Below are 71,824 nucleotides of genomic sequence, written 5' to 3'. Positions count from 1 at the left end.
TAGAGAGGGGATTCAGGGCAAAGTGGATAGCCAAGCTAGAACTGGGAAACTCCAGGACCAGACAGAGATCCTGCCTCAATGCATAAATTAGGGAACAACCAAAGAAGATACCCATGTCACTTTTGGCTCCCACATACTGTATGCACCTAAAATTTAAATACAAAGTACCTTATATACATGTATGAAAATGTCACATGGAGGCCCTACTTATCACAACAGTAAATTTTTAAAAAAGATCTATTTATTTTATGTATATGAGTACACTGTTTTCAGACACACCAGAATCAGATCCCATTACAGATGGTTGTGAGCCACCATGTGGTTGCTAGGAATTGAACTCAGGACCTCTGGAAGAGCAGTCAGTGCTCTTAACCTCTGAGCCATCTCTCCAGCCCCATAAATGTTTTAACTAACCCACATATTCCAGTCTCTAGAAACCAGCTACCATTCAAAAACGAAAAGAAGTTCCATGTAATAGAATCGTAAGTTCTTAATGTTCCTACAAGTTTTCTATTAAACTGTCCTAAAATTTCAATAATGGATATTTAACAGCATGCACGAGAACAGCCCCCATAGCTCATGTTTAAATACTTGGTCCCCAGTTGGTAGAACTATTTGTAAAGGATTAGGAGGTTAGCTTTATTGGAGATGTTAACTGAGGGAGAAGGCTTTGAAACTTACTTCTGTGTGTGTGTAAGATTCGCTCTTAGCTGTTCCTACTACTGTGACTTTGTTCCACCACCATGGACTCTAACTCTCTGAAACCTAAATTAAATGAATTTCTTTTAGAAATTTCTTTGTCATAGTGTTTTACCACAGCAAGAAAAAAAAGGTAATAAAAACAGACATATTGCTTACAGTAGGAAAACTGGTTTAAAAAGTAAAATGAAACTGTCAGCATAATGGCATAAGCCCAGCATCCTAGCACTCAGGATGCTCAACCAGGAACATCACCAAGAGTTTAGGTCAACCTGAGGTATCAGAATGTGACCCTGTTTCAAAACATGAATAATACTGAAGTTAAATAACCTTTCAATAGCATCTTTTATTCAGAGGTGGGAAGTAGCTCAAGAGGCAGAATGCTTCACTGCATGGCAGGGCTCTGGGTTCAATCTCCAGCACTAACAATAGCAACAAATCAGCTGGTGCATGTCTGTAATCTCAGCATTGGAGAGGCCAAGACAGGACCAGGAATTCAGGAACAGCCAGTGGTACACAGAAGTTCAAGGACAGCCTGAATTTTAAAAACTAGACAACTAGTTCACCCCCAAGTACCATAAAAGTCTTTTAACCTATTTTCCTTATACTGTAAAAGATCAAACCCTAACATATCTAATTTTATCAACATGTTTAGTCACAGCACTTAAAGCTCAGCATGTGACACACACTTCTAATCCCAGCACTTGTGAGACAGAGGCAGATGGAATGGAGCTCTCTGAGTTTAAAGCCAGCCTTGTTTACATAGTGAGTTCTAGGACAGCCAGGGCTACAAAGAGACACTGCTTCAAAATACAAACAGAAAACAAATCATTTAAAATACTAGAAAGAAAAAAAAATCAGAACTCAGGATAGGATCTCAAGTACCAGGCTAGCATTTCAATGTTAAAATTAAAGGAGCGATCTTAAATGTTCTATTTTCAAGCACAGTTGTTTTTATATATATTTCAAAATGATGACAATGCTAATAACAACAAAGTCCTTGAAGACTATAAACAAACTGAAGTGTAAATACTTAAGTATTTACACCAAAGCATCTTAAAAAGTAAATGATTTTGAAACTAGTAAATAAGTCACAAGATCTTACATACTAAATTATGTTTTAAAAGAGTTTTGAGGGGCTAGAGAGAAATGGCTCTGTAGTTAAGAGTACCAGCTGCTCTCCCAGAGGACTAGGGTTCAATTCCCAGCACCAACAAGGCAGTCACAACAATCTCTAATTCTAGTTCCAGGAGATCCAACCCAACACCCTCTTTGGACCTCTTTGTCAAAATATATACAATACACACAAACACATCCAGGCAAAACACACACAAATTAACAAAGCTAATTATTATCTGAGCAAGGCAAGATTTATTAATAAGTATTTAAAGGGGTAAAACTCTAATAAGAAACAAGATACTCATAGTCTCCTTGTGGAAAAAAAAAAAACAAAACAAAAAAACCCAGGATTTTAATACAATCTTTAAGATTTTATTTTATGTGTGTATAGATATGCATGCCCCTTGGAGCCAGAGCTAAAGTATTTTGTGAGCTGCCCAACACAGGTGCTAAGAACTCAACTCAGGTCCTCTGAAAAAGTTCAGCAAGTTCTCTCAACTGCTGAGCCATCTCTGCAATCCCTTAACAGAGGTACATAACCCGAAGTGCCTTGAAATTACAGTTCTCTCACCTCAGTCTCCCACGTGCTAAAATTACAGGTACACAGCATCACATCTACTAAAGACAGTACAGTGGAAACCCTGTGGAAGGTTATACCTTATATGAAATGATCCAAATTCCCAATAATGGCATAAACGCTCTTAAAATTGCTATATGACATTAAGACAATTGGAACTAGGCACTGTGACCAAGTGCCTGTGGTGCCATTTACTCAGTGGGTGCTTGAACCAAGGTGTTCTCAGACAGCATGGTCACAATGCTAAAGCCAGACAACTGCAAAAAGCTGTGTGTGGGTAATAAAACTGTATTGCCAATGCATAAGTTCCTGATTTGGGTAACACTGTGGCTATATAAGAACTGGTTTGACAAGTGTAGCAAGCCAGGTTGCTTCAGGAATCTTGTCTCTCTGCCCGAGTAGAGGGATCCTAAAAACCACAAGGTCGCAGTGTTCAATTCTACTCTATGAAATCTCGAAGTACAAACAGACCCAACTCTCCTGTCCCTTACCCTCAATGGATGCCACAAACAGCAGCTCGGGCCCAACCATGACACGGACGGATGGACAGACACACACACGTTTACTTTTATATGTATAGGTAGTTTGCCTGCACAATTATAATTTGCCATCTAGGTTAGTGTCAAAATGGCTGAAATCTCTTTGCCTTAGCCTCAGCCTCTTAAAGGCTGAGATTAGAAGATTGGCCCAATACTCTTGCCTCTAATTTAATACCCTTTCTTCTTTAAAGATATCCTTTCAATGGGCTGGAGAGATAGCTCAGCAGTTAAGAGCACTGATTTCTCTTCTAGAGGGCCTGAGTTCCAATTCCCAGTAACCACATGGTGGCTCACAAGGGACCCAATGCCCTCTTCTGGTGTGTCTGAAAACAGCTACAGTGTAGTCACAGAAACAATTCTTTAAAAGTAAAATCCATTCCAGCCTCTGGGAAACAAAGGCAGGCAGAGCTCTTGTGAATTTGAGGCCAGACTGGTCTACAGATGGAGTTCTGTACAAGCATGGAGACCTGAGCTCAGATCTCAAGACTCATGTAAAAGCCCAGCAAAGATTGTGGTGCATATCCATAATCCTAGAGGGAAAGAAAAGTTAGGACAGACAAGCAGATCCCAGAGAGCTCTCACTGACCATGTCAGTTAAACTCCAGGTCCAGTGAGAAATTAATTCTCAAAAATAAGCTGAAGAAGATCAACAGAGGAAGACACCTGACAACTGTACATGCAAGCAAGCTAACCCATGCGAACCCATACAAAATATTCTCTCTCATTTTCTATGTATTCTTTGTGTGGTGTTTTATCTGCCTGCTTATCTGTGTGTTATGCGAATATCAGGAGCCTTCAGAGGCCAGAATAAAGCATTGGATCACCTGGAAATAGAGTTACAGATAGTTATGAGCTGCCATGTGGGTGCTGAAACTTGAACTTGGATCCTCTGAAAGAGCAGCCATTCTCTTCACCACAGAGCCATCTTTCCAGACTCTCTTCTCACCTTTTAGTTTTCATATTATTTTAAATACACATTCAAGTGTAGTCCAAAGAACATTGGATGACCCCCAGAAATTAGAATTATAAGCAGCCTGACTTTTTTTTTACTAGTAACCAAATTCCAGTCCTCTGTAAGAGAAGCAAGTGCTAAGACATCTCTCCAGCCCCAGTTTTCATTTTTATAGACAATGTTGGTGACACAAACTGAGAGTTTCAACCTCCTAGACAGTGTGCTACCTTTCCCAATTCTGTATTTGTTTATTCTTTCTTCCTCTGCCCTTTTCTTTTTGTGGTACTAGAGATTGAGCCCAAAGCTTTGCACATGCTAGGCAAGCTCTACCACTAATCTACACTCACCAGGCCTCTCTCTACTTTTAAGTGCTCATAAAACACAACTGAGTCATATTCACATTCATTGAATATACTTTTATTAACCCTAAAATGGTGATTTCCACCCCCCCCCCCCCAATAAATCTGAATAGTAATCAAGTTGTACTCAAGTGCTGAGAATGAATAAGCCTAGCAGTGCTGACTGGATGACTCTAACAGAATGGCAGGCTACTACTAAGCTTCCCTTCCACAGGTCAAAGAATACAGCTTCATCAGTTTCCAGCTTTAAAGGAAGGCTGAAATAGCTTATGAAAAATATCTTTTGTCCTCCCATCCTCTCTTCAGTCATGTAACTGGCTAAAGTTCTGGGAACACCAGGATGAAATAAACATATTCATTAATAACTTTTTTTTTTTTTTTTTTTTTTTTTTTTTTTTTTTTTTTTTTTTTTTTTTTTTTTTTTTTTTTGGTTTTTCGAGACAGGGTTTCTCTGTGTAGCCTTGGCTGTCCTGGAACTCACTCTGTAGACCAGGCTGGCCTCAAACTCAGAAATCCACCTGTCTCTGCCTCCCAAGTGCTGGGATTAAAGGCATGCGCCACCACCGCCCGGCCATTAATAACTTTTATTTATAGCATGCTGGCTCAACCTAAAATCTCAGCATTCTGAGGCTAAGGCAGGAAAAAATGCTATGAGTTCAAGGCCAGCCTGTACTAAACAACATAGTACAAAAACATACATATAAACCCCCTCACTTTCCTATTATCTCATTTTCCAAGACTAGTATTTGGTAGTCTAACGCCTGTAAACATTTAATTGAAACAAGCTTGAAAGCCCAAAATCTGTTCAAGTCCCTGAGTAAATTTCTGGAGCTGGGGCAGTGGTGGCGCACGCCTTTAATCCCAGCATTTGGGAGGCGGAGGCAAGTGAATTTCTGATTTCGAGGCCAGCCTGGTTTACAGAGTTGAGGTCCAGGACAGCCAGGGCTACACAGAGAAACCTTGTCTCAAAGGGGGGAGGGGGGGAGACAATTTCTGAGGTGTTTGATAAAGTAGAACTTTTTAAGCGGAATTAAAAGTAAAATTTTAAAGTACTACTTTTAAACTGAATGAAATTGTCTGCCAAGCCTGACTATTCTCAGAATCATTACTTGACCCTCTACTAACAAAGAGCTACATGTAAATTGCAACAATTTCACAAAAAATTTTATCAGGCAAGGCACAATGGCACAAGCCTATAATCCCAGTAGTTGGAAGTGGAGGCAGGATCATGTATGTTCAAAATCATCCTCAAACTATAAAGTGAACTAAAGGCTAGGTTGAACTAGAGTAAAGCCTTTCTTGAGCAAATGAACACCCCTACAACTTTAAAGCCATAAATCTAAGTCACAGGATATCTAAGGGCACTCAATTTTCAAGTTTAAAACTTACAAATGAAAGAGAGGGACAAGACACTGGAAAGATGGCTCCTAATACCTATAGGGGTGGCTTAAAACTGTTTATAACTCCATCCAGATCTGACACTTCCTTTTGGCTTCTTCAGGCTCTCATACACATGTGACATATAATCTCTCACACAGACACATTTTTAAAAAATTAATTAAGAGACATTTCAGAGCCAGAGGCAATGGCACCACCCACACAGCCTCACTTGTTCTGGAGACTGAAGAAGGATAATCATTTGAGAGCAGCCTAGACAATGAGAGGAGAGAGGGAGAGGAAAGACAACTCTTTCCATGCTTTGTCTCAAACTCCTGACCTCAAGCCTTCCTTCTATCTGCATCTCAGACATTGAAGAACAGGAACTACAGATATATATCACTGTACATGGGTTTCATTTAAAAATCTGTAAGAAATGCCTAGAATGCTTCTTTCTCTAGTAAAACTTAAGTAACTCTGGAGGTTGTGGACCTAGCTATAGAAATAGTGTTAAACCCTTTCAAACAACTCAAATGTTATCCTGGGTTGTAATCCCAGCATAGACTACAACAAAACCCTATCTCAAAGATACCAAGATCCAGAAGAGCCAGGTATGGTGAAAGGCACACCTTTTCCCAGGGCTCAGGAGGCAGAGGCAGAGAGTTCTGGCCAGTGAGTTCCAGGACTACATAATCCAAGAGTGGGGGTGGGGCAGGGAGGGAAAGGTGGGGAGAGAATAGGAATGAGAATGAATATTGCTCAGCAGTTTGACACACGGGAGCCATAGGGACTAACAAACACCCTCTTCTATCCTCCACAGACACTGCACATACTTGGTGCACAAACAGACACACAGACAAAACAGTCATACACATAAAATAAAAATAAAGGTTAAGCACACACACAAGAGGACCCGTAAGACAAGCTCAGCAAGTGAAAGTCCTTGCTTCAGAAATCTCTAAGAACTGCTGGGCAGTGGTGGCGCACACCTTTAATCTCAGCACTTGGGAAGCAGAGGCAGGTGGACCTCTGAGTCCAAGTCCAGCCAGGTCTACACAGAGAAAAACAAAAACAAAACAAAGCCTGACAACCAAATCCAATCTCCAAAGCCTACATAAAAGTGGAGGAAGAGCCAACCTCAAAAGCTTGTTCTCTGACCTGCATGTGTGTAGTATATTCCTCCAAACACACACATCAATGCTTTTTTCAAATTAAAAAAAAAAAATTAAATCAGTATCTGTAGGAGATGAGGAGGATTTCTACTGTGATGCTCTCTCCACATCTGTCCAGCGTCCACCTCCTTACCCCTTTGCTGGGTGGACCTTAAGTAATTTGATTAAATGACCCAAGAACTGAACTTATGTTCTAACTAAGGCGCTGCCAATGAGATGACATAACCTTATAGTTTGTGTGTAAACCAGGAGTAGACTACAGCCTTTACTCAGTCTTGTGACATCTCAGCAGTTTGCATTCTTTTTTACTCTTCCTATCATTAAATCACAGCCCTTGAAACTTTCATCAAACAAACTCTTAATTCCAGGAGATCTGGCCCCTTTTCTGACCTCTTCAAGGTTCCTGCATGTATGCAGTACAGACACATTCAGGCTCAGATATACAGAAAACTAAGTACTTTTTAAATTATTTACTTATTTAATTATTTATTTTACTTTTGTGTCCTGTGGAACTGGAGTTAAGATGAATGTGAGTTATCATGTGGTCAATAGAAATTGAACCTGGCTCATCTGTTCTTAAATCTTTTGAACCATCTTTCCAGTTTCATAAATATTTTCTTTAAAGTTCATGTAGGGTGCAGTGGCCCACACCTTTAACCCAGCACTCAGGAGACAGAGGCAGATGATCCCTGTGAGTTTGAAGGCAGCCTGATCTACACAGAGAATTCTAGCAAAACAGTGAGAAACAAACCAGTGTCTCCAAAATAGATAAATCTATAAATAAATTCACATGAAGTCAAATCTTATATGAAAAAGTGATAGGACTGAATTTGTATATTTAGCAAGCACTTTCTGATGTTTGTTAAGGCCCACAAGAGGACTGGGGATAACTATGCTGGCTGGTAGTATTCGGTTTGTATGCACATAGTGCTGGGTTCAAGCTGCAACACCACATAAAATCAGGTATGGTAGCACAAGCCTGTAATCCCTGCATGCAGAAAGTATAAGAGCCATAGTAAATTCAAGGTCATCCTTGCCTATCTGACAAGTTCTGGGCTCTATGAGATCCTATCTCAAAAATTATTACAACTGGAAGTCCATGAAAGTTCCAGGAATTTCTCCCATTGTCTAAAAAAAATCCAGAGATACTCAAGTACCTCACAGAAAATGGCACAGTATAAATGTCGATGATAATAAAGAAAATGCTAGTGTTTGCACACAACCAACACAAATTTTCTTGTGTGATGCTAAAGATAGAATGGTACTTTGAAAATGCTCTGCCAACATTTCACCACTAAGCAACATACCCTGCTATACTTTATATTATCCCTAAATGACATAGTATCAAATGTAAATGTCTTATAAGAAATTACTATACTATAGTGTTTAAGGAACAATGACAAGTGAAGGAGACTTACCTCAGGGCCTGGTGTATGTACTAAATACTCTACTACTGAGTTAGACTACCAGACCTTATGTATTTCTAATCCAGTCAGCTGAACTGACAGATACAGAAACCACAGCTAGAGAGAGCAGACTAAGTGCAAATAAGTTGAAAAGAGCAGTTTCCTCTATGTCCAACAATTCAAACTTGGATTAGCCTTTAAAAAATTTATTTATTTATTCTTATTTATGTGAGTATGCTGTCCCAGTCTTCAGACACAAGAGGCCATCAGATCCCATTACAGATGGTTGTGAGCCACCATGGAGGTGCTGGGAATTGAACTCAGAAGCACAGTCAGTGCTCTTAACCACTGAGCCATCTCTCTAGCTCCTCAGGGGTAAAATTTTAAAGGTAGTTCCCTCCTCCATATGTTTGTGTTTTACGCACATGTACAGCTAGCTGAGTGTTATAGGTGTGCTTGTCTCTGCTGGAGGTGGACATCAAGTATCTTCCTCTATCACACTCCACTTTATAATAAAAGATTTATTTTATTTTTAGTTATGTATGTCTATGCAAGTGAATGCAGGTGCCCTTGGAGACCAGAGGCACTAACCTTGAGCTGAAGCTATTGGAGTTTGTCAGCCACCCAGCATAAACTCAGGTCCCCTGCCAAGTGCGGTACAGTATATGCTCTTAACTGCTGAGCCATCTCTACATTTTTTTGTTCCACCTTTTAAAAAAACAACAGAAACATGGGGTCTACAGATTGAACTCAGGTTGCCAGGCCGACACAGCACTTCACCCACTGAGCCATCTTGTTGGCCCAGTGTCAGCAATTTAACATACACTGTTGTGAAGCACTTCAAGTGACCTCATGTTCTAATTATCCCTAACATCAGGTCTGCTGTGGCTTGTTTACTCAGCAGGGTGCAAAGTATTACCCAGACAGATGCTTGCACTATCTTTGTTGGAGCTATAGCTGTGTCCAGAAGGGGGCAGCAACAACTTTACTGTCAACCTCTGGCAAAGGAACCATCTAACCTGCCACACTCAATACTTTTCTTCTTGGCTCATTTGCAGACTTAAGGGTCAATAGTGAATACAGAAAAGCAGATAGGCATCACCTCTGCTTGCCTTAACTCATTAGTTTTTTTTTTTTTTTCCTTCTGAGTGACAATCAGGTCAACAATGGCTCAGCAAGTAAAGGTGCTTGCCACCAAGCCTACTGACTTGAGTTTGATCCCAGAGAAACACAATGGTATCAGGGAACTATAGCAGACTGTCCTGATCTACACATACACACTGTGGTTCATGCAACCAACATGTGTACACAAACACAAAATAATAAAGGACAACAAAATAAAAGAACAATAGGAAAGCCTTTTCTTTATCACCCAGTCCCTTGAACGCAGGAGAAGTCACTGCAATGCTTCAAAAGCTGCAGCAGCCCCTACACCATTCCAGCAGGCGGCTAGAACTCCTTGCCCGTCCCCCCACTAAACAACCCAACAAAAGTAGCAAAGATGCTGAACCTGCAGAATTTTGTTTTCTTTTTAAATTTTTATTTATTTAATGTATGAGTGCTCTGCTACTCATACATTACATATATATCCACTTGTCTGAAGAGAGCATGGGATCCTGCTATAGATGGTTGTGAACCACCATGTGGTTGCTGGGAATTGAACTCAGGACCTCTGGAAGAGCAGCCAGTGCTTTTTTTGTTGTTGTTGTTTTGTTTTGTTTTGTTTTTTGTTTTTCATGACAGGGTTTCTCTGTGTAGCCCTGGCTGTCCTGGAACTCACTCTGTAGACCAGGCTGGCCTCGAACTCAGAAATCCACCTGCCTCTGCCTCCAAGTGCTGGGATTAAAAGCATGCACCACCACTGCCCAGCCAGCCAGTGCTCTTAACCACTGAGCCATCTTTCCAGCCACAGAATTTTTACTCACATTCCATTCCTTTTTTCCCTTTAGATCAAGAGTGCCATGTGGCCCAGGATAGCCTCAGAGGTTAACTCTGAATTTCTGATCCTCCTGCCTCCACCCTTCCAATACTGGAATTAGAGGTATGGGCCACTCCGTTATGCAGTGCTAGGAGCTGAACCCAGAATTTTGTGCAATCTGAGCAAGCATTTTACCAACAGAGCTACACTCTCAGACAGTGGAAAAAGACAACCAACTCCCACAAGCTGTTTTCTGACTTCCACATGTGTTGAATATACAAATACACCCACAAATAGAACTGGATGTCCATTCGGTGGGTCTAAAGAGGGAACTTCAAAGTGTTAAGGAATAAATGGAAACCAACAGTAAGTACAGTATTTTTCTTTTTTCTTTCTTTTCTTTTTTTTTTTTTTTTTAAGACAAAGTTTCACTATGTAGCCCTGGCCATCCTGAAAGTCACTGAGAGCAGGCTGGCCTCAAACGCACTCCATCCACCCGCCTCCTGAATGTTCTGTGTAAAGGCATTTGCCACAATGCTGGGCAAGTATGGTAATTTCCACCCTAATCATTTAATAAGAACATATAAAACCTGTATGCAATATCTCTCACCTTCAATCCTAACACTTGAGAGGACTCATTAGAAAGACTGATGTTGAGTTTGAGGCCAACCTGAGCTACACAGTTAGGCTGTCTCAAAGAGTAAAGTCAATCAACATGTTTTAACATATTACAAAGCTTCTGAACCAAGTCAGTGAGATGGCTCAATAGGTAAAGGCAAACCCAGAGACATACCTACACAGTAGAGAACCAACCCTTAAAAGTTGCCTCTAACCTCCACTTTCATACATTGGGGTGTGCTTGCTCTCTCTCACACAATTAAAAATGCTTTAGATACAAAGTTAAAAAAAAAAAAAAAGTTACAAACCAAGACATGACTGGCCTGTAATCCCAGCATTCAGGTGTAGAAAAGAGGCTCAGAAGTTCAAGGCCAGCTGGGCTTGAGACAAGGGGTTGCAGGGGTGAGGTGGGATGAGAAACCCAAAAGATGCAAATAGTCACTAACAATTACTGGAAATATAAAGCCAGACAGATGCAATGTTCGAAGGTTTCAGAATACTGAATTATATCAGGTGACAGATGATTCTATAATAATGATTGGCAAGAATAGTGGTCTATACTTCAGTGTGGTCTACCAAGATACAAGTCTGATTATAGGTCTTTACAACAGCTGTGAGGGCTGGAGAGATGGCTCGGTGGTTAAGAGCACTGACTGCTCTTCCAAAAGTCCTGAGATCAATTCCCAGCAACCACATGGTGGCTCACAACAGCTATGATCTCATCCTCAGTAAGTTTAAGTGCTTTTTAAGTTACTGCATTCCTGCCCTACTTGCCATCAAGTCTTCAGTCATTTGGTAAATAATACATAGGCACAAACATGTAGAGAGAGCCTTGATGAGCTGAGTCCCATTCTCATGAAACTTTCTTGGAAGCCTAATAAAATAAACTATTAGGAGATTGCAGTCAGTTATGCATGGACAGAAGAGGAACAACCAATAGGCAATTCTGACTGAAATGAAATAGCTAGCAGTGAGTCTTCCTGAAAACCCTATAGTCTCTTCCCACAGAACATCGAAAGGCAACGGGACACAAATATAATCAAAGCTTTAATTTTTACCTGGTGTTTTGTTCACCAGTCTGAGAACAATCAGGATACTCACTCATCTATGTCTTTACAAATGGTTTTGGAGATGAACCATTACCTTTTTATTTAAAGAAGGATGATGCTGGGGATAGAACCCAAGGTTTGGGGCATGCTCCCCAAACATTCTATCAGAGTTACATCACTACCCATAGACTATTTAACAATTTTCATTATTACATTCATTCTAGGAAAAGTATAAGGCTAGTCAGTTATAAGATCTTACACCCAACTATATTATAAAATTCATTATCAGAACTGAGGCTGACTCAGTAGAGCTCTACCTTAGTGTGAATAAAGCCTTTAGTTCAATCCCAAGCAATGTAAACAGGACATGAAGGCAATGGTGGTAGTTATAATGCCAGCACTTGGAAAGTGGAGACAGGAGTATCAGAAATTCTAGCTCAATGGGTAAAGGTTCTGGCCACATAAGGCAGGATACCTAGTTTGAGTCCATGAACACATACAAAATAAAGGTAAAGAGAGAACTGTGTATCTGTGCTCCCCTACCCCCATGTAGGCACAGACACACCACACACACAATTAAAACAAGCTTTAAAAAAACAATTGTGGTAGTTCACACTGGCAGGAGTATCACAAGTTCAAGGCCAGCCTGGGCTATGTATTTATGGGACTAGAGAGATAGCCCAGCAGCAGTTAGGAGCGTTTGGTTTTACAGAGGATCAAGTCCCTGCACTCACATGGCAGCTCACAACTGACCATAACACTGTGGTACACAGACATGTATAGGAGCAAAATACTTAAACATAAATCTAAAAAAATTAAAAATAAACTAAAATATTAAAAAAATATATTAATTTCAGCACTGAGTATGTTGCTGCATGTCTTTAATCCCAGCACAGGCAAACAGATCTCTGTGAGTTCAAGGCCAACCTAGTTTACAAAGTAAATTCCAGACCATGGAGGACTACACAGTGAGACCCTGTCTCAAAAGTCAGATTTTAAAAAAGTTAAGTTTCACAGATTCAAGGTCATTCTCAGTTAATGAGTTTTGAGGTCTAATCTATGAGACCCTCTCTCCCTGAACCACTCCAGTGAATTTAATCCAATTTAGTCCCTTGAATAAAAGTCAAAATAGATCCGGGGGCTTAGCTCAGTGTCAGAATGTTTCCCTAACATGCTCAGGTCTTCATTCCATCCAGAGAACTGGTTTGTTTTGTTTTGTTTTTTCTTTTTTAAGAAAAAAAAAAAAAAAGCCAACCCCTGGGTTCAATCACCAGCAGGATAAAAATTGAGTCAGCATAAGTCAACAGTAAACTCCAGTTTCATGGGGTCTGAAACCCTCTTTTGGTTTGTGTATGAACCAGGCCTGAATGTAATACACATACATACATGCAAGCAAAACACCTGTACACATAAAAGCTAATAAAATATGAGTAAGTAGCAAACAAGCTGGAAAGATGGATCAGTTGTTGAGATCACTAGCTGCTGTTCTTGAGAAACTAGATTCAATTTCAACACCTACAGGGCAGAGCTTACAACTACCTGTAACTCCAATTTCCAGGACACCTAATATCCTCTTCTGGTCCTGCAAGTACGCATGTGTTGCATATGCATAAATGCAGGCCCACACACATGAAGTAAAAATCTTAAAAACCAAACCACTGGAAGGTGGTGGGGCACATCTTTAATCCTAGCACTTAGAAGCCAGAGACAGGCAGATCTCTCTGAGTTTGAGGCCAACCTGATCTACAGATTGAGCCAAGAATACACAGCCAGATAAACCCTTGAAAAGACCAACTGTGATGGCTTGGCCCTGGGAGTGGCACGATTAGAAGTTGTAGCCTTGGATTAGGTGTGTAACTGTAGGCAAGGGCTTTTAATACCCTCTTACTAGTAGCCTTCAGATGAAGATGTAGAACTCTCAGCTCTGCCTGCACCATTTCTGTCTGGACACTGCCATGCTCCCACCTTGACGATAATGGACTGAAACTCTGAACCTGTAAGCCAACCACAATTAAATACTGTCTATAATTTATAAGAGTTGCCTTGGTCATGGTGTGTGCTCACAGCAGTAAAACCCTAACTAAGAGATCAACCTACCAAACAAACAAAAACACAAAACAAACACCCCCACTATAGTCCTAAAATTTACAGATACATAATACCCCAGATCAAGTACTGTCTATTTCAAATAAATTAGTCCAGTTGCAATCTATTTTTCTATCACTCTTTCCACTTCATAAAGAAAAATCAAGAGAAAGGGATTATTGAGTAATAAAATGTTAAAACCAAGAGAGAACTTTTCTAATGTTCAGTTTTTTGGTTTTTAAAGGTATTTTATGTGCATGAATTTTTGTAAGAATGGATGTGGTGCACATACGTGCCTGTTGGTTGCCCTGGAACTGTGGTTATGTATGGTTATGAGCCACCATGTGACTGATAGGAACTGAACTGATCCTCTGCAAGAACAGCCAGTGCTTTTTAAATGCTGATCCATTTCTTCAGCCTCTCTCATACTGTTTTAAAGTTTTATATAATAAACAGTAACTTTCTTGTTCTTATCACTTAAAAAAAAAAGTAAATAAAGTGAGCATTCAAAGAGGAAAACAAAATTCTGACAAATAATATTATCAACTGTCAGAAGCAGGCAGATTTCAGGGCAGGAACACATCAATTCTTGAAAATAACAAAAAACCAACCAAAGACACAGACCAACTCCGACACAGAACTTTCATTCTTTTCTGTAATTTCATCCCCATGGTCCCTTTCCATCACACCATCACCTCAATTATCCTTTTGTATCTTTACAATTACCTGTCTATACCAGTTAAGTTCACACTGTATTGTTTCTGCTCTCCACTAATGCTCACATTCCTTCACACTAGGATTCAAAAGACCAATTATACTCCCATAAAGCCTTAAGCTGCTAAATGGCACCATTATTTACAGAGCTTTTATTAACCATTCAGTCACTACAATACCTTTCTGATCCTTTCTAATGCCTCCTCCTTCCCCATAGTCTGAATGATAAGCTCCTTTACCTTTTTAACACTTTCTTCTTCCTCTTGGCGTTTCTCATAGTGTGAGAAGTCATCAAAAATGGAAGTGGTGTGCTTGTAGCTGGCTATGATTTTCAACACCTGCTTAGCTTTTTCCAGAGGCACTTCCTGAGTGTCCCTAGAGTTGGTCACTGGTTTATTCTCGTTGTTCTCTAGACGAATGTGTCGCAGTTGGCTATTGGGAACGTCCTTCACAAAAATCCATCTGACATCAAAACGACCCTTCCATTTGTCCTGGGACCACACACCTGCACATGTGTTGTAGTCCACAGCAGATTTCATCTCTGCAACTCCACAGAAGTGTCCACTGCCGTTGACACTGAAAAGTAAGTACACGGGACCCTTCCCGTTCATGGAACGATAGGCGGCATCCAGTCTCTTGTTACCATGCTCTGTGCTGCACCAGATATTATACTTAATGGAGCGATGAATATCGTCCTCAGAGTAGCTCTTAATGATGAAAACCCGGCCATGTTTCAGATTCCAGTCGAAATCTTTAGGGTTATAGTTATTAATGGACCGAAGTTTCTCCAACACTGGGTGAGGCTCGGAAGGAGTAGATCCAGAACCTGCCTGAGACTGTCCTACTCCATTACCATCCACCCCATTATGACCGAACCCACTGCCACGGTTCCGAGGTGCTACCCAGCGAGCTGGCTGAGCTGCCTGTTGCTGAACTGAGAGCTGAGCAGGCTGTGGTGGAGGTGGAGGCAATGGCTGCGTCTGTTGCCCTACTGATGTCTGAGCCACTGGTGGGCTATTATTAGACTGCTGTCCTACAGGCTGAGGAGATCCCTGGGTTGGCTGACCTATATTTTGAACCAAAGCCTGGGAGGGGGCTTTTGCCACAGGACCCTTGTTATCCCAAGTTCCAATATCCATGTTATGCTTTATTGGGGGTGGTGGAAGACTTGATCCTGCAATGCCATTCTTTGTCTTCAGTTTAGGTTGTTGTTTTGCAGGCTTGCTAGCAATATCAGCCCAAGATGCTGGTTTTGGAGGAGCAATAGTAGCTGGAGGCAAACTGCTAGAAGCCACAATGTTACTAGTGATGGACCCACTACCAACAGCAGAGCCTACAACTTTTGGAACACTGCTTGCAACTTCTGTGCTACCTAGTTTCAGTGCTGCCATCCCTTGGTCTATAGTATTCATGCCAGGAGCTTTATTGAGGGTCTCATTGGCAAAAGCTGACTGTCCATCAATCATGGCTCCACCTAAGGAGCTGGGTGCATAAGCATAATTGCTACTATATCCAGAGCTTTGAGTAGACTGTCCCTGAGAACTGTTATTTCCCCATGCTGAGAAGTCAATCCCACTGGGAAAAAAATTAAAACCATGCTGACCAAGAAATGGAGTGCTACCTAGGGCTCCTGGTTGCCCAAACATTGCATCTGGTAGAAAGTGGGGCTCTCCGTTGCTCAGTTGTCCATAAGAAGTTAGATAGGGCATGGCTGTGTCACCTCCAGTAGACCAAGCAGCTTCACCCAAAGAATAGGAGAAGCCAATGGAGGGGCTGTAGTAACTGGGTAAGTAGGAGTCTGACATGGCAGTATATGCATTATTCTGTGGAAGGAAAAAAGGCAGATACATCAAAACAACATATATTATATATATATAAATAATATAAATTTAACAGGACTTTTCCTTCCACATCAATCACAACTCAAAGATTTGAGCCATCACTACAAAAGGGAGTAGCCCATTCACATGATCTTTCAGTAAACTTTCTGGCATTTTCAACTATATGGAATTTGATATGATAACTGAACTGCTTAACCCTTTTGTCCAGCTGGTCAAACTTAAGGCAAGCCTCCTGCCTCAGTTGGGATTATAGGCATGTCACACCATATCTGAGGTTCTGTGAAAACATGTAAAGTCAAGCTGACACATATGATATATATAGTGAATATACATTTTGATAGTTATTTGTTTTTTGAGACAGTCTTACTATGTAGCTTTGGCTATTCTAAAATTTTCTACATAGACCAGGCTGGGATTAAAGGAGTATGCCACTGGGGCCAGACATACGGCTCAACAGTTAATAGCATTTGAGTACTTCCAGAAGATCCAGGTTTGGTTCCTAGCACACACATGGCAGCTAACAACCATATGTTACTCCAGTCCCAAAGGATTTGATGTCCCTTTCTGTGAGTAATGCACACATGTGGCACATGACATACCTGCTAGCAAACATCCATACATATCTATATAGCTATACACACACGCACGCACACATTAAAAAAAAAAAAAAATGTGTGCCACCATGCCTGCCAGTTGTTGCTTTAGGCAAGTTCTATGTAGCTGGCAAACCAGGCTGGCCTTATACTCCCAGAGATCCTCCAGCCTCTGCCTCCCAAAAGCTAGAATTAAAGGCTTATGCCACCATGTCCAGCTTTTATTTTTCCTAACAGGATTTTACTCTATATCCAAAAGAGGTGAGGTAGCTTCTAACTCCTGCTAATCCAGGTCCAGTGGAGATGATGTATTTATTCAAACTACTTAGTTTTGGATTTAAAAAGTGGGAATTTTGTTGGATAGTGGTGGCACAATCAGCACTAGGAGAGGTAGAAGCAGGCAGATTTCTATGAGCGCGAGGCCAGTCTGGTCTACAGAGTAAGTTCCAGAACACCCAAGGCTACCCTGTCTGGAAAAACAAAAACAACAAAGGTGAGATTCATGGAAGATCGGTGTTGAGAGTCTCCGGCAAGAGCCAGACTTCATGGCACATGCCTATAATCCAGACTTCATGGCACATGCAATTGGGCAAAGTGGGGGAGGGCTACAGGCATCAAAGTAGAATACAAGGTCTTTCTTAGCTATACAGTAAGTTTAAAACCTAACAAAACCAGAAATATCCAACAAGAACCTGATGACCTCTTCTGACCTCCGCATGCACCAGGCACACATGTGCTAGACATACATATACACAGGCAAACACTCAAAACATAAAATTAATAAATCCTAAAAACGAAGGCCAAAAGATGGTTCAAAGGGTAAAGATATTTGCTGTCACACTTGATAAGCGGAGTTCAATCACCAGCACTCATATGGCGATGAGAACTGGCACCGACGAGTTGTCCTCTGACTTGTACACACATGCCACCACAGGCCCACACCCACATAAGGAGATATATATAAACAAAACAAAAAACAAAGAAACAAAGCTTGGTGAGATAGCTCAGTAGTCAGGCTCAAGAACCTGCGTTAGATCCCTGGGACCCACATGGTGAACACAGAAAGCCAACTTCTGCAAATTGTTCTCTGCCCTCCACATCTGTATGGTAGCACACACATGACCAGTTCGTGTGTGTGTGTGTGTGTGTGTGTGTGTGTGTGTGTGTGTGTGTGTACACTTGCAAGAAAATTTTGGAGGAAAAAAAAAAACAAAAAGAGCTACAACTTTCAAGTTCTAGTCCAAATGTCTAGTCTAAGCATTCTTCCTTCATAAACTAACAATGTTCACTAAGTAAACTGTACAATAATTTGGAAGGGAAATAGTGGTTTCCAAAGGACTTAAAATTCAGAGAGGGGGAGTTTAGTTCCCATTTCATTTCACCTATAAAATAAATGGCTACCATTTGAAATTCACAATACTTTTTGCAATAGACGTAGAAAAATATAACAGAAATAAACCTATAACCTTAAATAATCAGAAATATGAAATTATGTACACTTACTCTTCAGATCAAGGATATATTATTATTATTATTATTATTATTATTATTATTAGAAAAGCCTTAATCATTCTTGATCTTTGTGTTAGTTTTGGGTTTTTTGTTTTGCCAAAAAAAAAAAAAAAAAAAGAAAGAAAAAAGAAAAGAAAAGAAAAATCCTACAGAAACTAACTACTGTGCTGACATATACCTTTCATCCCAGCACTGAAAAGGCAAAGGCAGGTAAATCTCTATCACTTGGAAGCCAACCTGGTCTACATATACATAGGTCCAAGTCAGCCTGGGCAATACTGTTAAGACCTTATCTCAAACTATATGAACCCCACAGTGCAGAGAATAATCAAGTGAAAAACAAGAGGTATGTAACACTGATCCCCATAAATACATAGCCCAGTTAAAAAAAGTCTGCCTTAGTTTTGATAGTTCCAGTAATATAAGGCACTCATTATTTACTAATCCATTAGCTACCAATAGGTAGATCTGACCTAAAGAGACTTGGAAAACTAAGTACCTTAGTACTTAAACTTGTATTACCAAGGCCAGCAAACAGTACAAACTGTATTCCTTAGCTTCTAAAAACATCTATATAATAACATTTTCAGTTCATGGAGTGTGATAAGGCCAAGTATGGTGCCTTATGCCTTTAGTCCTAGGATTCAGGAGACAGAGGCAAGCAGAGACTAGTTGAAACTACATACGGAGACAAAAAAAAAAAAAAAAAGAAAAGAAAAGAAAAAAAAAAAAATATTTAGCATGAGGCCCTGTATTGCCTGTATTGGACACAGCATACATATTCAATTTTTTTAAAAGCCTGATAAATTACCTTTTTCCTTCTTTCTTTTTTTTTTTTTTTTTTTTTTTTTGAATCAGGGTCTTACAATGTAGTCATGGCTAGCCTAGAATTCTTTGGGTTGCATTTTTTTTGTTTTTTTAAAGACATAGTTTAAACCTCTGTGTAACACTTCTGGCTGCCCTGGAACTCACTTTGTAGAGGCCTCAAGCTCACAGAGACCTACCTTCCTCTACCTCCCAAATGCTGGGACTAAAGACTTACATCACCATGCACAGGTTAGCCCAGAATTCTTAAGACCAAACTGGCCTCAAACTCAAAAGATCCACTTGCCTCTGTCTCCCAAGTCCTTGAATTATTATGAAGCATAATACCCAGCTCTGTGAACTACTCTTGATGATATGCCACAAGAAAAACAAACCAGCCACACGTCTTCAGGGTCTATAACCACACCTCAATCCTTAAAAAAGTCATTAAGCTTCAGCTTCTCTAAGAAAAACAAAACGTTCTTACTGGCAGAGCTTATAGGATACAGGTGAATGGCTATACATGAAAGGCAAGCTCACACATGCCACAGAGCTCAAAAATCCAATTACACAATACTTTATAACAACTACCTAGAATGGGTCCTAAATGCTCCCACTCTGTTACAATGATTAGGAAAGCAAACTGCATCACTAACAGCAACTCCTCTACTTCTGTCTCTGCTTTTTTTGATTGGCTATTTGGCCAGTGTGGAAACTTTTTGTTAATCACTTCCTAGATAGTTTTTGGACTCTCAATGTGAAAATTTTTAGATAGGCTGTCTCAAAATCTTATGGCACAATCAGGTCCAAATCTTAATACATACATATATGCCAAGTTACTGAAAACCAGCTATAGTTCTTTCCTACAGAATAGGTTCAAATTTTTATATAAACATTCCACGAACTTCTTAATCTATGCTATAGCATCTTAAAATCAAAATCTTCAATTCTTTTGGATACATTTATCTGTAGATTTATGTTAACTAACATTCTGTGGCTACCTTGAGATGGAAAAATAAAGTTGATGTATCAATTTCCACATGTACAGTTCATATTAGGAGTATCTAAAGACATATGCAACTAATCTTCCCATCAAAAATAGTAAATGTATCTCAAACTTTTCTTGGTGGCAAGGGGGACTATACTAGAGGAACGCACTAATGCATAAACCTTCTACCACTGAACCCCTAACCCGGCCCCTACCGGTCTGAGTGTCAACTGTGTTCAACAGCGTTTTAACCTCCTTCAACTCCATTTCATAAACACATCAGCCACAGAGCTAGGAACAAAGTTGTTCTCTACAGATACTAAAGAACCAAAAACAAGCACCCCACTCTGTCTCACTTTGAAATAGTTTTAATATAGAAAGAGCCTCATTAGAGCCTCATTTTGTGTAGGTGAAGTTCAGGTGATTATTCACTAAAATTTCCTCACTACATTATCATCCCAATTTTCCTAAAGACAAGGCTCTGTTTTCTTTAGAGCTTAGGCTAAACACTGAAAAATATTCAGTTGTGCACTGATCCATTCCTGGCAAGCAAGGGGCAATTACTCATGCCGGTATTACTGCTCTCATACAGAGAATGTTATCGGTGCTATGGTCTCAACTCAGTGCTATGCTCTGTTGACCACACTACGTATATTTCTAATAAATGTTTTATATAATAAGTTAATAAGTTATATTAGGAGAGTCAGCCACCAACACAAAAGTGAGACTTACTGATAGGGCGGAAAGAGTACAGTGTCCCCTCAGATCCTCAGATAATATAGAATGACCAACTACTCACCGGCCTTGCCTGTGGGCTCAAGTAAGGTTCGAAATCATCATCATTTAGTCCATCCTTTTGATGCACAGAACCATTTTGTACTAGAGGGGAAAAGTCAAATTAGTAATGTCCAGGTCCGACGAACTCCCGAGCTCCCTTCCAAATCCACCAACTTACATCCTCACCGGAAAGAAACTATGCTAGTTCAGAGAGTCACTTAGTCTGAAACTCCGGGGAATAACCAAGGCTGAATGAACACCAGGGCTGAAGCAAGATTCGACAGTGAAAAAGTCTCTTCATCCCAGAGCAGAGCTGATCTTTTTTAAAAGGTCAGTTTATTGGCTCCTTCGAATTTCAATTCCCTCCAGCTTTCTCTACCCCCTCCACATGTGAGTTACTTCCAGAAAGTGATCCACGCGGAGGAAAAACAAAGGCCTCCTAAGACCTACGGGAAACTAAGGACCTGATGCTTTTCAAAATGCATTCCACCCCCACCCGCTCATGAATTACTCCTTGTTAACGAAAAAGCTGCACGCCAGCTGCAGGGACACACCAAAAGGGTCGAATCCCCCGCGCGGGGCACCTGCGAACCGAGCGGCTTCGGAAAGGTCCTTTCCCCGGGGCGCGTCCCCGAGACACCGCCCCCACTGCCCGGCCGGAGCGGGGCTTACCTTTGTTTCCTTGACCTTTTGGTCTCTGGGGGAGAAGGGACCGTCGCCGTGCAGCAAGTCGTCCGGGAAGAAAACGGAAAGGGAAAGACAAATGAAAGTAGGGCCTGAGCAGGGAAGAAAGGAAAAGGCCTGGGGGGGGACGCGTGGTGAGGGGGAGGCGGGGAAGAGCGCAAGGCCGGCGAGTCAGCCCGGCAGCGCCGGCAGCGACACGAGGGAAGGAGAAGGAAACGAGGAAGGGAAGCCCGGGCCGCTAATGGGAGGGAGCGCGGCGCGGCCGGCGAGGCCCGGGGAGGAGCGGGAAGAGCGGGCCAGGCGGGGAGGCTCAGGGCGCGGCCGGCCTGAGGCCCGAATCCCGACCCCGCGAGAGGCGCCGCCGCGGCCCGGCAAGGAGCGGCGGGCCCCGGCCTAGTCGGGCCCCGTCTCGCCTCACACAATGGCCGAGACATGCGGGCTGGGCCTGTACCTGCTCCAAGAGGCTGCTGGCCGACATGGCTCTCGGATCCTCACTGGTAACAACGGTGACTGACTCCTCGTCAGGACGGCGGCGGCGGCGGATGAGCCCCGGCGGCGGGAGCAGAGGGCGCGGCGGCGGCTTTTGTCCCTGACACTCGGAGCCTCGGCGGACGCAGCGAAGACACAGCGCGCGGCTCGGGCTCCGGCTCCGATTCAGCGACGCTCTAGCCGGGGAGCTCAACGCCCGTCTCTATGCTCTGGCGCGCGCACCCTCTCCTCACAGCCGGAATGTGGGAGCCGAGCGGCAGAGCCGAGCGGCGCGCGCGCTGGGCGAGCGCTGACTCTCACATTCACTTACCCACGCGGAAGGGGCCCGGCGCGGAGCATCTCGGGAAGGTAGAACCGTGCCCTTGGCGCCCTCTGCTGGGCTGGAGGAGCGGAAGCGGCGCGCGCTGTCTCCCCGCCCCCACAGCCGCTGCTTTGGGCCTAGGAACATTGGGTGGCTGGGGTAGCCACTGTAGTTTTTTTTTGACAAACACCTAGAAAAAATTGCTTTGTCTTAAGAAAACACGCAAGCCCGCTTCTTAATGTTGCAGAGGCCTCTGCTACTTGCAAGATTTGAGCCCTAATTCGTAACTGCATTTGATAACTCTTCCCCCAATTTGAAAAGGAACCAGAAGAGAGGTCCTAAAAGCTCACAGGGAAAACTTCATGGAGGTCGACCCAGAAGACACCCGCGCCCTTCCTTAGGACTATTGTCACCTTCCTTCCTCAGGGACTTGAAAAAAGCACCCAGGAGCAGTACTTCCACTAAATATTAAAAAGCCAACCCTCATTGCCCTGCACACAAGACATTTATCCCTTTGGCTTTTGAAGGAGAAAAATATACAGTCCCTTTGCAGAGAAGTCAGTGACCCCAAAATAATCTAGGAAACTCTGGACTTTATTTCCAGGAAATACACACATCACACATATGCACACGTTGTCACACATACTTCCACGAAGTCTGTCGGACCCTAAGAGGAAATATTCTTGATCTGAGGACAGGAAAATGAATACTATTCCAGTACATGCTGTACTGGAATACATTAAGTGCTTTCCAACACATTAAACTTAGAGACTTTAGACAAGTTCAAAGTGGCTAGCAAACAGTGTTACAGCTGGGAAAAATCGAGATTAAGCATGCTGCCAAAGTTACCACGCTATTAAATAGATCTGTGGGGTGTTTGTTTGTTTGTTTGTTTGGGGGGGGAGGGGTCGTGACAGGGTTTCTCTGTGTAGCCCTGGCTGTCCTGGAACTCACTCTGTAGACCAGGCTGGCCTCGAACTCAGAAATCCGCCTGCCTCTGCCTTCCAAGTGCTGGGATTAAAGGCATGCGCCACCACTGTCCAGCTTAGATCTGTGTTTTTGACACAAAGAAGAACATAATATCATCCTGCAACAGCTCATAAAGAAATCATATATTCATGAACTAAGATCCAGAGGACAGCCAAAAGATGAGCAAAGACTTTTTTGTTGTTGTTTGAAGGAGTTTTTTGTTCGTTTTTTGAGACAGGATGCCTCTAGCTGTCCTCCAACTCGCTAAGTAGACCAGGCTAGCCTTGAACTCATATTTCTGCCTGCCTCTGCCTCCAAAGTGCTGTTATCAAAGGCATGCACTGTCCAAAGGTATTTTTAACTAAAAAAAAAATCACTCTATACAGGGATATTTAATAGTAGGTTTTGTTATTGCAAACAGTAGACACCTGAGCAATGCAATATTGTTAACCTAATACATCTACTTGCTAGATAAAGAAGATTTTGATTTGACAGACTCAGGAGGAAAAAGCCAAGATTCTTAAATTCTACTTCATAAATTGCTCAGAGGGCAAAGCGTCTCTTTTCTGCTTATACTCACATTTATGGCTTAACTGAATAAGACCAAGCACCAAAGTTGAAGAACTCTTAGTAAAATGTCAAGTCTCAGAGTGGAGATCCCACTAACTGAATGAGAAAAGCCTAGTAAAGCTTTTTATGCAAGATAATTAGTCAGCCAACCTCATGGCCCAGATTTATATATACACTATATCAGCAATTGCTTACACTTGGAGGCAGCATGATTTTGTAAAAAGAGAATTAGACTAGAAGTCATCTCCTGAGGGCAAGAGAGTCTAAACATCGGTCCCCGGAGTCCAAGTACAACACTAGGAAAATTATTACACCTGTCTCAGATTCCCTCCCTTAAGACAGAGGATAAATAATAATAATAATAATAATAATAATAAAAGACAGAGGATAATACTATCTGCCTAACCAGTTTGTCACAAAAATAAAGGTTAAAAATTTTGAAAACAAAAGGAAATAAATAAGTTGAAAACATTAGAAAATGTTGGGTATGCTGTAGGTTCCTTTTGTGTGATCTCCTGAAGAGATGGGAGTGGGAGGGAGTGCCTTGGACAGTTTCTTCAGGTGCAGGAAGCTGTGATTAGCTCCTGTGAGATCACCTTTTCTGCAGGAGTTCTCAGCTAAATGCTAAAATATCCTTGTGGGGAAGAGTAATGCTAACCCAGGTTCATTTACCAGATTAGTTTTACAGACTCCTAAATAAACAGAACATATCAAACTGATATGTTTAATCCCTGGGAAGCAGGAAGGGAAGGCTGCAGTAGATGGTGGTATTTTAGGGCATAGAGGATACTACACGGGGACTGAGATTAGGTTCTAGTCTAGGCTCTGCCACTGGAGTGTTTTAACAGCATCTACTGAGAACTAAGCAATATGCCAGGGAGTGAGGCTTACAGTTCACTTTCCCTTGGAGTTTATAGACTGGTTAAGGACATTGAGAACATGCAAACAGTTATTCAAAGTGACTCAATTATCCTGTGCAAAGTGCAATGAGGAAGTACAGGCAAATGACCTCTTCAGAAGAACTTGGAAGTTTTCACTGAGCTGTAGCCCAGACTTGAAGGACCATGAGTTATTAACCAGACAAGGAAGGAAGCTAGCAAGAGCACATGATGTGCAAAGACCCTAAATGAGGAAGAAACAGGCACAGTAGGGACTGATAGGAGGTTGCCAAGGCTGGCTCATAACCGAGAGGGAGGGTGGCACCACGTAAGACTAGAGAATTAAGCAGAAAAGCCGCAAGGACCTTGTTCTTTTGCTACACATTTTGGTCAGCCAATAAAAGGTTAAAAGTATAGTAAATCCCAGTGCATTGTGGGAAAAGAGAGATTAGGGATTAAAAGATCATGACACTAAATCTAGGCCAAAAATAACAGCAGTAAAATTCAGAGTAGACTAACTTGTAAACACAGTAGAAATGTAAGTAGCCATGGGGGAGGGGACCGCCTATAATACGGGTAGGTAGGAAGTAGAGGCAGGATACCTTCAAGGGCAATCTTGCCTACATGAGAGTCTCTCTAGAATATACAGGGACTAGAGGGAATCTGGTCTATATACACCACATACATGTGAAATACACACGTACACACACAATTAAAAATAAAGTCAATTTTGCCAGGTGTGGTGACACATCACCGTATCCTTAAATCTGTGAGTTGGAGGGCAGCTTAATCTACGTAGTAAGTTCTAGGACAGCCAGAACTATGTAGAGAAACCCTTTCTAGAAAAGCAAAACAAAAAATAAATAAATAAATAAATAAACTTTAAAAATAATAAACTCTAAAAAACAAATCTCAGTTGCAGGTAGAAAGATGGCTCAGCCTTTAAGAGGCTTCTTGCTCTTACAGAGTCCTAGACTTGATCTCCAACACCATACAGAGGCTACAGCCATCTGTTAACTCTAAAGCCAGGGCATCTGGTGTATGTGTGTGGCTTCTGGCATATTTACATACATGCATGTAAAATATTCAAACACATAAAAACTTTTTTGTTTGTTTTTCAAGAGAGGATCACTCTATGTAGACCAGGCTAGCCTCAAATGCATAAAGATACACTTGCTTCTGCTGCCTCCTGAGGGCTGAGATTAAAAGCTGTGTGCCACCACACTCTGCTAAAAATAAAATGTATTTTAACTGATTTATTAAGTAATTTGGTTTGTTTTTGAAACGCATATTGTCCTGGAACATATGGCTGTCCTGGAACTCACTCTGTAGACCAGGCTGGCCTTGAACTCACGGAGATCTTCCTGCCTCTGCCTTTGGAGGGCTAGGCTCAAAGGTGTGCAATACTGTGCCTAGCCACTGAATTCATTCACTAGCCCAGGTAGACTTTGACTTGATAATCCTCCTGCCTCAGGTTCCCAAATAGCTGGAATTATAGGCTGTTTCTATCTGATTTTGTTTTCTACTGATTTTTGTTTTCCTTCAGTGCTGAGTTCTAGGCCAGCCTGGTCTACAGAGCAAATTCTAAGACAGCCAGGGCTACACAGAGAAACCTTATCAGAAAAAAGAAACAAACAAACAAACAAGACCAGAAGCCAGGCATAGTAGTTTATGACTTTAACCCTAGCTTTAAGGAGGCAGAGGTAGGTAGCTTTCTGTGAGTTCTAGGACAGCCAGGGCTACACAGAGGGACCCAGTCTCATATAAATAAACATACAATGAAAGAAAGTCTTGGATTCAGTTAGGAATCCAGAAGAAGGAAGTAAAAGAAAGGAATGAATCTTCATAGAGGCCTGTGGTGGCGTATGGGCATAATCTGAGCACTTGGGAGGTAGAGTTGAGATTTAGGGAGGGGGCAAGGTCAACGTCGGCTATATTACAAGTTGCATGGAGCAGGGGCTACAAGGAACCTTGTCTCAAATTTTATTTTATTTTATTTTATTATTTCATTTATTTTTATTTTATTTATTTTATTTTGAGGAACTATCTCACTATGAAGCCCTGGCTGGCAAACTCCCTATTTAGATGAGGCTGGTTTTGAACTCAGTCATCCACTAGTCTCTGCTTCTTGAGTGCTGGAAATAAAGGTATACACCATTAGACTCAAAAAAAAGAAATCTTATTTTGAGACAAGATATTCTATGCCACCCTAGTTGGCCTAAATTCGGTTTGGATTTCTGAGAACCGGTCTTATTTGGGATTGCAGGTGTAGCCCCCCATTGCTAGCTACCTTTACTAGCTTATTACATACACAAATGTATTGATCCTCCTGTTCTCACACTAGTGACATCCATATGCAGCGTGTGCTAAGCTGTGGCTATCAGGAGACTGGAGATGTGTGAGAACCCAGAGCAGTTCTCCAGGCAGAGCTCTGATACAGCTGAGCAGCTCAACAGACGTTATAGGAATGCTGTCAGGTAGCTGTGAAGAAGGAATGCTACCCAGCAGAAGTTATTTATCCAGAAAACTAAGGTGTGTCTTAACACAGTCCATGATCTTGGGTAGAGAATGAAGCAGGTGGTAAAGATAGGCTTTGTAGGCGTGTGTGTGTGTGTGGTGTGGTGTGTGTATGGTGTGTATGGTGTGTGTGTTATATTCACATTTGTATATGCAGGTACATATATATATGAAGATACACACCACACACACACACATGCAGGTTCACATGTTGTCATGGTTTGAATATGTTTGGCCCAGGGAGATGTGGCCTTGTTGGAGTAGGTGTGTCACTGCAGGCTTTAAAACCTTTACCCTGGCTTCCTGGAAGTCAGTCTTACACTAGGAGCCTTCAGATGAAGGTGTAGAACTCTCAACTCTGCCTGCACCATGCCTGCCTGGATGCTGCCATATTCTTGCCTTGATGATAATGGACTGAACCTCTGAACCTGTAAGCCAGCCCCAATTAAATGCTGTCCTTTATAAGACTTACTTTGATCATGGTGTCTGTTCACAGCAGTAAAACCCTAAGTAAGACACATGTATATACAGATGCATATATATGCAGGTACATATACATATATGCAGGTATGCATATCACATGCACATATGGAAGTCTGAGGAAGATGTCAGGTGTCCTGTTCTATCCCTTCTTATTTTCTTAAGGCAGGGTCTCTTACTGAACCTGGAGCTGGACTCACAGCCTGTGAGCCCCACCAACACTTCCGTTTCTGCCCACACAGCAGTGGGTTATATGCGTGCATGAGGACATCAAGCTTTTGGCATGGGTGCTGGAATTCCAATTGTCCTCAAGCTTACACAGAAAGTACTCTAACCCAGTGAGTTATCCTCCTGGACCCAGATATGCTCTTAGAATTTGTATGTTCTGAAAAACCTACTTTGTGTACACAGTACATGGCAAAAGGTGTTTCAAAACCAGATCTGGTACAGACTGGTCATTACCGATTCTTAGGAAGCTGAGAAAGAAAGTTCAAAACCAGCCTAGAGCCTCTCTCTCTAACAGTAAAGAGGTCTGGAGCCAGTAAAATGGCTCTTGTCAACCATAATGACTTGAGTTCAATTCTTAGAAACCACATTGTGGATGGCAAGAACAGGTCTCCAGAAGTTGTCCTCTAATGTCACATGTGTGTGCTGGCCCTCCTACACACATGAAAAAAGATGCCTAAAAAGAGACAAGAGATCCGGGGCTATAGCTCAGTAGTAAGGGGTTTACTCTATCACATCCCAGGCCCTAGGTTCAATCCCTCATACTGCACAAAATAATAATAATAATAATAATAATAATAATAATAATAATAATAATAAATTAATAATAAAGTACTTAGTTCAGTAACCAGTGGTGTTAGTGTGTAAATGTATACTTATATGTTGGAATCCTGACAGTGCCTTTAGTTTAAAAAAAAAAAGAAAGTTTCAAAATGTCAAATATGCAGGTTGGAGAGATGGCTCTCTGTGTAGGAGCATTGGTTACTCTTTTAGAGGTCCTGGGTTCAATTCCTAGCACCTACACTCACACCCATTTGTAACTGGAGATCCAGGGGACCTGATGTCCTTTTTTGGCCTCTGAGGGTGCCAGGTACTCACAAAGTGAGTATAATTTGTACATGCAGACAAAATACTCATACGCAAAAAATTCTCTCTCTCTCTCTCTCTCTCTCTCTCTCTCTCTCTCTCTCTCTCTCTCTCTCTCTCTCTCTCTCTCTCTCTGTGTGTGTGTGTGTCCCTTTCTTTCTCTCCCTCTTACTTTGTTCTTTGAAACAGGGTTTTTCTGTGTAGTATTGGCTGTCCTGGAACTCACTCTGTAGACCAGGTCTCTAACTCAGATTCACCTGCCTCTGCTTCCCAAGTGCTGGGATTAAAGATGTGCGCCACCACTGCCCAGCCTTAAAATATTTTAAAAAATAAATTAAAGTGGACAAGTGGAGCTGAAGAGACGGCTCAACAGTTTAGAGTACTTGTTCAAATCTGAGACCCACGTTTAGTTTCCAGTACCCACATGACAACTTTTTTTTTTTTTTGGTTTTTTGAGACAGGGTTTCTCTGTGTAGCCCTGGCTGTCCTGGAACTCACTCTGTAGACCAGGCTGGCCTCGAACTTAGAAATCCACCTGCCTCTGGCTCCCAAGTGCTGGGATTAAAGGCGTGCGCCACCACCGCCCGGCCCCACATGACAACTTACAACAGTCCTTAACAGAGTCCTAGGAGTTAAGGCACTCTGTTTTGGCCTGTGAGGGTATCAGGCACTCGCAAAGTGAGTATCATAAATGCAGGCCAAACACTCACACACATAAAATAAAAATAATAATTAAAAAAAAAAAAAGCGCCTTCTTGCCTGGCGCTGCCTGTGAGGTGGCTGCCATCGCCTTCGGTTTTGCGGCACCATGGCTGCCCTCCAGCCTCTGGTGAAGTCCAGGATTGTCAAAGGGAGGACCAAGAAGTTCGTCAGGCACCCGTCAGACCGATACGTGAAAATTAAGCGAAACTGGCAGGAACCCAGAGGTATTGACAACAGGGTGCAGAGAAGATTCGAGGGCCAGATCTTGACGCCCAACATTGGTTAGGGGAGCAACAAGGAAATCAAGCACGGACCACCTAGCAGCTTCCGGAAGTTTCTGGTCCACAACGACAAGGAACTGGCAGTGCTGCTGCTGTGCGATTGTGCTGAGATTGCTCACGATGTGTCCTCTAAGAACCAAAAAGCCAACTAGAGAGGAGCACAGGGGCTGGAGAGATGGCTCAGCGGTTAAGAACACTAACTGCTCTTCCAGAGGTCCGGAGTTCAATTCCCAGAAACCACATGGTGGCTCACAACCATCTGTAATGGGATCCGATGCCCTCTTCTGGTGTGTCTGAAGATAAATGCGAGAGAGCGAGAGAGCGAGAGAGCGAGAGAGCGAGAGAGCGAGAGAGCGAGAGAGCGAGAGAGCGAGAGAGCGAGAGAGCGAGAGAGCGAGAGAGCGAGAGAGCGAGAGAGCGAGAGAGCGAGAGAGCGAGAGAGCGAGAGAGCGAGAGAGCGAGAGAGCGAGAGAGCGAGAGAGCGAGAGAGCGAGAGAGCGAGAGAGCGAGAGAGCGAGAGAGCGAGAGAGCGAGAGAGCGAGAGAGCGAGAGAGCGAGAGAGCGAGAGAGCGAGAGAGACCCATGCACCTATATACATAAAATATACATAAAATATATAGATACATGAATCTTAAAAATATATTAATAAACAGAGATGGGACAGGCAAAGTTATTAACGTGGCAAAGCATGAGAATCAAACTATGGCCTTTTAGGAGCTGAAGAGAAAGGAGCTGAAGAGAAAAGATGATGCAGAAGTGTGATTCCGAGTCCTGAGCAGGGAGAGGTTCAGAGAACAGACTGAGAAGAGGAAAGAGACCCCCTGGAGTCTCTGGGTATTTATTTGAAACAGGATTTCGCTTTAGAACCCAAACTGACCCCAAATTCAAGAGCTCTTCCAGCCTTGGGCCTCTGCAGGAAAAGTTGGGTTACAGGTAGAACACACCACACCACACCTGGCCATCGTGGTTGTTCATTAGCATATTATAGATTGTATTAGAATTCTCAACTGGGGCCTGCTAGGCAAGGGCTTTTCAATCACACTGCTGCCTCTACACTCAGATTTCCCAGGAAAGAATTATTCTAAGTGGAAGGGACTTGCCTCAACTCCAAGTGATCAACTACTGGGATATCATCTAGAGGTGCAGGGACTGGGCTACATTAGGACTTTCTCTCACTGAGTTTATCCTCAGGACCGACCAAAGCAAACCACAACTTCATTTTTTTTTCCCCAGGATGGGATTTCTCTGTGTAGCCTTGGCTGTTCTGGAACTCTCTCTGTAGACAAGTCTAGTCTCAAACTCAGAGATCCAACTGCCTCCCAAGTGCTGGGATTAAAGGTTTGTGCCACCATCACTTTGTGCTTTATTTCAAAATCCAACCTTTTTTCTAGGGGTGGGGGCAGGGAGGATTCTTTCCCACCTCCTAGATAGTCCTCCATTATGGATCAATAACTCCATATTTCACAACAGAGTTTTGTTGTTTATAGTATCACCCGAAGAGATGGCTCAGTTGAGAGCATGCATTCTTTCAGAGAACCTGGGTTGGGTTCTCAGCATCCACATGGTAGCAGACAATCATCTGCAACTCTAGTTCCAGGGGATCTGAAAAGCTCTCCGACCGATACCAGGCATGTGTGTGGTGCACATACATACTTGTAAGAACAACATTTATACACATAAACTAAAATAAATACATCTAAAACAAACAGATGCCTTCGGCCAGCAAGACGGCTCAGTGAGTAAAGGAGTTTGCTTGCCAAGCCTGGCAAATTGAACTAGATCCCTGGAACCCACATGGCAGAAGGAAGGAACTGATTCCTGAAAGTTGTTCTTTCACTTGGGAGGCAGAGGCAGGCGGATTTCTGAGTTCGAGGCCAGCCTGGTCTACAGAGTGAGTTCCAAGATAGCCAGGACTACACAGAGAAACCCTGTCTCGGGAAAAAAAAAAAAAAGTTGTTCTTTGACAAAGATACTGTGCACCCTGGCATACCACACACACACACACACACACACACACACACACACACACAAGCACACTAAATGTACATTTCTTTGTAAATAAAATCAGTACTCTCCATATACACTTACCTTCAGTGTCTTTAATGAAATGGGACAAAACACCAACATTAAAAGAATCATCTGATATTAATTTCCAAAATACTTTCATGTATATTAGTTTCCCCTCCTACTATGGCAGGCAAGTACACACCAAAGTGGTTGTGAATCTTGAATGTCTATCATCCATGGGGGAGGGGAGATGACACAAAAGCAGAGTAACTTTTGGTTAGGGATGTGGAAGCCTAAATTTCTGGTTTGTGAGAGAAGTTCTTGACGCATTCTATCCTCCTGCACCTGCCCTCTGGGGCTGGGGTCGCAGGCATGCATGCAATACCACTCTTTGGAAGACTAGAAACTGAGGAGAAACAAGAACCAAGTGTGGTAGCGTTAATCCCAGTGCCTGGGATTATCTAGAGGCAGATGGACCTCTAGGAGTTCAAAGCCAGGCTGCTCTACATAGTCAAGTTCAAGGGCAACTAGGGTATACAGAGACGACAGTTCAGAGATTCACCTTCTACCAGAAGAACTAGCTATGTTGTAGATTAAGCCCAAGGCCCCATCTGATGGTTACCAGCTCAGGAGTGACTGAACTGGAGCACACACCTGCTCCAACAGACTGCCTCAGAGTAGCCGAATCCATTCATATCCCAAGCTGAGTGATCAAACGATCCTTTGTGCTTAACTCCAGGCCAAAAGTCCATAGCTACACTCACCTCAACATAATATACTATTTCACCAGGGATAACTTCACCTCTGACTTTGGCAGCTTGCTGAAACCTAGGAACTAAAGACTCAGAGTCCTTCTCAATGCTTAAGAGAAAACAGCATCACAAAAGAAACAAATGACATTAAAATATGGTTGACTACTCACTATGGCAGTGGTGGTGCACACCTTTATTCCCAGCACTTGGGAGGCAGAGGCAGGTAGATCTCTTTGAGTTCAAGTCAGCCTGGCTACAGACTGAGTTCCAGGACAGCCAGGGCTACACAGAGAAACCATCTCAAAAAAAACAACCAACCAACCAAACAACCAACCAACCAAACAACCAACCAACCAACCAACCAAACAAACAAACAGTATGGTTAATTGCAAAGACGTCTGGGTATGAACTTCTTGAGAACAGGGATTGACTGCAAGATCAGTGTCTTAGCACAAAATCTGCATCTTCATGGTACTTACTGGGGCCTTGACGACGCAATCGATTGGCATTCAGTACTTATACATAGACAGTACTTACAAATGTTTATTTAATGAATGGCTAGAGAAAAGATAGCTACCATCAAGTCAGCCTGAGGAGTAATTTCATTGCAACTGCCTAGTCACACATCGGTAACTTGCATGTGTATCACCCCATCTAAAATAATCTAGACCAGGGCTGTGAGAGGTCTCATCCCTACGAGTACCACAGCAGCTAGCAATGACAGCAATTGGAAGACCAGAAAAAGAACAAAGCTCGTGTAATCCACACGCCAAGATGTCTTTAAGTAAACAGGCTCTGTCTCAAGAAGGAGATCTGACTTTGGAAGCATGATGCTCACACGACCTTTAATGCTACAACAGCGGAAGAGCAAAGACAGGACCTGAGGGAGCCTGCCTCTATTCTCTAGGGTGCCTCCCATGTCCTGAATTGGTCCACCCATCTCTGGAAAAAAGAAATGACCTAAAGGGCACAACAGGGATGAGATGTGGCTTTCTAAGTTCAAGTAACAGTTTCAGTCTGAAAACTGAAACTTTTAGGGCTGGCAAGATGGCTCAGTGGATGAGGGTGCTTGCCACCAAGCCTGGCAACCTGAGTTCAAGTCCCAGGACCCACATGGTGGAAGGAGAGAACAGACTCCTGCAGGTTGTTCTGACCTCCACATACATACCATAGCAAGCTCTCTCTCTCTCTCTCTCTCTCTCTCTCTCTCTCTCTCTCTCTCTCTCTCTCTCTCACACACACACACACACACACACACACACACACACACACAGAGATAAATAAATGTAATAAACATTCCTATGTAGTAACAAAAAGTCTAAGAAAGCGAGAAATAAATTCCACTTCCTTCACTAAAAATGTAAGAGACCAAAAGCTTGTCCTAAACAGAATGTTTTTGAGACACTATTTCATACATCCCAGGTTAATCTTGAACTTGCTATGTATGACCTTGAATTTCTAAGTCTCCTGTCTCTACTTCCCAAGTGTTAGGATCAAAAGTATGTGCCCCCATGCCCACTTTATTTCCTGCTGGAGACTGAACCCACGGTTTCATACATCCTAGGTGAACACTTCACCAACTCAGTTCTGTCCCCAGCCTAATTAATATTCTGAAAAGAAAAGTCCAGTTTTAAAGCTGAAACAAATCTGAATAGAGTTCAGAAATCGTACTCTTAAGGGTCTTCAGAGTGATCCCCAAGGGCTCCCCTGGAGACATAAGGCCATCTAAGAGATGAGAGGTGAAATTTCTGGTTGCCTACAGGGTTTTTAAAACCTGCAGGAGACAAGACAGGTTTAGCAGGCAACCTTCTCTATTTTTTTAAAACTAAAGTCAACATTTTACTTTTAATAATAATAATACATCCTCCAACTCCTAAGCTGTATGCTTTTCTGACCTATAAAGTCACCTGGAGAGTGTCCATATTTTCACTAATATAGTAAACAATATAATTAAAGAAATCAGAAACTGTTCATTCTTCCCAAACCCTGAAAAGAACTACAGAAATGGGATCACATCAGAAAAAGTGACCTAGTAACTCTGAATGTACAAATAGCATTCAGGAAGAAGCCCCACACCCAAGGTTACTGACACTTCTGTCATATTTCTTATGACACCGTAGGCAATGTCCCTTTCCCAGGAAGTCCAGCTCACTCAGGAGACATCTAGTCCATGCCTCAGGAAAGGCTGGGAGTGTTACCAGTCTTCCCTGCCAAGCCTAAGCCATTTTATGAGTTCTGTATCTCACAGAAACATCTGTGGTATAAACAGTAGAGGAGAATGAAGGCAGGCAGGCACCTGTCACTGCTGTCTGCCGAAGGGCTGCAGAGCATGGGATCCAACAGACTAAAGTAAAAGAAGGAGAAGCACCAGGTGAATGACTGCTTTTGGTTCCAAAGTCAGAACATGTACACACACACACACACACACACACACACACATGCACACACACACTTGTGTGCAGGGCTCCACTGAAAATAGCAGCTGGTCTGCATGAGGGACTCTGCCATTCCTAGAGTCAAGAAACAAAAAAATGATGGCCTTGGAGCCCCACCTCCATTACAGCCACAGTCAAGAACTAGAACAATTTATACCACATCACAGTCTGCAAAGGAATGGACTAATAATCCTCGGTGAGGAGGGTGAGGGCTTTGACAAGGCTGGGGCAAGGTGAGCTATTCTAAAAGCACAGCTGTGATAATCTTCTGATTGCTGTGTATCTTTCTGTAATCTCTGGCCTCTTCTAAAAATGGTACCCAACCCTCAGAGAGCTGGAGAAGCATCACAGGCACCTCTGGAAGACCATTCCTTGCCCTCTCCTTGTCAAAGGGCTTCCCCCTTTAAGCTGCTGATCATGCTCCTTCTTACACTAAGCAGAGGCAACTTCCTGTTGTTTCAGTTTTGCACCAGCGTCTGAGGCCCTCACATCCAGGACAGAGGCAAGTATGCTTCTGTATCCATAACAGAGCTGGTCGTCTTGTGGTGTCAGATCTGTGTTCCAGGGTCTGATCAATACAACTTTACAAGAGAGAAACCATGCATGTATACACAGACAGACTATTCTGGAAAGGATTCCTGGTTATTTTGATACCTCCCCTAACAGTAATTACCTTCCTTGGGGAAAGATGATTCAGACTCTGGGTGACCTGTTCCTAATTTCTGGAAAGGTAGCTTGTTCTGTCTATTTGTCAATGAGGGAGTAGGAGGAACCCAACATTTTCAGTTACAATGAGATTTTGTAGTTTTGTTTGTTTGTTTTTTTGTTTTTGTTTTTTTTTTTTTTTTTAGAAAAACAAAGGTTCTATGTGGAAATGAGTGGGACAATGATAAAAATAAACATAATTAAAGTTCCAACCCAAACATAGCTCTCGCCCATCCCCAGTCAGTCCTCCAAGACCACAATCTCCACATTGTGGACCTGATGCTGGTGCTCTTCCATTTCGGCTACCACTTTCTCCTCAGTCCTCAGCTCTGTCTCCAAGATGACTGCTTTGCCCTCAGTATCATCAGCCTCAGGGTCTGGGGCAGGGTCAATTTCAATGATGGTCTGCCCATCCTCAGAGGTGCTTTCAACAGCCTGGATTGCTGAAGTCAGGCCAGACTCCATGGCCACCAGCTCCATGGGGCTCACCATGGTGGCCATATTGCCCAGGGTACTCCCATCCTGCATGGAAGTGGAGCTCAGCAGTGCCAAACTTGATGAAGGGTGGATGGTCACTGTCTCTGGTGAGCTGCTCTTGGCAGAGGAAACCACTGTGGCGTAGCGGAAGAGCTGAGGGCCAGAAGGCAGCGTGTGGACAGTCACAGGACTGGAGCCCTGGCTGAGGGTAGCCACTGGGATATTGCCCATGGAGAAGGACTGGCCCACGGGGGTGATGGCAATGGGAGAGATGACAGTGAACTGAGGCTGCTGGACAGGAGAAGGGCTCAGGACAGTGGTGGAGGCCGGCCGCTGGAGCCGGGGTCTTTTTGGAGGCTTTGGGGTGCTCACAGGCATCAGTACCACATTTTGAACCGTCTGGGATTTCAGTCTGGGATCTTGGGCTTGCTTTTTTTGCTCTTCCAACTGCCGTTCCAAGTCTATGGGGAAAAAACAAAACCAGCCAGACTTTGTGGAAAGAAATGTTTTCTTGGGAACATTGACCAGGGGTCAGGAGACACAAGGTCCTGTCCTGGTCCTACATTATGTAACCGCAGGCATGTCATACCGCTGTTCCCCAAATAACTCCTGGAGATATATTTTTTTAAACCCTTCAGTAATTGCATTTAATGGTGGGATTATGAGCTGGGCAACAGTTCAGAGCCTTTAAACTGTGATCTTACTTAACTCACCACACACTCCTCTGCAAATTTTTCATCTCTTGGCAAAACACAAATCCAAGAAGCTCCCATGGTCCTTTTCCTTTTCACAAGTGTGTGATTTATACTCAGGACCACCAGCATCCTAAGGATGTGTTTCATGTTTTAGCATTGAGCTACAGCTCCCAGAATGCATCCTGCACATATGCAGACATAGATTTTAAAGATTAAAATATTTAATTTTTAATTGCGTGTGTGAGTTTGTGTGTGAGATACACACACACACACACACACACACACAGAGAGAGAGAGAGAGAGAGAGAGAGAGAATATGCACATGAGTGCAGGGTGCCTGTGGAGGCAGAGAGGGAGTCAGATCCCCCCAGCTGGCATTTTAGGTGGTGTAGGTGCTGGGATTCTCTGGAAGAGGAGGAAGTATGCTCTGAACTGTGAGCTCCTCCAGCACACCTGCATCTATCTTAAACTGTACGTATCTATGAGGCACAGTATAACACTTTTCTTTTACTTTTTGAGGGATTGTGTGTGTATGTGCATATGTATGGGCACATGTGTCCCCATGTGTATGTAGATTCCTGTGCAGGTAAGAGGACAAACTCAGGTATCACTCATAGGAGCATTGTTTATCTCCTTCAAGACAAGGTCTCTCAGCCTGCAACTCACCAATTAGGCTCGAGTGCCTGTCTCCCAGGCTGAGTTAAATAGTGCATCCATTAAAGCAATCGTTCAAGAACACTTAAAGCAGCTGGGCAGTCTGACCGTGCTCTACAGCGGAGGCGGCCCCACCTCTGTCCTCACAGCTCTCCTGCTCTACGGGAAAGTCTTTTTGTTCTTCCAGGACACCTACATACCTGAGCACTGTCTTGTCTTTATCTGTTTCTGTTTGCTTTTCCTTAAGTTCCTTAAAGATCCCGAAGAGACAGAGACTAGTGTGTCCATATTACACTTCTAAACATTCTTTGGGAATGAACAAAGTAGATGGAAGAACTAGATTACCGAGATGCTCACAGTTCCTGATGGCTTTGTTTGTGTATTTTTGTGCTTGTGGTGTAGGTAAATGTTAGTGTGGGGATGTGGCCAAGTATGTGGAAAGACAGGGTCTTTCACTGAACCTGGAGCTCCACGGTTTGGCTAGGTAGCTAGGCAATGAGCTCCAGGCATCTGCCTGTCTCCTCTTCCCTAGTGCTGGGATTGCAGATGCAAGTCCTGAGCCTGGATGTCTCATGTGGGTGTTGGGGAATAATGTACACAATCCACAGTTAGCATAAACGGCAATACAATGATGTGAAAAGGGAAAGCTGACCTGTGTTCTGTCACCAACATTCCTAGACTACTAGAATAACCTAGTGACATGTCAGCCCTCCAAAAAGCACTCAGGAACAAGCACATTCTGAAAAGAGGAAGCTCCACGTACCTGCCAGGGTATAGAGAAACTGCTCCTCCCCCTGCTCCACTTGCTTCCGTCTGTTGTCCAAAACTCTCTTGACTGTGTCCATTAGGCCAAATGTGTTCGCCACATTGTTTAGAACAGCAGCATCTATTAAACAAAGTACAGGCCTATAGAGTCAAAACAGAAGCTCTTACCAGCTCCCTCCTGTGCTAGTTACAGACCTGAAAGAAGCCAGAAGGAAGGTCATACATGCTTGCAAACCCAGCACACTTGGGAGACACAGGCAGTGTGGTCAGGAGTTCAAGGAGAGCCTAAGCTACAGAGTGAGCTCTCTCCAGCCTGAGCTATGTTAGACTCGGATTCAATCATATCTCCCTCACCTACTACAAGGAAAAGAAGCAAGATGTTATGGGACTCTCTTAAATACATCTTAATAATTGTTGTGGTGATGGTTTTGAGGCAGCATCTCATATCCCAGACTGGCCTCAAACTTGCCAAAGATAACTGAACTCCTAATTCCGCATCTTTAGTTCTGAGATGACAGGTGCTCATCACCATGTCTGGCAACTTTTTTTAAGCCAAGATTTATCACATGTATTTAGTTTTGATTTTGCAGCATGCTTGCAGACCTTTCCATGTAAACAATCACACAGGGGTAGGGGTATGGTGCAGTGACTGGGGGCTTGCTTAGTATGATGGGTCCATCCTGACCACTGCAAAAACAAAGGCAAAAATCAATAAATAAGAGAAATAAATAATCTTTAAAAAAAAAAAAAAAAAAAAAAAAAGCTCATCTGAGGCAGAAGGACTATTTGAGCCTAGGAGTTCAAGATCAGCCTGGGCAATATGGTGGGACTACATCTTCGTATAACCCAAGAGGCCAGGGATGATGGCTCACACTGTAATCCCAGCATCTGGGAGATTGAGCTGAGATCACTGCCTTGAGTTGAAGACCAACCTGGGTTAGAGTAAAGCCTTGTCTCAAAAAAAAAAAAAAAAAAAAAAAAAAAAATCAATAAATGAAAAAAGAAAATTAAAAAAAAAAATCAATAATGTCTAGGTGTGGTGGTATATGCCTTTCCCAGAACTTGGCAGAGACAACTTCAGGGCTAGTTTGTTCTACATAGTGAGTTCTAGGATAGCCAAGACTACATATAGAGAGACCTTATCTCAAACAATAACAATAAATACTTAGACAATCACACACACATACACATCATAGTTTACATGTCAAACATGAGGCCTTGCATACAATACTGCTGGTAACATCACCACTACCCTACACAACTGACTCTTTAACCAAGACCACTTTACACACACTCCTTTCCACAGTTAATTCACCCAGTTCTGTGTGTTGCTTTTGGTGTTTAGAGAGAAAGTCTCCATATGTGTGCTGGTTTGTATATGCAAGGCCCAGGGAGTGGCATGATTAGAAGGTGTGGCCCTGTTGGAGTAGGTGTGTCACTGTAGGTGTGGGCTTTGATACCCTCATCCTAGCTGTCTGGAAGTGAGTATTCTGCTAGCAGCCTTCAGATGAAGATGAAGAACCTTCAGTTCCTCCTGCACCATGCCTGCCTGGATGCTGCCATGTTCCTGCCTTGATGATAATGGACTGAACCTCTGAATCTGTAAGCCAGCCCCAATTAAATGTTGTCCTTTATAAGACTTGCCTTGGTCATGGTGTCTGTTCACAGCAGTAACACCCTAACTAAGACAATATGTAACTGCATACCCTTAAACTCCTGAGCCTCCACTTCCTTTGGGCTGAGATTATAGATATGTAACACACTGTCTGCCTTATAATCCACTAAGGAGCCAAGACCGCAAGCTGGTGTTAGTATGTCCAACTCAATGGTTTTATACATACAAAAGTGGAGAACTGCCACATGTAGTTCCCCAGCTCTGCTGTGTTTCAAATTCACACCCTCATCTAATTCACTGACACTCTCTATTCGAAACTTTTAACTTCATCTCAATTTAGTAGCTAAACGATACAGTGTGTACTTAGCCCGTTCAAAGCCCTGCCAGGCCAGTGGTTAAGAGCACTCTGCTTTTCCAGAAGCCCTGTGTTAAGTTCCCAGCATCCATGTCAATCAGTGCACAACTGCCAGCTCCAGGAGGATCTGATGACTCTGCTCTCCATGAGCATACATATTCATGTGCACATACAGACACACATGTGTGCTAAACAGTTTCATGCCAACTCAACACAAGCTAGAATCATTTCAAAGAGAAAACTACAATTTGGAGTTGACCCACCAGAGTGGTCTGTGGACAAGCCTGTGATGCATTCTCACCCCCACCCCTCAGACAGGGTTTTGTAGGGGTGATCTTTTAGTGCATTGTGTAAAGGTTGTCTTTTTATTATTCAAATGCTGATTTCAGTACTGGCAGAGATCTGATTACCGACCAGACTTTGGTAATGTTATTTTTATGATGCTTCACCTGTCTCAGTATTTTGTAAACATCTTCTCTATCACCTCCTGATTGGTTTAATAAAGAGCTGAACAGCCTATAGCAAAACAGGAGAGGATAGGTGGGACATATGGGCAGAGATAGGAAGTCTGGGAAAGAGTCAGAGGCTGGAGATTCGCCATCCAGACAAAGAAGAAAAAGCAGGTGCCAGTACTCAGGAGGCATCGAGCCGTGATTGGTGTAAGTGTATCAGGGACAGAGTGTGACCTAGAAGCATATGATGAGGAAGGCCTTCCCCAACACACACAAAAGTTGCTTTTGTTATGCTGTTTCATCACAGTAGTAGAAACTTTTAACACAACAGAATTTAAAAAGAAAAATAAATTTCTAAAAAAAAAAAAAAAAAACAAACAAGATATGACCAAACCAATTTTTGTTTTTGTTGTTGGTGGTGGTGGTTTTTCGAGACAGGGTTTCTCTGTGTAGTCCTGGCTGTCCTGGAACTCACTCTGTAGACCAGGCTGGCCTCGAACTCAGAAATCCGCCTGCCTCTGTCTTCCAAGTGCTGGGATTTAAGGCATGAGCCACCACCACTCGGCCCAAACCAAAATTTAAAGGCCAGTTAATGAATAAACTAAAATAAGGCCGGGGATCTATCTCAGTGGAAGAGTGCTTTCCCACATGTTGAGGCCTAGTTAAACCCCTAGGACCGCATAAACAAACACAGTCATGAACCGTATAAAACAGTGCCTCAACTTCGCCAAGCCTTACTCTTCTTCTCTGTAAAATTAAGGTAAGATGCCTCTGCCTCTGGAGTTGTGAGGCCAACAGCAACATAACAGAACACCTGTGAGTATTCGAGCGCAGGCTCATTCCAGACTCAGTGAACTCACCTGTAACCTGGAAAGGTGCATGAATGAGCCGCTGCTGCACTCCCCTGAGAAGCTCTTCTATTTCCTTCTGTATGTTGCAGACGACCTCCTCCATCAATCCTACATCAGCTATCCCCTTCCAGAACATCAAAGTGTCCTCTGGCATAAACCGGATGAGACAAAGGTGAACAGAGACATTACCCAGATACCTCAGCACTTGGCTAAAATGTTCATTTCAATTCAAAAGAATTCTGTACTAAAACATGAAGGACTGGCTGCCTCCACGAGTTGGTACCTAATCATTAGCCCCTTCAGTAACTAAGGGCATAGGATATTTACCTCAATTTGTCAGGCCCTTGATTTGTTATGATTCTGGCTATAAAAACAGGCATCTCACTCCAATAAAGATATTCAGTTAAATATTAATTAGGCATTCAATATTTAAGACTAAGTATTATTTGATTAAATTCAATTTTAATTTTTTGATTAGATAAAATTTAATGTTACGGAGGTTAGCTAATAAAGATATTATGCTAAATATTAATTAAAAAATAATTTTTATTAGTTCTACATTAAACCAAACAGCTGGGTGGGAGGGCCTGCAGGTTTCCTAGGATGGTCACTAAGTCTCTTCATGTATGTACCCAGCAAATAGCAACCAATATTTATTAAATGAATGATTAGTAGAAGTGAAGATGCTTTTCTTGATCCCTCTAAGGGAATTAATAATCACTATACTATGCCGCCTGCTACCAAAGTTTTCTTTCTAATATCTCCCAGTTTGATTTGCCTGAGAAACGTGCTAGCGATGGACCGAGGTTTAGAAGAGAGGTACAGACAACGGAGTCCAACATTCAAACACATCAGTGCCCATGTGCACTGTATAACTGGTCTCAGACCACCTTCGATCACAACCCCTTCGTGTTTAAAATGTGCTTTCGCAGGATGGTTACCTGGGGTAAAAGGAGACGATCCCAGCTATATTAGTGCTCGTGTTTATGAGGAAAACCAGCAGGTGTAACAAAGAGGTCTGCTTTGTGCATAAACAAGGCTATAAACCTTCAGAAAGACCTAAGCTGTATAGGAAAGTACCTGAAATCTCTTCAGATTCTTTCTTTATACCCTCTTCTGTGGCCATGGTGACAGCGGCAGTGAGGGCTGAGTTCCACTCCAGCCCCGCCTCTTCCATGCTCTCCTCTGAGATGGCAATCTGTGTGATGTTACCTAAGGAGAGTGCATTAGAAAGGAAGCTAGTCAAGTTTATGCAAAACAGTCCTAGCTATTTCTCTCATCCTCACAGACACAAAGACCCAATACTCTAACATGCTGCCTTTTGCCTACATGACTGTATTTAAAAACCCACACCTCTAGGTAAGCCAGGATGTATACTGAGTTTTCCAAAGAAAACTTGCCCTGCAAAGGAAAAAGCCCGGTCTACACAGCAAATTGCAGGCCAGCCAGGCTCAATAGGAAGACTGCATCTAAGCAGACAAATCTTGAGGGTCAGTGTGCACCCAACCTGCTTATCTGTGAGAAAATCTAGCCTAGTAACCTGGGTCTCACTCAGGCAGAACACAGTTGCACACAGTAGTCTTCTCAGCTGAGCCACTGTTGGATTTGTCTATCCAAGCTACCTTTCTAACCTCTTTTTTTTTTTTTTTCCCTCTCGATGGTTGTGAGCCACCATGTGGTTGCTGGGATTTAAACTCATAACCTCTGGAAGAGCAGTCAGTGCTCCTAACTGCTGAGCCATCTCACCAGCCCCAATCTACCTTTCTAATCTTATCAAGTCTCCTTCAATCCTGACATGCCTCAAGAGTGGCATGAAAGTAAGAGCACTGTGTGAGCACTGTTAGAGCACTGTGAGAACAGAACCATCTTTCTGATACTTGGTATGCACTGTAAGAAAGAAATAAGAATGCTGGAAATTTAAGTTCTAACTTAAGCTGGGCAGTGGTGGCACACACTTTTAATCCCAGCACTTGGGAGGCAGAGACAGGTGGATTTCTGAGTTCGAGGCCAGCCTGGTCTACAGAGTGAGTTCCAGGACAGCCAGGGCTACACAGAGAAACCCTGTCTCGAAAAGCAAGAAACAAAACAAAACGAAAGAAAGAAAAAAGAAAAACCAACCAAAAAAAGAATCAACTAAGATAACCAGGCAGGCTAGGAGTAATGTTACATGCTTTTAGTCCCAGCAACCAGGAGGCAGAAGCAGGTGGTTACCACAGAGAAACACTGTCTCAAAAACCACCAGTCCCCTACCTGCTTTGCCAAAAAAAAAAAAAAAAAAAAAAAAAGTAGACAGAGAGAGAAAGAGTGAGGCAGGCATGGGTGAATCAAGCTTGTAACTGTAGAGATTGAGAGATGAGAACACTATGTAGCCAACCTGGGCTACATAGTAAGTTCCTGGACAGTCTGGGCTATGGAAACATAGTCTCAAAACAAACAAACAAAAAAAACGAGTCATTTTTAAAAGGAAAAAAGAAGTCTGTTTCCAGGGTAAGATCCCACCCAAGACTGCTGTGGTATCTTACAACAAAGCACAAGCACATCAATGCTCACAAGAATTGGAAATGGAGAAATACCAGGGGCACCTGGCATGGTGGCTTATGTTTGTGATTCTAGCACACTCTCCAGGCAGAAGCAAGAATCACAGCAAGTTCAAGTTCAGCCTGGGCTACAAATGCAAAGTCAAGCAACAAAGCCACAGAGAGAAGCGGTGTGCGATGATGCACAGAGGTAAGGCTGGTGAAAACAGCGGGCTCCAGGTGGTCTCCTACCCCCTACCATCGGCCGAGGTGGGGGTCTGCACCACACTTGTCTGCTGTCCAGGCACTGGAGCCCTCGCACTGCTTATCAGAAGGTCAAACTTGGTGCTCCTGCAGGTGTTGGAGCAAACTTTGTCATGCTGATAAAAATCGATCTGTCCAGAGTCCATCATCTTCCTGTACAGAGAGAAACAAGGGCAGGTCAGCCTGCATTTCACCTTTGAGAAGTACACTACACTCTATACCATCCTGTCATCTGGCTTCCACTAACTGAGATCTTTGGGCATCCCGAGTCCTCTTAACATTTGTGGGAAATGGGCACATTCGTCTTCCTGAACATAAAATAAGTTGAGAGGCAGAGACAGGCGGATTTCTGAGTTCAAGGCCAGCCTGGTCTACAGAGTGAGTTCCAGGACAGCCAGGACTACACAGAGAAATCCTGTCTCAAAAAACCAAATAAAATAAAATAAGTTGAGAAGAACAGAACAGAAAGGTAAGGAGAACCATTCCTTTCAAACTAGATAACAGACCCAGGCCTGGACTCTGCTGAGGGTGAGTCTCCACCACTAAGAAACTGTGCCCAATGGAACCAGATCCTTGTCTGCCTTTTATTTCTATACAGGGTCTCTTTCTGTAGACCAGGCTACTCTGGAACTTGTTATGTAGCCCTGCTTTACCTTCAAGTTGAGATCATCCTGTCTCTGCCTCCCAAGTGTTGGAATTAAGGGTACACTCACACCTAGCTGGGCACTATTAACTTTTGACCTTACTTTTTTTTTTTTTTTTTTTATGTGTATGGGTGTATTGCTTCCATATGTGTCTGCACAGTATTTGCATACTGGTTTCTGTGAATGCTAGAAGGTGCTGGATCCCCTGGAACTAGAGTTACAGACAGTTGTGAGCTGCTATGTAGATGCTGGGAACTGAACCCAGATCCTCTGGCAGAGCAGCAGAGCAGGCAGCACTCTTAACAGCTGAGTCATCTCTATAGTTCCACTCTTTGCATTGAATTTTTTTCTATCAGAAGGTGAACATTCAAAGAATACTAATGCATTCAAGAGGGAAACAAACATTCAAGAATACTAATGGATTCAAGAGAGAAAACCACAATGCTAAACTTGTTAGAGCAAAAAAACGTGTGAGTGGCCTCTTCTTCACACACTGACACTTGTTTCTGTGATGGTCCCAGGAGCATGGCTATTAGACTTCCTCAGTACCAAGACTGCTGCCTCTATGTGAGGAGGACAGGGAGGACCTCTGCCAATAAAGGATCCTGCTAACCTCCTGACATCAGCAGCCTTAGCCAAGCATGCTGGTTCAGCCTTAGCTACACAGCAAGTTCAGGGCTCACCTGAACTAGAAAGAATAAAAAATTTGATGTAGATGCTGGGTTTGTTTCATTTAACGGTCATTTAGGTTGCTGTTACTATACATTGATTGACTAGTTAGGACTTGCAGGGTGACTCAGCGGTAGTGTGCTGACTTAGCAGGTACAAGGCCCTGGGTTATGTCCCAAGTGACAAAGGAAGAAAAAGATTAATGACAAGTTGACAAAAGAAACAGTATAGACTGCCCGAGCTAACCCTACAGATAGGATACAAGTATCAAGTTAAAGAGAAGACTCTCCCATGACTGAGTGCTTGTCACCAGCACTTACCTGAGCATGATGCCACCTAGACGGATGGCTCTCTTCCAGTCCTTCAGAGTGGACTTGCCAGCCAGATGAACAAAATGCTTGGGGCTGATCAACTGATCATTGAACTGAAAAATCCACAAGGAAAGAATGAAGTAATGCTCCCAGACAATGTCACAGGTCACATTAGTATTACTCAACCTCATGACCTAGGTTAATCAGACAGTATTCCTCTCTCAGTCCCTGTCCTTTCCAGGACAACAGAAGATGAGAGTGAAAACACACTAAATGGCATTTACAAATCCATTCACATTTTAAAGCAGGGGGTTGGGTCTAGTGTTCTGCAGGTTGGTTAAGTAAACTGGAGAGATCTAAGTAGTAATAAAGGTAGATGGGCCAGGGAGATAGGTCACCACTAAAGGTGCTAATTGTACAAGATTACACACTGAGCTCAGTCCCAGAAACCATATAAAAAGCAGATGCACTGAACTGTATCTGTAGTTCCAGCACCTTTTGTTTTGCTTTTCGAGACAGAGTTTCTCTGTGCAGCCCTGACTATTCTGAAACTCACTCTGTGGACCAGGCTGGGTCTACTCAGAGATCTTCCTGCTTCTGCCTCCTGAGTGCTGGGTTAAAGGCCTGTACCACCACCATCTGTTTAGTCTCAGCACCTTATTATAAGATGAAATGAAACTCAGAGACAGAAGAATTCCCTAGAAGCTAGAAGACTGGCTAGCTTGGAATACTCAGTAGAACACAGCAGTAGAAGTAAATCAGTCAGTCAGTCAGTCAGTCAGTCAGTTAGTCTCTCTCTGTCTGTCTCTCTGTCTGTCTCTCTGTCTCTCTCTGTCTCTGTCTCTGTCTCTCTCTCTCTCTCTCAAACACACACACACACACACACACACACCTGCACACACACTGAAGACTCTTTTAAAGATTTAATCTTATATGTATGGGTGTTTTGCCTGCATATGTGTCTGTGCACCACATGCATGCAGAGTCCCGAAGAAGGCGACAAATCCTGTAGAGGAGTGGTTCTAATGCTTTGATTTAATCTGGAATCTGCGAGTACTGGCACTAAAGGTCCTTGTCCCCGATTGGTTCTTGATCAATCAATAAAGATGCCAGCAGCCAATGGCTTGCGGTAAGAGGCGGGACTTCCAGGTTCTCGCAGGCTAGGAGATACTTGTGGGAAAGAGAGGGAACAGGCTCAGAGCTACAGGGGAGATCTTCCAAAATGAAGGCAGAAAGGGAAACTGGCCCACGGAAGGGCAGCCCAAAAGTGTCTTGGGCAGCAAGACCAATGAGCTTCACAGAAGGTAACTGGGCATCTAAGCTGAGGGCAGATTTAGAGGTGTTGAGCTAGGAGTAAAGCTAGCTGCCGGAGGCTCAGAAGATCCCTTCCTTGAGCCAGTATGGCAGGTTAAAAATGACCTAATATGTATGTGTCTTTTACCTGTGGATCAAAGATAGCTTCTGGGCAGGTGTGTGCCTGTGATTCGCAGGGAGCTCAAAGCAGAGCAGTAAAAAACTACTGGCAACATATGGCGCCTAACATTACCGCTACCAGACCCCCATACTGGAGTTATGATTTTGAGCTGCCATGTGGGTGCTGGGAACTGAACCCAGGTTTTCTGGAAGAGCAGCCAGTGCTTTTAACCACTGCATCATTTCTCCAGCCCCCTAACTCATTATTCTTTAAAGATTCAAGATGTTAGAAAACGTTAAGCATAATAGAAACCAACTGCATAGCTTCAAAACTTTGACCTAGGCTGGTACAACAAAAGCCCCATGGTGATGACAATATACAGGGATCACTGTAGTCACGAATGGAGGCAGAACAACTACTTACAGATGCTCTTGGGAGATTTGTCTTTCTTTTTTTAGTTTATTTTTTTCTTGAGATGGGGTCACACTGTGCAGTTCTGGCTGGGCTGGAACTTAATATGTAAACCAGGCAAGCTTTAACTTCACAGCAATCCACCTGCCTCTGCCTCCCAAATGCTGGGATTGAAGGTGTGCACCACCATGCCTGGCTCTCATGAGATTTTTCATTTGTTTGTTTGGTTTGTGAGGGCCAGGATTTCATTATATAGCTCTGGCTGGTCTAGGACTCCCTGTGTGTAGACCAGGTTGACCCTGAACTCACTGAGATCCACCTTCTTCTGTCTCTAAGTGGTGACATTAAAGGTGTGAGCCACCACCGTACCTTTTTGGTTTTTTGAGACAGGGTCTGTAGTGAGAATTTTGGAGTTTTGGTTTCTCTAAAAACACAGAAATATTGTAAGAATATGTTTTCATTTTAATCCCACATGTGGGATACGGGGCTGCTTCAGAGTGTCCACAGCAACTGACTGATTTGCCTCCTGCTCTGGTAGAGCATGATTTTGCCAGCTACAGATAGTTTCTGTGTTTGTGTGCTGTTTGGAATTCTGGGGACTTTTCAGAGGGTATATAAATGCTAGGGCCTCGATAGGTGGGTTGTTGTTGGTCTCAGTTTGTTAAATAGTCATGCACAAAGACGAAACAAGAAGAAAAAATTAAATATCCTAATGGCAATGATCAAACTTGCCCCAAGGACTCGATTCCCCTAATCAGCAGGAGGAAGCTGTCTACTGATATATCACCCCTTCCGACCTGATTCATTCAGGGATCTCTTTTCTTTTCTCTCTACTCTTTTTTCTCTCTTATCTATCTAGTGTTAGGGGGTTTGAAAGGGTAAAAGGTAGAAGAAAGAAGAATACACAAAGTAGCAGAAGACTGGCTGACTATAGGGTTCTGCTCATTACTTATCTCTTGCTGACAAACTTAGACCAATCCTTCTGCCTCCATGATGGGTTACAGTCATGACATATTTCACTTGCTTTTTTAAAAAAATATTTTATTTATTTATTATGTATACAGTATTCTGTATGAATGTATGCCTGTAGGCCAGAAGAGGGCATCAGATCCCATGACAGATGGTTGTGAGCCACCATGTGGTTGCTGGGAATTGAACTCAGGCCCTCTGGAAGAACAGGCAGTGGTCTTAACCTCTGAGTCATCTCTCTAGCCTACACCTGCTTATTCTTATCAATAACAATGAAAATAAGGCTATTACACTGCATGGCAGTTCTAGGCACGTTGCATATGATTTCATTCACTACAGCACAGTGTATGTGTTGTGTAAATGTGTATGCATATTGATGAGAACGAGTGCTATTTTAATTCATGAGACTCTGAAGCTTTTTTCAGAGACAGGATTTTTCTGTGTAGCCCCAGCTATCCTGGAACTCCCTTTGTAGACCAGACTGGTCTCAAACTCACAGAGATCTGCCTGCTTCTGCCTCCCAAGTGCTGGGATTAAAGTTGTACATCACAATGCCTGGTGAGGCTCAAAATCACATGGCTAGGCAGACATAGAGAAGAGTTCTGGCCATTCACTCATTGTTGAGCAAGTACTTATCAAACACTATTATATATTAGGCAGCACACAGGGACAGCCCTGTGATGCACAAGGTCCTGTCACTACTAGAAGGCATCATACTGTGTACTAGGTTTAACTCCATGAGAACAGACAATACACTCTGCTTGGACAAGACTCATGCTCCAGTAGGACTGGAGGCAGGCCCATTTTACTTCAAAACCTTCATGCTTTCCATTGTGATAGCATAAGAACAAAGCTGTGTGGACAGCAAGACAGCTCAGCAGATAAAGGTATCTGCTGCCTGTAAGGATGGGACAGGCCGCTGGGCAGTGAAGTTCCAAGAGAGTGTGTTGTTGGATAGGGTCTCACTCTGTAAACCAGCCTGGTTGCCTCTGCATTCCAAGTGCCACAATTAAAGGCATGTCCACTATGCCAGGCTGGGGATGTGTATTTTGATGTGGGCACAGCCATGCCGAGGAAGCCCAAAGCCTCAGACCATGGGGCAATTGGCAAAGTCTTTACCCATTATGGTTCAGGCTCACGAGTCCCAGTACGAGTGAGTGCTTATGAATAATTGATCAGTGTGAGCAAAGATCAGCCATGGTAGCTTCCCCCTCTGAGATGTTTCCAGCCTGAGACTGCTCACCCACAGAAACCTGCTCCCAAGACTAGCTAACCTCTCCCTCTGTCCCAAGGTTCTAGGTAGCAGTTAAGAGAACCCCACCTGACCCAGCTTTATATCCATGTGGCTGTCCTTTCTTCCCTCTCGAGGCCCCTGGCCAGGGTTCCAGAACCCAAGTCACCTAGAAGCAGCAGCTGTGCTGCCAAGCCTGCCAAGCAGAGTTCAGTCCTCAGACAAATCCACATGGAGAAAGACAGGACAGAGTGGCTGATCTGGTGAGGGAGAGAGAGATAAGGCACTGAAGCCAAACCTCAAGATAGGAGACATTACCTTGACACACTTCACATTTATTCCTGGACACACGAACTTCTTCCAGAGGAGGACAGCTTTACTCTCTCCACAGGTGATAGGGTAAGCGATTTCCATATCCTCGGTCGCTTCTACACTGCTTGCATCTGAAATGGAATGGAATCTGTTATTACTGAATGACTCTTTCCTAAACTCAAGTTTAGGATCTGTATAGTTTTGGGGGTTCCTTTCAGACCATAGTTTTGTTTTCTTTTTCTTCTTCTTTGGCTAGGGTCTCATGTAGCTCAGGCTGGCCTTGAACTGAGTATACAGCAATGATGATCTAGATTACAGATCCTGCACTCTACCAACTGACCTTGTCCCCAGCAACAACAGGTCACTCTTTATTATTTTTAATTTTAATTTTATTTTATGTGCATGGGTGCCTACATGCAAGTCTGTACACCTCTTGTTTGCGTGATGCCTTCAGAGACCAGAAGAAAGCACTGGATCCCCTGGAACTGGAGTTATGATGGTTATGAGCTGCCATGTGAGTACTGGAAATCTAAGCCTGGTCCTCACAGCTTATTGAAGATTATTAAGTACTGGGGATGGAGAGATGACTTCCACAGGTCCTAAGTTCAATTCCCAGCAATCACATGGTGGCTCACAACCATGTGTAATGGGATCCGACGCCCTCTTCTGGTGTGTCTGAAGACAGCTATAGTGTACACACATACATTTAAAAAAAAATATATATATATATATATTTTAAAAATGATTATTAACTACTTAATCTCTCCAGCCCCAGGAATACTTGTGAAGTTTGACATAACAGCTATGTCTTATTGAGGAAGCACGGTGCCATGCCTGCAGAGATCAGAAAACAACTGGAGAGTGTCTGTTCTCTTCTTCCACCTTCGTGTGGGTTCTGGGGACTGAACTCACTTGCAGGTTTGCCTGCTTACATGGCAAGTACTTTCTATCTGATGTCCCTCTCTCCAGCCCCGCAGATTCTCTTGTTTTTATGTTGTTGGGGATCAAACCCAGGGTTTCGTCCATGCTAGTTAAGTGTTGTACCACTGAACAATATGGCCAACCCTACCATAAACCTTTACTTGTTTTAATATTATAATTCTTTTGTTTATTTGTTTTCTGATACAGGGCCTTGTGTCCCTCAAGCTGCTGTGGCCTTTTCATGTAGCCAAGGGTGATCTTGCTGCCACTATTTCCAAAGTACCAGAATTACAGACATGAGACAACACACCCAGAATTTTTAGTTCTTCCTATAATTTTTTGAGATAGGAACTACTTCCTATGTTTTACATATAAATATATGAGCTTCAGAAAGAGGAGTTTCTGAAGAACACTCAGTGAAATGTAAGAAATGTCAGATTTGCTTAGTTTCTAAGTTTCCTTCCATTGACAAATTCCCAGTTAATACAATACCTCTTCGGTCTTCACCAACAGCCTCACTTAATGACAGGCTCCCGTTTCTTTGTGGGATCTTTTATTTTAAAAGACAAAGTCTTGTTATATAGCCCAACCTCAAATACAATCTTCCTGTCTCAGGCTCCCAACTGTTTACAGGTGTACCTCACTGTGATGTGTGGAAGTGGGGACAGACGACTAAAAATCCAATTTAGGTCCTTGTATATTTGAGGCAAGCATTTTACTAGCAACTTTATGTCCCTGATCTGGCTTTGAACTTGCTCTGCAGTACAGACAGGCCCTAAACTTGTGATTCTTTTGCTTCAACTGCCCAAATAGCTAGACTTAAAATTCATATCACAGGCCCCATGCTTGATCATTTGTTTTTAATTTGTTTGTTTCCTCCTCAATGGTGCTTAGGGATCCCACATAGAGTCTAAGCCAAGCATTTTACCCCACCTCTTTGTAGGATTCTTTTTAGACAAAACAAACAAACGAACGAACGTTTTGGCTTCTATACTATATTGATATTAAGTGATCAAGTGACAGGTCTGCCATCTTTTGTTTGTTTGTTTTTTGGTTTGGTTTTATTGAGACAGGGTTTTTCTGTATAATCCTGGCTGTCCTGGAACTTGCTCGGTAGACCAGGCTGGCCTCTAACTCCCTAGTGCTGGGATTAAAGGCTTGTTCCACCATGCCTGCCACGTCTGCCATCTTAACTGGTATTACCAGTTGGTACACTGGATTGGTTGGGACAGAAAATAAGGCACTAAAGACCAAAAATCACAGGCTGGGGACACAGCTTAGTAGTGAACCACCTGCTGGCTTGGACAAGATCCTGGGTTCCATCACCAGGGATTTCAAAGGAAAAATACATAGAAACTTTCAAAACATACAGAAGCTGAAGTGTTGTGGATAGCCCTGGTCTTGTATTTTGAAGCTAATTCCACTTTCCTGGGAGGGGCTGCAGAGGAGGAGTGAATCAGTACACAGGTGACTTCATGTGAACCTTCTGCCCACCTTAATTTGTAAAATAAAGGCCAGAGCCCGGTAGAAGGGGAGGTGGAGCGGAAAACTTTGGGGAGGAGAAGGGAGAGAAGAACCAAGGAAGAGAGGTGGAAGGACAATGGAGGAGAAGCAAGTGGCCTGGAAAAACCCAAGTTATAAAGGATCTCATAGACAGGAAATAGAGTAGTGTAGTGGTAAATCGGCCCAATCTAGGCGTGCAGTTTGTATTCATAATTATTGAGTTGTATTTTCATTGATCGGGCTTATTTGGGTTGGAGATTTACTGCAACACTGAAGTCAAAGGTACTGGATAGAATGGTAGAAAAACTTACCAATTCCTTCTTCGATTTTGTGTATCGTGTGGGTCTCTACAGCTACAACTGCTGCGCTATTCTCCGACCCGGCTTCATAAATCCTGTAGTAAAAAATGCCCATCAATAAAGAAACTACATAAGTCATGAAAAAATTAATATTCCTAGCACGGGGTTAAGACATTTGTTTTAATCTATCTGAAAAAGGAGTAAAATAGGTGTATTTTACTTTAATGCTTTGACAAGTTTCCCACTGTAAACTCCAAGAGGCCCAGACCAATTAGCAGTGACCGCCAGGAAGATGGAACACAACTCACCTCATCCCAAGTAAATAACTCTCGCTACGTTCACTTCTTTGCTACTGTATCACGAACCCTTTCTTTAATAACTTTAAAGATTTGTGTAACTTATGTATAAAACCATGTGATTGCTTATATCCATGTACATGTGTATGTATGTGTGCACATGTATGTATGTACCTATGGAGAACAGGAGGGGATGTCAGATTCCCTGGAGCTGGAGTTACAGGTGGTTGTGAGCTGCCTGCCTAATGTGGGTGTTGGGAGCCAAACTCGGGTCCTCTGGAAGAAGAACACTTCTCTTCACCTGCTGAGCCATCTCTCCAGCCCTTCCTCAATAACTGGAGGGCAGGTTCTCACTTTCCCTTCACTGTGGCCTGCTACTCTAACGTAGCTACTAATGCTGTGGTGACCCCAACCATAAAATTATTTCCTTGCTACTAAATAACTTTGCTAATGGTATGAACCGTAATGTAAATCTCTGCATTTTCCGATGGGCTTAGGCAGCCCTGTGAGAGGGTTGTTCAACCTCCAACAGGGTCTCAACCCACAGGTTGAGAACCACTGCTTAAACGTCTCAAGCTACAGTAAGTACTGTTCAAGTATAGGACAGGCCTGTTCATAAAATTCACCTGACTAAAACAGAGCCAGCAGACAGACAGCTTGAGACAGGAAGTGGCCTGATGACCCAGAAATGAATGACCCTTGCTGAAATCTGCACATTACAGAGTTGGGTTTTATATTTATTTATTTATTTATTTAGCATTTTAGTCTCTGAGAAGCAAATTATTGGCATAAACCAAGTATATATAAACATGAATCTGCCCCAGGTACCCAGCAATCACCAGAGACACCACTAAATGGGAGGTTATACAATCTGTCTAAGGCCACACCGCAATGAACACAAACCCTCTCATGTGCTCTTTGAAGCTAATCAGGGCTGGGCCTATTTGGACTTTGCTGAAGTAGGCTAGGCAAAGCAGATCTTCCTAAATGTCTCTACATTCAGATGACCTAAGGTGCCACACAAATATCCTTTCTTTCCTCTCCTTCATCAGCCCTGTGCACTAACTCATACACACTGGTATCTGAAGTAACGCCTGTACTCTCTTCTCTGCAGATGCTGACCCACCGCCATGGTGCACCTCTGCTGTGCAGACCTTCCCTTGGAATTAATTATATTTGCAATAATCACCATGCTACTTCTATTCCTGAGCTGAGTGTAATGTCACACACCTGCCATCCCAGCATGTGAGAGGTAGAGGCAGGAGGGCCAGGAGTTCTAGGTCAACCTGGAATACAAGACGCTGTCCCAATAAACAAACCCAAACAATACAGAAGCCATTGTCTTGTCCCATGTTCCAAGTCCCTGTCAGGGGTGTCAGCCTGTACACTGCATGGGGCTGGGCACTGCACTAGACCCCTCCTCTCTTTCCTGCTCTGGGTGAAGTGCTGAGTGCTTCTATTTCTCTCCCTTTCTTCTGTACAGTGGACATTAAACTAGACCCTTATGCATAGTAGATAGGCACTCTGTCACCCAGCTCGTCTGCTAATTTTCTGAATTTTTCCCCTCAGATCCAACAGCCGTGAAGTCTTGCCAGACAGACCTCTTTAACTCAGGTGTCTTCCCTGCCTCTAGTGCCATTGCTGCTACTTTGACAAGGGCCTCATTATGTTCACCCTCGAAGAGCTCACCCAGACTCTCATTAATCCCATATACTCCTACCAGAGTAATCATGTGGTTCTCCTCCTTAAAACACTTAAAATTTGGGTCTCTTTGTATTTGCAGCTCTAGGGACTAAACCCAGAACCTCTCACATACTAGCCCAGGGTTCCACCCCTGAGCTAAATTGCTATTTATTTTTTTCATCTCTGACTTTTTATTTTGAGACAAGGTCATAATAAGTTGCCTAGGCTGGCCTCAAATTCAAATGATCCTTCTGCTTCAGACTCCACAGTGCTGAAACTACAGGCAGTGTCCTCATACCCAGCTCCCACTGTTGGGTTTATGTTTTAGTTTTTGCATTGCTAGGGATAATACTCAGGATTGCTTGGAAGTGGTGGCAAACAACTTTAATCCCAGGCCTTGGGAGGCAGGGACAGCCTGGTTTACAGAGTGAGCTCCAGGATAGGCACGGCTATACAGAGAAACTTGTCTTGAAAAACCACACACACACACACACACACACACACACACACACACACACAACCCCATACCAAAATAACAGCAACAACAAATCCACCTGAGGACCTCATGCTCAGAACTAGGCAAGCACGGAATTGACTGAGCTCAACTCTCCACCTGTCTTCATAAGCAGTTTGCAGCTCACTTGCTCCTGACAATTACTGACGTTGAGAGACCATAAGGAGACTTAGAGGAGGAGTAATTTTTTTATTTGAGACAAGGTTTCTCTGTATAGCCCTGGATGTCCTGGAACTCACTCTGTAGACCAGACTGGCCTCGAACTCAGAAATCCGCCTGCCTCTGCCTCCCAAGTGCTGGGATTAAAGGTGTGAGCCACCACTGCCCGGCCAGACAGGTGTTTCATCTGCCTCAGGAGACTAGCAATGCCACCACAGGCACAATGGTGAACCTCACTCTGGTAATGGACATCAGCCAGACTCCACCCTGTGCTCTAAATCACTAGTCTTCAGGATAAACTCTGTCATGTTCTTCCTACTGAATATCTTCCTAGTGTGTTACTGACTGTACAGTATATCCTTCCATACTGATAATTACTTGAACCAAAATGTCAGTCTTCTCCCTGGGTGGTGGTGACTTGTGTCTTTAATCCCAGAAGAAGCAAGCAGATCTCTGTGAGTTCAAAGCCAGCCTGGTCTACAGCTCTAGAACACTCAGGGCTGTTACACAAACCCTGCCTCAAAAAAGTCTGTTATCTCAAGAGTACGGTGTTTCAGGAAAAGCAAACTCAGGCGCACATGCTGCCCAGGACTCACTAAGATGTCAGCTTATTTGGTTCAGGTGTGCTTGTAACAGTCACATGTGACTGTGTTCTCAGCTACCAATAGTTTTCAGGTGTTACCCAAGGTTCTGATGAAGACTCTGAGCTAAGGATTTGCTTATTTTCTGTATAAGTCAGTTATTGATTCCGTGCAATGAAAAAGGAGAACCGAGCCAAGCAGTGGCGATGCTTTAATCCCAGCACTCAGGAGGCAGAGGCAGATAGATCTCTGAGGCTGAGGCTAGCCTGCTGTACAGAGTAAGCTCCAGGACAGCTGAGTGCTGAGGTTAAGTCTACAGCAGCTAGCTTTATGTTTGATGTGTTGCCAAAGTGTTTGGATTCTGAATATAATTTTAATGGTTGTTATAAAACCGTATCAACAAACCAAGTTTACAAATGCTAATTAAAAAATAATAACAGCCGGGCGGTGGTGGCGCACGCCTTTAATCCCAGCACTTGGGAGGCAGAGGCAGGTAGATTTCTGAGTTTGAGGACAGCCTGGTCTACAGAGTGAGTTCCAGGACAGCCAGAGCTACACAGAGAAACCCTGTCTCAAAATAATAATAATAATAATAATAATAATAATAATAATAATAATAACAACAACAACAACAAAGGTTGGAAACATGGCTCAGCAGTTAAAAAAAATTAGCTGCTCTTGCAGAGGACTGGGTTCAATTCCCAGCACCCACTGATGCCTTACAACTGACTGCGACTCCAGTTCCAAGGGGTCTGACACCTCTCACAGGCATACTTGCAGGCAAAACACTAACGCACAGGAAATAAAAATAAATCATTAAAATAAATAGCAGACGCTTTCCTTCTATCTGCTGCTTCCAGGCTAATCACCCTTCCCTCTTTTGGGTATGACTGCTCTTGAGCTTTGGTTACAGCACCTTTGGTATTTAATAAAACATTCTTGGGGCTGGAGAGATGGCTAAGTGGCTAAGGGCTCTGTTCCTGCAAGGACCCATATTCTGTTCTCAGCACTCACTCAGTAGCTCACAATCTTTGGTAAATCCAGTTTCAGGGTAATCTGATGCTTCCTTCTGACCTCCAAGGGCACCAAGCATGTATATGGTACCTATACATAATGTCAGCAAAAGAATAAAATGTAGAAAAACCAAATTCTTATCTCTGTCTCCCCAAGGGATGCTCTAGATTAAACATGTTCATTTGTTGACTACTGTGTGGCTGACATTTCCATATACCAACATGGCAACATAATGGCTTCAGTAAATAGTTCTTTAATGAATAAGAAATGAGCTGGAGATAGGAAAACAGTGCTTAAAATAAAATATGAAAACTACTGGGCATGATGGCTCATGTCTGTAATCCAGCACCAAGAAAGCTAAGGCAGGACTGCATCAAGTTTGAGGCCAGCCTGAGCTACACAATAAGATCAAATATCAGAAGAATAAAATAGGGGGCTGGAGAACTGGCTCAGTAGTTAAAAGCCCTGACTGTTCTTCCAAGGAACCTGGGTTTTTTGTCTTATTTTATTTTGTTTTTCTGAGTTTCACTACATAGATTTGGTGGTCCTGGAACTCACCATGTAGACCAGGCTGGGCTTGAACTCACAGACTGCCTCAGTCTCCTGCGTGCTGGGGCTAAAGGTATTTATCATCATGCCCAGCTAACAACCTGTATTTAATTCCCAGCACCTAAATATTAGTTAAGAACCATCTCTAATTCTGTGAACACTGCACACATGTGGCGTTCAAACATGAATGCTGCCAAAACATTCATACACATGAAAAATTAACAAACAAAAATCAGTAACACCAACAAAATGAAAACATAAACTATTCATTATGGATTATTATGAATTCAAAATGCCTGGAAAGTCAAAAATGGTGACAGAATCTTGGTCTCTTCATTTCCTCTGAGCTCTCTGAGAATGTTGTAAAAGAGATTTACTTGAAAAATTAGTAACCATTTTGAAATGGCCAGCGAAGCTAGAGATGTAAGTCAGGCCCTCTGCACGCTGAGACTGCAGCACTGAGGGGTCTGCAGAGCCCTCTGCAGTTACTGGGTCATTCTTACTGGTTTGTGTACATTTGAGACTGGATTTCATGCAGTTCAGCTGGCCTCCAATTTGCTATGCACCCAAGCACAGCCTTGACTACTAGAAGCATGCTCCGCTGTGCCCCACTTACCCCTAGTGTGCATTCTCTCTCTCTCTCTTCCTCCCACCCCCCAGGAAGCATGGAAATACATGCTGAATATACTTTCTATTACGGAAAGCTCTAGGAATTATCATTTGCAGTGACAGCGGTGTGAACTTGGAGCCTTGCCCATGTCAGGCAAGTGTTTAACCCCTGAGATAGACCCCAGGCCTTCCTTCCCTAGAATTAGTAAAAGGCTTCTAGATATCTCACTGTATATGAAGGAAACAAAGGTTAAGTTGTAGGCCTATTTTAAAGTCAATCCATTAATCTAAAAGTATCACCACATACACTAGCAGCATCTGTGTACCCATGGGAAGATGTTTCAGCCTGCCTTTGCTGCCTAATGCATTCCTGCAAACATGGACATAATAAACACCTGGCGAAGTACAAATGTAAGTCAAGTTTTACTGTAAATCCGACACTGTGGAAGCTGAGACAGGAGGATTTCTAGTTTGAGGTTGTCATAGGCTTTGAAGTGAATTCAAGGACAGCTGGAGATCCTACTTTCAAAAGGAGCACTGTGTTGAAGAGAGGGCTCTGAGGTTAAAAACACTGGCTGCTCCCAGAGGACCCACCCAAGGCTGCAGGCTCAAACTGAGTAACTCCAGCTTCAGGATCTGGCACCCTCTTCTGGTCTCTATGTGCACCTACATGTGTGCACATTCCCATGCAACAATACACTCAACAATTTAAAAAGTAATTTAAAAATTACAAAAAGCGGGGCAGCATTTTACACCCAAATACTAGCATTCAAGAGATAGAGGCAGAAGGTTCTGGGATACAAGACAATTCTGCACTACCCACCAAGACTGTCTCAGAGAAAGAAACAAAGGATCAGTATCAAACTCTTCTGACCGAGTCTCCCTTTGTCCACGCTCTCAGCTCCAGAACCGGCTTACCCACCTGATGGTCACCATGACACAAGTCCCTTTTCCTTTCTTTTTTTCCTTTTGAGTCCAGTTACACCTTATCTTTTGTTTGTTCCATTTTCGTGATTTTATTTTATTTATTTGTTTTTAATATTTATTTATTTATTATATTCATATGAGTACACTGTTACTATTTTCAGACACACCAGAAGAGGGCATCAGATTCCATTACAGATGGTTATGAGCCACCATGTGGTTGCTGGGAATTGAACTCAGGACCTCTGGAAGAACAGTCAGTACTCTTAACCACTGAGCCATCTCTACAGCCCCCATTTTCGTGATTTTAAAAAGTGATTTACTTTTATAGGTGAATACCTGTATGCATGTATGCACACCACATACATACTGTGCCCACTGCTTTGAAAATGCTAGGAGTGGAATCAGAGTCCCCCCTTCAAGAGCAGTCAGCATTCTTAACTGCTGAGTCATTTCTCCAGTCTCTGTGTGTGTGTAAAAAAAAATTATATATATATGTATATATTATATATATACACACACACATATGTGTGTGTGTGTCTGGTGTGTGTATATATTTGTTTTGTTTTTTGAGACAGTTTCTCTGTATAGTTGATTGCATTAGAGACAGCTCTGTAGACTAGGCTACCCTTGAACTCACAGAAGTCAACCTACTTCTGCCTTCTGAGTGCTAGGATTAAAAGTGTGTGCCACCACCTGCCCTAATCCCCTCTCTCTCTCTCTCTCTCTCTCTCTCTCTCTCTCTCTCTCTCTCTCTCTCTCTCTCTCACACACACACACACACACACACACACACACGTATTTTCCAAAGACATACGTTTTCCAAGACAGGGTTTCTCTGTATAGCCCTGGCTGTCCTGGAACTCACTCTGTAGAACAGGCTGGCTCTGAACTACAGAGATCTGCCTGCTTCTGCCTCCAAATGCTGGGACTAAAGACATGTGACTCCACCACAAGGCTTTTTTTTAAAATTACCTCTTTAAAGTTAGGCATGGAAGCAGCACACACCTATCTTCTCAACACTGAAGAGGCTAAGGGAGAAAGATGGTGAACTTGAGTCCAATCTAGGCTCATAACAAGACCTCGTCTCAAAAAAACAAAGAAAAAGAAAGGAAGGAAGATAGACCAACCACTACCATCAACTTGCCCCATCCAGGGTTTCTCTGTGTAGCCCTGACTGGTCTGCTCTGTAGACCAGGCTAACCTCCAAATCAAGAGATCCACCTGCCTCTGCCTTCCAAGTGCTGGGATCAAAGGAGTGTGCAACCACACCCTGCCCAGAGAAAAGCTCAAGTTTTATCTTTTAGGGTTAGTATAGCACAGCTAAGGGACAGATACCTGTGCAGCATAAGAGAGGTGACAGGTTTGATCCTGGATGTTGCAAAGGCATTTTAGTCAACTTCCCTTTCTAACTGATAGTGATCCACTCATCCCGTCTTCATCTTCTCTACAGAAGGGATTCCATACTTAATCCATGCACTTTTGGCTTTTACAACTAGACTGCAAGCTTCATGCTGGCGAGGACCTTATACTCTGTCTTCTCTAACACCTTCATAGTGCATCCTTATGGTGATGGTGGTGGACAGATAGTTTTGATAATGTGCTGGTCCATGAGCGTTTGAGAGCTTAAAGTAGAAATATTTTTTGGTGTGCCTTTCTTAGTTTCTGAATCAACACCATACTTGAGAAATATGCGCCTGGGCCCTGTGTTAAACAGTGTGGACAGAGAAGATGAGGGAGCCACGTAACTCACCCTCAGAGAGCTCACACTGTAACGACAGCGAAGGACACTAAGAAACAGCTCTAGGATGACAGGAGGAGTACCTGTTACTGAGATGAAACTGAAGCAAATGTTCATGCTGTACCTTTATTTTATTTTATTTTATTTTTATTTTTTCCAAGACAGGGTTTCTCTGTGTAGCCCTAGCTGTCCTGGAACTCACTCTGTAGACCAGGCTGGCCTCAAACTCAGAAATCCACCTGCCTCTGCCTCCCAAGTGCTGGGATTAAAGGCCTGCACCACCACTGCCCAGCTATTTCCTATCCTTTAAACCTCCCAATAGCAACTGTCTGGAATCTCCACATCCCTAGCCACTCACCCTTGTTGCACAGGCTGCAACTGCAAGATCACTTGAGTTTTAGTGTCTTCTGGGTTCTCCCCTTCATTTCCTTCAGTGGGCACCACAACCACATCTCCCACTGGGACGCTCACTTCCGCATTGGCCATCTTTCACATGAAGTCAGCTAGCTGGGGCTGCTGCGGGCAACAAGAAGCACGAGTAACTAAATTTCATCTTGAAAGGGAAAGCCACAGGAGAGGAGTGTGAGATAAGGAACAGCTCGGCGTGCCCAAAAACTGTCCTCTGCAAAGGATGAGAAATGAGAGGGGCTGACAGGCGCACACAGGCTCTTAGCATGTTTTCATAGACATATGACTCACCAGTGGTCTGCCAGAGCCAACTCCACCATCTCCTCTCAAGTTTAGAGAAATTAAATTGGTAGCCTGGGATCATCAGCACTGGGAAGGATCACGTCAGCACAGAAATTAACAGCACGAGACCGTAAGATTTTGTGTTTGTTTGGGGTTTTCTTTGTTTTGTTTTTTGAGACAGAGTCTCACTATGTAATGCCCTCTGACCTGGAAATCAATATCTGAACCAGGTTGGTTGCTCTTTGTTTTGGTTTTGAGAAGGGACTCTCAGTAAGTATTCCAGGCTAGCTCCAACGTGCTGATCCTCCCACCTCTGCCTCCTGAGTGCTAGCATTGCAAGCATGCACCATACCTGGCTTGTTTTTTCTGTGGATCAAGTTACAACATAGACTAGTTCCATCCCAAAGAGTGGCCCCTGGAAAGTAGGAGTCATACCTATTTTAAGTGCAAGTAGCCATTACATATCAAGTATGTAATATTAGATATAGTGCTCTATCTTTTTTTTTTTTTTAATGTATATGAGTACACTGTAGCTGTCTTCAGACACACCAGAAGAGGGCATCAGATCCCTTTATCAATGGTTGTGAGCCACCATGTGGTTGCTGGGAATTGAACTCAGGACCTCTGGAAGAGAAGTCAGTGCTCTTAACCACTGAGCCATCTCTCCAGTCCCATAGTGTTCTATCCTTAATAAACACTCAGTAAGCATCTGAATTTAGCTGCATAGCTGTTAATAAATACTGACTTCAGTGTCTTAAAAACCTATCTCTTAGGCTGGAGAAATGACTCAGCCATTAAAGGCTAGGCTCACAACCAAAAACCTATCTCTTTCTTTCTATCTATCTATCTCTTTGACAGGGTTTCTCTGTGTAGCCCTGGCTGTTCTACAACTCAGATTGTAGAGAAGGCTGGGCTCAAACTCAGAGATCCTACAACTCAGATTAGAGAGAGGCGTAAACCACCATGTGGCCAACGACTTTCTTTTTTTTTTTTTTTTAAGAAAAAAATTATGTTTATAAGTATTGGTGTTTTGCCTGCATGAATGTCTGTGAGGGTGTTAAACCCAATCCTCTGGAAGAGCAGTCAGCACTCTCAACCACTGAACCCATCTTTCTAGTTCAGAATGTTTCTTTTTGAGACAAGGTCTCAAATTCAAAGCAATCCTTCTGCCTCAGCTTCAATGTGCTAGAATTACAGGGTATAAGTCGCCAAGCTTGGCTTCTACGACGAACTTTGTTCTTTTTTATTTTTAGAGATGGAGTCTCACATTGTCCAGGCTGACTTGGACTTTCTCTGTAGCTGATGATGACCTTGAACTCCTGGTCTTCCTGCTTCTACTGGGAGTGCTGGGACTAAGGTCTGCACCTCAACATGGCTCACAGGAGCATCTCAGTTGTTCAGAGTGATGGAGATGACTTTGACAGCTCCTTGCAGAGCTACTGAGGACACTACCACCAAGTACCATGTGCTCCTTCAAGCTGAAGTACTGACCCAATTTTTTGGTTTTTGCTTTCATTGTTGTTTGTATGTCTGTGCATACACCAAGGCACCCATGGAGAGGTCAGAGGACAAACTTCAGGAGTCAGCTCTCTCCTTCCACCATGGGAGTCGGGCTTGCAACGGCAAGCACTTTTACTTACTGTGCCATTTTGCTGTCTCCACTGTCCCAATCTTTATGAAAACTCAGAGGGTCTCAGGATATCCTGCAGCTTTTAGACTTCAGAGCTCAGGAAAATTGTTTTGTTTTTTTCAGTGCTAGGAACCCAAATCAGAGCCTTGCACATGGTGGGTAAGCGCTCTAACAGTGAGCTGTCCCTTACCCTACACTTGAGGAAAGAGGGGGCGGGCTAGGTGCTGTTACTCTGGGAGACTGAATCGGGAAGATTAGGAAACATTTGAATACAGCCTGAGATACATAAATTGAAGGCCAGCTTGTCTTGAAATAAAAAAGAAGAGGACAAAGAGGAGAAGGGAGGAAGTACAAGAGAATACCCTGACTTTACTCCCTCAGTATATGTGGGTCTATAAAGGTGAGCAGGAGACAGCCTTGCTGATCATGGACTCAAACTGGAATGTGTAACTGATAGCCAGAGAACCAAGTCCCTCCTCAGCTATGCCAGCCTTGTTTGCCTAAAATACACATACTTGTATGTTTGCATAAAACACACATCATTCAAAGTGGACCTCAGTGGCCTCAGTATACTCCAGTCTACAGCATTAATCTCCAACCCTATCAGCCACTTGCTGATATTAGTATGAACACATACTAAGGTGTTTCCAGAGCTCTAACCATTCTACTCCCTAAGCACCAGCTTATTCTCTAAGCAAAGCTCACTCCTCCATAAAGTCACCATCCCTGCACTTTCTTTTCAGAATTTCCCCCCAAATGTGGCCTGTCACTCTCTCCTGCTGCTTGCACACTGCCCAGCACTTTGTCTTGAAAAACACTGTCCAGTTACCTGTATAGACCTTGATAGCCATAACCATCCTGTGCCTTCTTGTTCTGCTGCTTCTAGGGATTGAACATGTCACAAAACACATGCCATAAAACACGTGCTAATGTTCATGGCCCTATGTTCTATGACTCTTTTTTGTTGTTGTTATTGTTTTTGTTGTTGTTGTTTTTCTGAGAAAGGGTTTCCCTGTGTAGCCTTGGCTGTCCTGGAACTCACTCTGTAAAACTGAACTCAAAAGATCCACCTGTCTCTGCCTCCCAAGTGCTGGAATTAAAGGGTGTATATTACAACATCCAGTTTGTTCTTGGTTTTTCAAGACAAAGTAGTGTTATGTAGCTCAGGCTAGCCTCAAATATCTGTCTCATCAAGGCTCAGTGCTTAGGCACTGTTTTATTGAAACACTCTTGTGTCCCCATCACTGTCCTCAGCTTTGATGAGGATAGTGTGGATTCACTTTGTCATGTATATGTGACCTGTTCAAATTCCTTCTTATCTGGCTTCTACATCTACTACCATGTATTTACTCTCCTACATTAAACTGAACCATATTCTCTTACCTGCTCCTAGACTTCTGTTTGACTAAGTGGTGCTAGCCTCCACCTGTTTTCAAAAGGAGAGAACTCAGGAATTAGTTTTGTCTCCTCTCTCTAAATCCAATCAACCACAAAACCCTATCCAATCTCCTCTGTGTATGTGTCTGTGTGTATTCTTCCCATTTTCCATCTGTGCTATCAACACTGTATCTCGGATGTCACACTGTCACCTGGGTTTTTCCAGCTATTTCTCTATATCCTAACCTTTGGTCTTGGATTCCTCCAATTCATTCCCTACATAACCAAAGTGATCCTACCAAAGGCCACGCCTGTGCATGCACATTGCTGTGAGAATAAAGTTCAAGTGCTTCACTGTGGCCTACAAAGTCTTCCAATCAGCCCTCTTCTCAAAGCTGACACCTCAGCTCCTGTCACTGTTTTCCAGCTTTCAAACAGGTCACATTTCAGGACTGAGCCTCAGAACTTGCTTTCTTCCCGAAGGATTGTCCTTCCCTTCCTTCAGGCTAGTCTCTGTTAACCCTTTGGAGATTTCTGTGGGAAGGCCTTCACTAGGATTGAGCGCGTGCCTATTTCCCATCATGCCTTTCTTCCCTCTTTGGGTGAGGGGGTCGATGGGGCCTGTTGAGGATTAGATGAAAGCTCTTCTGCTTAGCTCTAAGTCAAGCTGTCTCTTCCCACAGCTTGTTTCTGCTGTGCTGGCCAGGCTGGTCTCTAACTTCTGGGTCCAAGGGATCCTCCTACCACAGCCTCCGGAGTCATTCAAGTGTAGGCTTACTAATTTTGGGGTGGCCTTGAAACTCACTGTGTCACTGAGGATGCTCTTGACCTCCTGGTCCCTCGGTCCACTTCCCAGATGCTGGCATTCCAGACGTGTGCCACTGTGCTCAGCTTTGCAGTACAATTTAAAAAGAAACCCTCTGGATTTATATAAAATAGTAGCACCTTAAGTCTGAAGTAGTGGCTGGAGACATGTATCATCAGGTAAGAGCCCTTGTTGATCTTGTAGAGGACCCAGGTTGGATTCCCAACACATGGGCTCACAATCACTTTAACTCCAGTCCCAGGGGGGTTGATACCCTTTCTGACTTTCCTAGGCACAACTGTGGCACACATACATACATTTAGGCAAAATATTCATATGCATAAAAAAATAAACCTTTTGTCTTGGTTTTTTGAGATAGGATCTTGTAATGTTGCTCTAACTAGTCTGAAACTCACTAAATCAGGTTGGCCTCAAACAAGAAATTAAATCTTTTTTTTTTTTTCAAGATAGGGTTTCTCTATGTAGTCTTGGCTGTTATCCTGTCCTGGGACTCAATCTATAAATCAAGGTGGCCTTGAACTCACAGAGATCCACCTGCTTCTGCCTCCCAAGTGCTGGTTTTAGAGGCCTGTGCCACCAGGCCCAGATAAGAAAAGTAAATATTAAAACAAACAAACCAACCAACCATTTGAGGTATAGATTTAACTCTCAAGAAAGATTTATTCCACCAAAAAAGAACAGAGTTCTAATTTTGGGAAGTTGTGGGGAGACAGGAGGATGGGACAAGGTCTTGTTATATAATAGCTGACTGGTGCAAGCCAGGCAGTGGTGGAGTTAGAGGCCAGCCTGGTCTACAGAGTGAGTTCCAGGACAGCCAGGACTACACAGAGAAACCCTGTCTTGAAAAACAAAAACAAAAAAAACAACAACAAAAAAAAGCTGACTGGCTTGGGACTCATGAAGCCCAAACTGACCCCAAACTTCTAAGAATCCTACTGCCTTTTAGTACTGGGACTAAATGAGTCTAAAGACTGTCTTTAGGTACCCAGGATTTCTCTGTGTAGCTCTGGCTATCATGAAACCCACTCTGTAGACCAGGCTGGTGTCTGGAACTCTGAGATCCGCTTGCCTCTGCCTCCAGAGTGCTGGGATTAAAAGCATTCACCATCACCACTCAGTTCTGACTTTATTTATTTTTTTAAATAAATAACTCAGATAAATTACTGGGTCATAGAAGAATTCAAATGGTGCTTCTAACTTCAACCTTCTTCCCAATAAGGTTGAGTTCCTGTGGACATCTTGAATAGAGAGTGGCTAAGTTAACACCCTCTACAAAATTTGTATTTTATTCCTTCCATACCTTGGAACCCAGGAGGAATGTTCTGGCTTCTAACCATTGAGACTAAGAGTCACCTAAAACATGTTTTTAGTGACAGAGAAGAGTCCAGTCCAACAAGACAACTTATAACCCTTAGTAAAATAAAGTTTAGGTTCAATATGTTAAATATCACATTTCTACTGAGTAACTCCAAGCCAACAGCAGACTACATGGCTAAGTGCAGAGTCATCTCTTTAAGATGTGTGAACATAAAACTGCCCCTTGTTTATAACAACACAGACTCCCGAGGTGAGACAAGGGAGCTGATCCCATAGGTATTTCACAGAGGAGGCCTTGCAATATCCCTTGTGAAATCACATTGTGTGCTCTGTAATTCTATGAGAGCATATAAAAACATGACACAATTTTAATCAAATCTAGTCAATTATGTGGAAAGGAGTATTGCAGGGGTAGCACAGCTCAGGGCAGAGGCTTGGCATGAGCCATGGGGTCAATCTCCAGGAGAAGAACGTGGGTCAGTAGTTTGCTTTGTAGTCCTTGCTTTGTTTTGGGCTGGTCTCAAACTCACTATGTAGCTGACCTTGTGCTACTGAGCCTCCAGCTTCTACCTCCCAAGCCCAGGAATTGCAGGCAAGAATCACCACAGTTACTTGGGGTTTTTGAGACAAAAGTCCAGGCTGGCCCAGTCTACAGAGAGATGGGATTGCAGACGCCGCGCTAATGGACTACTGCTCTGCAGTTATTTTCAAGACAAAAAAAAAAAAAAAGCCTGGTTACCCGAGTTCTATCTCTAGACCTCATTCGTATAAAGGTTAAAGAAGAAAACCAACTCCATAAAATCCTCTGGCCTCTACCCACTGGCACACCATGGCACATGCACCCCTCCCAACATTATGCATATAGTATTATAAATTTAAAAATTTTTAAAGTGAGCAGGAAGCCAGACATAGTGACACAAGTCTGCAACCCAGCACTCTGAGGGTGAAAGCAGACAGGTTAGGAATTCAAGGTCATCCTCAGTTACATAAGGAGGCTGAGGCTACATGGAACCTTTGTCCAAAAAAAAAAAAAGGGGGGGGGGGCTTGGCAAGATGGCTCAGAAGGTAAAGACAAGCTATTGTTGTCAAGCATGAAAGTCTGAGTTTGATCTGAAGGACACACACAGAAGGAGAGAATCAAATCCTGTGTTGTCCTCTGACCTCCACAAGTACACCACAGCAGACCAGCAGAGACAGAGACAGACAAGACACACACACACAGTCACAGGAACATAGCAGAGACAGAAACAGACAGACAGACAGACACACACACACAGTCACAGGAACATAGCAGAGACGAGACAGACAGACAGACAGACACACACACAGTCACAGGCTCACTATATAGCCCTGGCTATCCTGAAACTTGCAATGTAGCAGGCCTCAAACTCAGATATCTGCCCGCTTCTGTCTTACAAGTGAGTGAGGACAGAATTAAAGGCATGTGCCACTGTGCCAAGTAATAAATCTAATTTTAAAATCTCAGCCCAGGAGAGGCAGAAGCAATAAGATACGCAAAGTGTAAAGTCGGTCTGGTCTACATAGCAAATTCCAGTCAAACCAGAGCTACAAAGTAAGATGCCAAGAAGGAAAAAAAAAAAGCGAGCATGTCTGGTATAACGACCTCCCACCTACAGTCAAGCACCTGGGCATCACAGACAAGACTACCTTAAGTTCAAGGCAGCCCAGGCTACATAGTGGATTCAAAGCTAGCATGGGAAACATAGTGAACCCCAGTGTCTAATACACACAGAACAGGCTGGCATATCTGGGAGGCAGAAGCAGGTGAATCTCTTTGAGTTTGATGCCAGCCAGAACTATATAATCAGACCTTATCTCAAAAAGAAAGAAACAAATAAAAGCCAGGCAGTGATGGCACATGTCTTTAATCCCAGCACTCATGAGGCAGAGGCAGGTAAATCTCTTGAGTTCAAGGCCAGGCTGGTCTGCCGGGATTTCAGGGAGCCAGGACTACATAGAGATACCCTGTCTCAAATAGCAAAAATAATTCAAGACCAGCGTCATCTGAAGAATTCCAGGGCAGCCAGAGCCACACAGAGAAACCCAGTCTCAAATAAATAACCAAAACCACCACCAACAACAACAAAAAAACCCAAGTCTCCAAGTTACAACTTTATTACTTAAGCACAAAAGTCACTAAGTCCACCCCTTTTCTTATGCACTTAGTAGTTGATCCAAAGTGAATTCAGATATAATGAACCCAAGGTCATTCCACAGAACCACTCTGCAGGAAGTATCCCGAGAAAATGAGGTTCTACATAAATCAGATTGGAGACTTCTATATCGGTGTTTGGAGGAATCAAAGGATACGTTTTTTAAAAGTCACCCCTCTAGAATGTAAGAAATCAAAACAGGGCCCAAACCAACCCAACGAAGCTCAAAGTAGCTAATCAATGAACTTGATTAAGTATAAATGAAAAACAAGTTTTACAGGGTTGAAACATTAGAAGCCATAGGCCCAAGCTCTTATGAAAACGGTCCATATTGCTAGCCAAGGAAAGGGGCTGAGCAGATGGGAAGAGCCTGCAGATGTGGAGAAAATCCCTACTTCCTGGTTCTTCTACACACAGTAACATAACAGGTCTCATTTTGAGAGTTTGGGGGTTCCCTGCTCCTTGGACAGCCAGGTCAAGACCCTCGGCTAAGATTCTGCCCACATTTCTCTTGCTTCAATTAGAGGACACCTGACCAATCCCCCTGCCATTTCTGAAAGCAAGGGGTACCCTCTCCTCACCACCCCTCATAACCTTAATTTTCCTCATCTCCCGAGTCAGAAAACCAGCCTGCTCTCCACCAGGCCATCGGAGCTACTCCATTGGGAAGCCCTCGGGTGGACCCTTCTCCTCCTTACTGCCCTTCATCTTGAGAAGGACGCTCCTTCCTCTCCTAGCCCTCCAAAGGACCTGCCTCCTTCTCCCTAGGGCCCGGTGGCCCAGGCCTCTTCCCTCTGGCGAAGGCTAGACCCTACTTCCTACACTCGGCACCCCACCCCCACGGCGGCAAGCCGCCCTGTCCCCCAACCCCCGCACGACCCAGGCCTGACCCAGCTCCTCCTCGAAAGGCCCGAGCTCCCAGACCCCGTATCTGGGGGGGGGCTCCCCGGTTCCCCTGGCCCCTCCGCGAGGACTTCCGGGCCCCTCGGTCCGGGGGCGCAGAGCCTCCCCACCCCCGCCCAGCACGGGGTTCGCAGGGCCCGGAGCCTAGGCCCGGCCGGCCACGCTGGGGGCGGCCCGGCTGCTCGGGCGGACCCAGCGGCAGCGTCCCCCCACCCCCCCCCCCGCGGCGCCGCGACGTCCGCTCGCTCCCCGGCGGCGGCGGCGGCACGCACAGGGCGTGGGGAGGCGCCCGCGGAGGCAGCAGCCCCCCGCCCCCTGCGCGCCCGCCCGCCCTCGCCGGCCGCCGCGCGGCCCCCGCGCCCGCACCCCCGCCCCCAGCCCTCGCCGCGCCCGCGCCGCGCGCCCACCCCTCCCCCTCCTCACCGTCTCCGTCGGGCGGGCGGGCGGCGAGCGGCCAGGGCGGGCGGGCGACGGAGCATGCGCACAAGCCGCCACGGCTGCCGCCGCCACCGCCGCCGCCAAGCCCGGCTCCAGCACTTCCGGCCGCCGCCGCGGGCGAGCTGGGGCCTTAAAGGGGACGCGTCCTTATTGTGGGCCGCTCGGGGGATACACACCTCAGCCGAGTGATTTAGGGAGCCGGAGAGCTTAGGCCTTCAGCCCTTGAAAGGCAGTGTTGGAGAAGTCGCGGGAGACTCCAGGGACTGAATAAAGTTTAGATGCAAAGATCAACTCGCCTTGACTCTTGTGGAGGGCTAGGGCTTTCCTTTCCCCAAATCCTCTTTATTGACGCTTACAGTTTATTAGGGACCAATGTGGAATCAAAAGATGTAGCCGAGCAATGATAGTAACCCCTTCCTGCGTCCAAACCATGACTCTTTGCCCAGGTTTTCCTGCTTGTGCGGGTTCTGGGTTCAAGTTTGAATTTCCTTGGAACAGGTACAACCGTGCAGCGACTTGACAACTCTAAGCCACTTATTTCCCAAAAGGTGTGTGTTGCTCATATACAAGGAAATGATACTTGAAAAGTATTTGAGCAAGGTGAGGCCGGGAATCGTAACTGACAAGCTTTAAGACAATTGTGGCCAGACCTTGGGGAAGATACTTTTGCTTTATAAAAGCCTCACAGCAATCGTACCCTTACATTCTCATCTTAAAAAGCTAAAGAGGAACGTCGGTACGCGGTAATACACGCCTTTAATTCCAGCAGAATTCCTGTCTAGCCTGGTCTACATAGTGGGTTCTAGGCCAGCCAAGGCTACATAGTGAGACCTTGTCTCAAAAAAAAAAGCAAGCAAAAAGTAGAGATGAGGTGGGTGAAGAGGGAAGTAGGTCAGTAGGTAGAATACATGAAGAAGACCCGGAAGAATTATTTTCCCATCTTGCTTCCTATATACATTGTATCTGTCTTCTTTACTTCCAAAGGGCAGGTTGTAGGCTGGCTGTATGTATCGAGATGGCTCGTCGGGTACAGGCTCCTGACAACCTGAGTTCCACCACTCGAACCTACATGGTGGAAGGAGAACCAACACACACACTAAATGTGATTTT

The 71,824-nt window shown here is 43.6% G+C and overlaps 2 protein-coding genes and 1 long non-coding RNA gene across 8 annotated transcripts in view; 1 reads left to right on the top strand and 2 right to left on the bottom strand.

The window, feature by feature from the left end:
* Positions 1-22,590, bottom strand: part of Ythdf2 (YTH N6-methyladenosine RNA binding protein F2) — a 23,672-nt gene extending 1,082 nt beyond the window's left edge. Inside the window, exons 1-4 of the mRNA XM_034502451.2 lie at positions 22,235-22,590; positions 21,772-21,796; positions 21,122-21,201; positions 14,824-16,407 (exon numbers count right to left, since the gene is read on the bottom strand). Of these exons, the coding sequence (XP_034358342.1) occupies positions 14,824-16,407; positions 21,122-21,201; positions 21,772-21,796; positions 22,235-22,261 (1,716 nt within the window). The 5' untranslated portion in view covers positions 22,262-22,590. The remainder of the gene's footprint in view (positions 1-14,823; positions 16,408-21,121; positions 21,202-21,771; positions 21,797-22,234) is intronic.
* Positions 22,591-32,141: 9,551 nt separating this feature from the next.
* Positions 32,142-70,832, bottom strand: Gmeb1 (glucocorticoid modulatory element binding protein 1). 5 transcript variants are annotated; one of them, XM_034502124.2, is made up of 10 exons: positions 70,700-70,832; positions 61,718-61,875; positions 53,302-53,384; positions 50,573-50,697; positions 46,239-46,342; positions 44,601-44,758; positions 42,906-43,037; positions 41,835-41,972; positions 38,551-38,673; positions 32,142-36,899 (listed from the first exon to the last, which is right to left on the bottom strand). In XM_034502124.2, the coding sequence occupies exons 2-10, from the start codon at positions 61,843-61,845 to the stop codon at positions 36,202-36,204; spliced, it is 1,689 nt and encodes a 562-aa protein (XP_034358015.1). In that variant the 5' UTR covers positions 61,846-61,875; positions 70,700-70,832; the 3' UTR covers positions 32,142-36,201. The 5 variants fall into 5 exon arrangements, with proteins under 5 accessions (XP_034358015.1, XP_076790183.1, XP_034358016.1 ...); XM_076934068.1 differs by having other exon boundaries at positions 61,718-61,872; positions 70,700-70,807; XM_034502125.2 differs by lacking the exon at positions 70,700-70,832 and adding an exon at positions 65,862-70,193.
* LOC143442332 (uncharacterized) lies at positions 47,380-54,919 on the top strand. 2 transcript variants are annotated; one of them, XR_013110408.1, is made up of 4 exons: positions 47,383-47,533; positions 51,021-51,080; positions 51,336-51,501; positions 54,700-54,919. It is a non-coding gene; the product is annotated as an uncharacterized LOC143442332 (long non-coding RNA). The 2 variants fall into 2 exon arrangements; XR_013110407.1 differs by lacking the exon at positions 51,021-51,080 and having other exon boundaries at positions 47,380-47,533.
* Positions 70,833-71,824: the final 992 nt, after the last annotated feature.

This window comes from Arvicanthis niloticus, chromosome 5, assembly GCF_011762505.2.
Source record: "Arvicanthis niloticus isolate mArvNil1 chromosome 5, mArvNil1.pat.X, whole genome shotgun sequence".
Classification (NCBI taxonomy): domain Eukaryota; kingdom Metazoa; phylum Chordata; class Mammalia; order Rodentia; family Muridae; genus Arvicanthis; species Arvicanthis niloticus.
This window is presented reverse-complemented; position numbering and strand designations above follow the sequence as displayed.

Coding starts and splice junctions, on each gene's coding strand:
- Gmeb1 (XM_034502124.2), bottom strand. CDS start 61,845: ATGGCCAATGCGGAAGTGAGCGTCCCAGTGGGAGATGTGGTTGTGGTG. Junction 53,385..61,717: donor TTGCAGCCTGTGCAACAAGG/GTGAGTGGCTAG, acceptor TTTTTACTACAG/GATTTATGAAGCCGGGTCGG. Junction 38,674..41,834: donor TGCACCTTTCCAGGTTACAG/GTGAGTTCACTG, acceptor TTTGTTTAATAG/ATGCTGCTGTTCTAAACAAT.